General features: G+C 38.6%; 1 protein-coding gene across 1 annotated transcript; it reads left to right on the top strand.

The window, feature by feature from the left end:
- The first annotated feature begins 770 nt into the window (after positions 1-770).
- LOC139734826 (uncharacterized) lies at positions 771-40,309 on the top strand. Its single transcript, XM_071645611.1, has 6 exons — positions 771-919; positions 32,350-32,454; positions 33,080-33,198; positions 37,589-37,922; positions 38,693-38,856; positions 39,465-40,309. The coding sequence occupies exons 1-6, from the start codon at positions 771-773 to the stop codon at positions 40,307-40,309; spliced, it is 1,716 nt and encodes a 571-aa protein (XP_071501712.1).
- Positions 40,310-72,089: the final 31,780 nt, after the last annotated feature.

The following is a 72,089-nucleotide window of genomic DNA, read 5'->3' on the forward strand; positions in this document are numbered from 1 at the left end:
AGCGAAAGCGATTCATCTTTTTGACCTAATATGAGGTTAATCTGCCGCTCTCCTAAGCTCTAGGACGGGGCCCCATCCAGCAGACAGCCAGGGAGCGAGCTGCGCACTGACAGATGCCTCGATGGTTTGTTCTCGTCTGTTTCGCAGCCGTGTAAAGAAGCTAGAGGCGGCCCCCGCAAGCAATCCAGCTATTTAAAAACGCGTACAAGTTTACCGCTTCTTTCGCAGTGCTCAAACTGCGTAGCATACAGTTATGGTACGTAGATTGTAATACAGAATGAGTGATCATATACTGTCAAGAGAGGGCGTCCTACAATACACTCTGGGCTAGACTTGTGTCTCTCCGCTCAAGTTCGGCATATCAAGGAGGACTTCGGTGGTACGGTTGTTGTCTGCAAGAACCTGCCGCGACTCCTTCATTGACTTTCCTAACTCGGTGCGCTCTGCATTCAGAACATGATCATCACCCTCTCCGCAAAAACTCCTCATTCCAAAATGGACTGCTTCGAGGCGGTGTTATAGCTAGCTGAGATATCACGAGTTTGACAACGGACATGGATTGAGCTGCTTTCGGAATTGCTTACGGAGAAATGCCCGTTCTACAATCGTCCAGGCGTCCTAAGATCATTGAGGATAAAGCTGACCTTTTATCATTATTCGGATGATAATGCAGGAGCAACTTTTGAATAAAGTGGATTGAGTGACGATTAATCCTTCAGTACTCTGTGAACGTGATGATGATTGGACCAAGAGAAAACAACCCGGCAAACATGGAACGAGTAATATTGTGCTACGGCCATATTAGGACCTTTCGACTCCTGGCGTGTTATATATTTATACTTGCGTTCGGTATGGGCAGCGCGATGTCCCAAAATAACGTGGAACCTCATGGAGATAATGTTTGCTCAAGGGTAACAAGGTAACGTTCATCAGCATGCCTCCGTACCATGTCATATCTGTAGACAGCACGTCATTATACAATAACGTACAGTCCCATGTATTCCTACACACCGTGTGAAATTACATGGAATCTACTCTTACCCCATTTGTTTTTCTTTCGTATGTCTTCTTGACAGAATGAGAATGTGCAGATACTGCTTAATAAAGCATGATAAACTTATGTAAACAACCTTCACTAATATTGCAGCTTTTTGGTAATTGGATACAGTATCATTCTGTCATTCGAAAGCGGCAATAACCAGGACTCAGGGTGCTTGAATAGACACAAAATAGCAACAAAAACAAAAGCCAAACAAACAAACAAACAAACAAACAAACAAACAAACAAACAAACAAACAAACTCGAAACACAGAAGTCCTGCCTGAAGAGATAATGATCGATGACTACCTAGCTTGTAAGGCAGCATGATCAAAGCTCTACTGCAACTTAAATGCAAACATGAAACAGTAAACACGATCCTTGCGCGAAGGGTAAACATCACAACATTAATGATCGCGTCCGTCCACATTGTCTTGGTGACAGAACCCACCCCCCTTCCCCTAAAAAAAGGTTGTAGTTTAGAATGATCGAGGACACCACATTATTCTCATCCCAATAAAATTATGGCGATCGATATTTATACTCTTATGGAAGGGATCAGAGGTTAATGACAATGGCCTTTACGTTGAGAAATTATGCCTTTGGCAAGAGGGACATGAATTTTCTGTTCATGTATCTCATTAATGGTATGTAATAGCAAATGAGGAAATGATGCGCTAATTCCCCGTGTCCCTGAATGTAATTCTCTTGTCCCGTGATGTCGCCGAGGCTCATGGCCCGGACTATACCTGGAGGAATTCATGCTCTTCGTTGAAGGTTGCGGAACATGCTTTCAACTGTCACTGCGCTGTTCCAAATTTAGGTCTGCTCAAATGGTTTAAAGTCATCGCCCTTTCTTTCAGTTAAAATGTAACATCATTGGCCTTATGAGAGTTTTTCTATGCTTGTATGTCCTTTTCTTTTCAAGGACTGACTTGGTCACCGATGTCCTCTATCGTTGTTAAAAAGCATTGATTTTTACATGGATTAGAAAATAAACAGGGAGGCTACTATGTTGATTATTTTTTTTTTTGTATCTTTGATTGCTCTGTTCTCTTTTGTGACCTTGAGAAGTATATGTTTATACGATATTATATAACTAGGCGGACATTTAAAAAAGAAATACATTGGTAAGCTCTTCACTTTCCCGACGCCTTAAGCAAGATATGAAGAAGACTCCTCAAGAGGTCGAAAGCTTGGCATTGAAATCTTTTAGAGTGAACTAACGCTACGTTCGCTGGCTCCGTCTGTTGTATTATAGACCGTGGAATAGAAACTTCAACATTGTTCAAGCAACCGTTTTATTCGTATGAGCTGTAACAGATTTAGATTGACACTAGTGGTATTGATTCGTCGTCCTTTCTTTCAGTTGAAACAATAGCATTATTAATCCTAATGAGAGTTCATCTATGTTTATTTGTCTCCCCCCCCCCCCCCAAGCACTGACTTAATAGGCACTTGATTATGTATTTTCTGTTTAGTAAGAAAAAAATATTCATTTTTGTTTTCATGGATTACTAAATAAGACTGGGAAACAATGCCTAATGATTTTCAGTTTTTTTATTGCTTTGTTCTTTTTGTGACATCGATAACTATAAATCTGTATAAAACTGTGCGATAGAAACAATTGCATCATTCGTGTAGGCCTACCTGCTCATTTATAATGATATTGGAAAAAAAAGCTTTCTAAACTTCAAAGTTTTCAGCTGCTGTTATCAGCCCAGAGTCGCAAAAGTAGCTATAGTCTGTGTTTCTATACAGATTATTTTATCAGTATTCAAAGCATGAAGTCCAAAGTCTAATACTCTTTGGTTTGTCGGATAATTGTAACATCACGTCCCCATAAATAAGCAAGAGAGAGAAAAAAGAACAACAGCAACCGAAAAGGAAAATGTCTCATTTTAGTCTGAGCACATACAGACTTTCACACACAGGCACGGATCACAACCCGACTGTACATGAAACACCGTGAAAGTCATGCTCTTAGTTCAAGGTTGCGGAACATGTTTTCAACTGACACTGATGCGCTGTTACACATTTAGATCTGCTCAAATCCATTATCAAGTCATCGTCCTTTCTTCCAGTCAAAATATAACATCATTACCCTAATGAGAGTCTTTCTATGCTTGTATGTCTTTTTTTTTTTCCAAGGACTAACTTGGCAACTTGACAACAACATTGGTTTCTACATCGATTGTAGAATAGGACAGGGGGACTTCGTGTTGATTTCTCATTTATGGTTGCTCTGTTCTCTTTTGTGACCTGGATAAGTATGTATAGGCCTATGTGTATAATATTATATACATATCACTCCACAGATTAAAAAAAAAAACACGAACCCGCACTAGTCAGCTCTACACTTTCCCGACGCCTTATGAAGAAGACTCGTAAAAAAGGTCGAAAACTTGGCAATGAAATCCTTTAGAGTGAACTAACGCTACGTCCACTGCAGCTCCTATTGAATATACAGTATACCGTGAAATAGAGAAGTCAAGCAACCCCATTATTCGTATACGCTGTAACAAATTAAGGTCTGCTCAAAATGGTATTAAGTCATCGCCCTTTCTTCCAGTTAAGCCATAACATCATTAGACCAATGAGAGTGTATCTGTGCTGGTTTGTCCTTTTTCTCCGAGGACTCACTTGGCACTTGATGTCCTTTATATGTGTATGAAAAAAGCACATGCTTTTTACTTGGATTACACAATAAGATTGGGAGACTACCAATTGATTTTTTTGAAAAAAAATTTTGATTGCTTTGTTCTCTATATTTTTCATTTGCGACCTTGATTTCTTTAACTATTAAATGACTGCCCTGCTACAAATTTAGGTCGGCTCAAACTGTACCAAGTCATCGCCCTTTCGTCCGGTTAAAATAATTATAGCATCATTAACGTAAAGAGAGTGTTCTATGTTTGCTTATTCTTTTTCTCCAAGGACTGACTTGGCACTTGGTGCACTTTATCTTTATCTATATAACTATATATTTAAAAGAAAACCACATGATTTTTTTTTTTTACTTTGATTACAAAACAAGACTGGAAGACTACCAACTGCTTTTTCATTTTTTGATCGCTTTGTTCTCTTTAGTTTTCATAATGACCCTGATAATTCTAAATATTATGTGCTGCCCTGTTACAAACTTAGGCCTGCTCAAAATGGTATCAAGTCATCGCCCTCTCTTTCAGTTAAAGCATCATTAACTTAAAAAGAGTTGTTTATGCTTGTATGTCCTTCTCCACAAGGACTGACTTGGCACTTAATGTCCTTTATCTTTGTTAACAAATAGAACAAAATACTGATCTTAACATGGATAACAAAGTAGGAATTGGAAGCTACCTATTCATTTTTCATATTTTTGAGTGCTTTTTTTCCTTTTGTGGCCTTAAAGGCATTATTTACCATTTGCAGATGAAACAAAAACACAGCTTTAGTGCTTCAAATTAGTTCTAAAATGTGAGTTAGGAGTAGAAACAACCTATGTAAAAAATTGAATCAGTATGATTAATGTTAAGTATTGTTAAATATACAAAATTTGAACAATGGATATAATAAAAATGTTTCTAAACTAAACCGTCTAAATTTATGGTTTATTGAGAAAAATAGCAATATCTCCTTATATTCTAAGCTTTATTGCTAAATCTTTGCGTGGTAGGATGTTTTGTGATACAACTGGCCTACACATATGCATCAAATGTGATATCTTGAACATTTTCTACATCACTACTCCCAATGGCAAACAGTACCTTTAATAACTATACAGTCAAACCTGCCTTAGCGGCCACATGTCTATAGCGGCCACCTGCCGTATGCGGCCACTGAAGGATTGACTGGGCACTTGAGGCCCGTTATCTTTATCTTAAAACACACGCACACACACACACACACACACACTCACACACACACACATATTGATTTTTACATGGATTTTACATGGATTGGGGAACTTAATGTTGATTTTTACAAAATGTATTGATTGCTTTGTTCTCTTTTGAGACCTTATCAACTATAACTATAAAGAGACACCGTAGGATGGGAACGTCTTTGGAATGCGTTATTCGTATACATCATGAATGATAATGATAATATATATATATAAAACTTTCTAAACTTCATAAGTCATAAGCTGTTATCACCAGTCAAGAGTAGTAGAAATGTCTGTTTTATATAAAGATTATTATAAGTACCAGTGGTAATCATAAAGTGTGAAATCTAGTGTAGCTCCTAAATTTGTAGGATAATATTGTAACATCACTTCCTCCTACCACACCAGCAATAGAGAGATAGAAATAAGAAACTCGTAAAGAGAGAAAAAAAAAATCGTCATTTTGGCCCGAGTACATAGCACATATTTTCACACACTGGCACATACTTTATCATGATTATAATTCTTCAAGGTACTCGTTAACAATGAATTACGTGTTTGTGCATGATTAGTTGTCAAAACTATATCATTGCATATACAGTACATAGCTCAGTACATAACACCAAGGAGCATCGCGAAGGCTAGGGCTCAAGTCCGGCCCTGACAGCATGCACCACTAGTAAGGGCAAGGCTTATTGGTTATATACTTGTATATACTATTACATTTATGATATTATATCATATTATATTATATTATATTATATGACATTATATCATATTACTTGTAGTATAACGGCATAAACATTTCTTATTGCATGATCAGGTGAAATGAAAAGGTTTGAACGTATACGAAAAAAAATGTTTGTGATATATATATATATATATATATATATATATATATATATATATATAAGGATTGACGTTTTTGGAAGCATATGCTCCTTGTAAAACGTCGCGGCACGATGTGTGTTTGCGACTAACTAATTATGACATTTATTAACATACCTCAAGTGATAGTATAGAGCAACGCCCCTTGGCCTTAAAACTTCCCTCCTTCCCCCCCCCCCCCCCATCTCTCCATCTCTCTCCTCAAAAGAGGAAGAAATCCATTGCTCTCTCCAAGATACCACAAACACCAATGCACAAGAGTGGATGCCGGCTAATTGACACAATTTACCAAATTACCTTCTGTTACCAAGAGGGGTTTTCGTCTACACACGTTGTAATACTGAGCGAGCAGCCATGTCCGGCAATATTTTGCGACGCGTTAATAAGTTTAGGGGGTTCGTCCGCCTTGGAGTGATAACATGGTTATCGGTGTGGTGCGCGACGCTTTTATTGTGATCCTTTTCTTCAACGTCCACCAACTATGACTGACATAACCTGTATGGCCGCAGCAAACCGATGTACTTGTTGCTAACGGAACATAATTTGCCAGTGGTAGGTGAGGAAACATCTTATGAGAAGATGTTGTCTCGCACATAAGTTGAAACGTGTGTGTAGTCCATGTCGTTGAAACACTAGGGTCATAACGGATGAGAAAATTCCAAAATTTCCTGAGAGATTATTTCTGTTGTATGTGACGAACATTTTAGCCCATCATTCACATTATATAGAAAACCAAGGCCCAACGTATGGCAGGTGGAGGGGGGGGGGTGCGTGAGATGAGAATCGCTTTATGAAGCAGGCATTCAAAACGTGCACTGCTCTGTATCTTTGCTCATTGTAATTTGTTAAGAATCAGAATTCTTCACTTATATCAGATAATTTATCAGATAATAATTATACCAGAAGTGCTGTAATGCGGCAAATTCTTCAATTCCACTTAGGGTTGAAATGATTAATCAGCAGGAAACAGGGGTAGTCACGTAGGTAACTTTTGATACGAATTCGAGTTATCACGCACGCAAGCCACGACACAAGGTGAAAACAGGGCGAAAACATTTTCAGGAAGATTAGAAACTACAGAATATTAAAGCGTTTTCACGAAAATATAAAATTAAAGGGAAAAAAAGAGCAGTCGAGGAAAGGAAAGATGTAGTGAAGCAAGACAACACACACAAACACACTCACATACAGAGATAATTGAATGCATATGCAGCGAAACTTTAGGGAGCCCGTTATATTCATTTCATTTTCTTTTTGATATCCCCCCCCCCCAATTTTTTGCCAACAATAACGAGCGATTTATGATGCACAGCGAATATAAGCGGAGGATACGCGGCGGACTTGCATCATCGTTGAGGCTTATTAGTGTGTTCTATTTTTGATAGGGGAGGAAGCGATTGATGACAGAAGTTACGTTTCTAGCAGACGCCGCGTGAAAACCGTCTCTTTGTTAATATTTCCTCCCGCGATGATAACAGTTTTTGTTACTTTAAAAGAAAACACACTCATACTCGGGCACGCATTAAGAAATCCGTCACCTTCTCTGTTAAATTGTCGCCTGGAGCTCATTAATCGGTTCTCTGAAGTCATAATATTGTACTGATCACTCAAATTATGGAGTATTAATGCGGAATAAAGTGCGTAATTCCTCGAGGAATGCTGTAACGATATTTTGAGTTACCATTCCTTGACAAAGATGGAGAACATCATTTCTTCACAATTAAAGTTTGCATAATGGTTTTTGATCATTTGATCCATAGGTACTTCTCGCTATTTCTAAACATACAGAATAGTAATCAATATGAACAAAGTTATGCAAAAAACATTTTCAATATTCAGACTTTTATTTTCATTAAACATTCAAAGCTGTTGAATTGATGGATTGAAATATGTAACAAGAGAGAAGGGAAGATAGATAGATAGATAGATAGATAGATAGATAGAAAGATAGGTAGATGGATAGATGGATGGATGTATAGATAGATAGATAGATAGATAGATAGATAGATAGGGAATACTCTTTGTGACATAGGATTAAAACAGTTATTGTAACATTTTTTTGTACGCTATGCACACACCGCATACAGCTTATCGTCTAATCCTCCGCGCTCGTGTTGGAGTGCACCATTTTGGGCGTTTTCCACCGAATAGTCGCATGTGGTTCATCAATGCTGCAGCAACCTTGGAACCTAAACTGACGGGTTCATCATGCATGATCCTACGCAAATCCGTGTAACATTAATTCCAAGGAATCAAATGGGTTAGTGGGTATTAATTAAGGTAAAAGAGAAAATACAAGCACGTAGTCGCCGGCAATACTTTCTGTAGGAAGTTAATTGAGTTCCACGTCCACACCTTGCGGTAATTCAACTCTCCCACTCCCCCCCCCCCCACCTACTCACTATAATCATTATGACGTCGGTCGAGAATGATAAGGGCGTTAAGTTACTGTATTTCAACGACGAATAGAACAATTAACGACCTTGTACAGTATGTCACTTGGGCGATGGATAAATCCTCTTTTGGGAGGGAGCCAGAAATATCCTGGCACTTAAACTATGTTAAAAAGGGCGATGGCACTTCTTTGACATACGAACGAGGGAAAAGGAGTTGATAAAGTGGAATAAAACACAGGGTATATACAGTATCCCCCCCCCCCCCCCCAAAAAAAAAAAAGAAGTACAATAGGATTCCCGCATTGATTACTTTCAAAATCATTTAACAATCTGAATGCAATTTCAGGGAATGAAACTATAACTTCTTACGTCCATTTTGCAGGCAACCCCATTCAATTTGGTTAAGTGGTCACAGAGAAAAATGTGGAAAGCATGTCATGGGCTCTCTTCTTCCAAGTTCAGCACTTTGGTGCTCTTGGAACTGTGAACACAATTTACAAAACTTGGAGGGGGACGGATTCTTGACATGCTCTATAAAGTTCCTCATTTTCTCTTTGACCTCTGAAATTAATCGGATGATGTTTTCTGTAAGATGTAGGTAATAACCTATAGTTTCATACCTTGCAATAGCATTTATATTGATTTTTTTTTTTAGTCATTGTTGTGGAAAATCCGATTGTATTTTTTTGGGGGGGGGGGCATACTGGAGTGTTGCAAATGTAATTTGTAATGACAGAGAGAGACAACAATGGGTTTTCCCGTGAAATTGGGACATACAAGCCTTGTCATGTTCAACTTCCTGTTGGAAAGATAAGTCGCCAAAAAAAAAAAGGTCCCATGGTTACTTATGCCCTGGGGGGGGGGGGGGAGCAGGAGGATTCAAGAATAACTTTGAAATCGCGATGAAGGACATTGGTCATGGAACCTTTACCTCTGAACATGAAAGATATGGTGGTTGCATGTATCTTAACTAACTTCGTTCGCTGGACGTGAAGAAGACGGTATACCAAAGTTAAAATCCATCTACATTGACCAATCCAATTTCGTTGGGTTTATTGTATAGTCTCTCTTCCCATCTACGGAAGATGTGGGAGTGGAAAGCACATCCAACCTCACGAGAGTTGCACTGCACTGCCTATATTACAAAGAGCGCCACAGATCTATCTCATAGCGAAGTTCAAACAAGCGTGCGCACACGTGTTCTGGGTCTATTTCTCTCTCCACAACGGAAGAGATGATATATTTTAGATGATATACCCATCACAAGTAGGTGTGTTGACACCGCACCTCTCGATGTAATCACTCCGTCACGGCGAATTCATACGGGACGATGTACCCTTTGGCTGTCCATGTAGTGAAATAAAAACAAGACGACGCAAAAAAAGACCATTTTGATTGTTCTTTGTTAAAAAATTCAACGAGCGACACTATGACTAAGTGTTCAAAACTTTTCCTCACACTTCATCTGACGCTAATGTTTCCTATCGTGTCAATGACATTAAGGTCGAGGGATTGATGTGGTTACCACAGGAACCAAAAACGGCAGTAAACCACAAAGATAGAAGGAAAAAACAATATTTGTTTCTGGACAGGGGTGTTATTCTTGACTTTGATTTGCGATCTATTGCGAGCCACTCTTTAGGGAACAGTAAGGGGGAAAGCACGCACTCAGGACATTCGACCAAATACTTTCCCTTTCCTTTCGCTTGCGTTTATCTAAGTCCAAAATCAAGTTTGATGGCACGTCTTGTCAACAAAGTCAGAAATAAACTGATCTCAATACGATCTAGTCTCGTTCACTCTGAGTTTTAGTTTCTCTCTCCTTTCTCTCTGTCCCTCTCTTCTTCTTCTTTTTTTTTCTTTGTTTCTCTCTGTATCTCACGAGAACATTTCCTTCCCTCTTACAACAACAACAACAACAACAACAACAACAGCAACAACAACAACAACAACATCGAGAGAGAGCAGTTAGAACAAGAAAAACGTAGGAACTGTTTTTTTATGTCGTGGTGAAAAAAAAAAATCTGCATATCGGTTCATCGAGAATCTCTTTCACGCCATTACTTTTTTTATTAGATTTATGTACTTTTTATTGTTTTTCTTCAACAGAGCATGACACCATCAATATAAGAGTATTATAAATAATCTTGAGTACGCAATCTTTAGCTGTATGATAACAATTAGAGGTAGTGAATGCATGCATACATAGTTTCAAACCCTGTCAAGTTATCCATGATTTCAGAAACCAAGAATTAGGGGTACGCTGAAAAGCAATGCTTGTACACTGATGACGGATCTGAAACAGTCCACCCAAAAACTTGATACTCTCTTAATAACAAAATGAAAAATTCAAGTAATTCAAAACAGCCCAAACAGGACAGGAGAGAATATAAAAACGAAAATACAAATACAAAAGCACTGCAATATGGCATGACTGCATCAACTATCAAAAGTGACAGTGACAGACAATGACTAAATGTTACAGCCTCAAACTAAAAAAGGTGGAGTTATCGTGATTGTGGCCATCTATGATCCTACTAGCTTAGTCATCCAGGTATGCTCCACTTTTCTGTTCTTTTTCTTCTCCTCTTTCTGTTCATTGATGACATCGTTTTGTTGTTGTTGTTGTTGTTGTTGCTGTTGTTATTGTTGTTGTTGGACCGATAGGTCTGATGGACTGAGCTATGTACTTGTTAGTATAGTTTGTAATAAATCTCATCTTTTTTAAGTGCAAAAATGTCGCATCTCCTGCAAATTCTGTTGGGGGTATGGGAGGCCACTGGTCTGTCAAACGGACACAACTTGGGGGGATATCCGGGAAATTTGTGGATTCTCATGCCCGAGCCTGTTAAGCAATGGGGATATCCTATCTAGACTTCAAAATGGCATGGATTATTCTAGGAACAATTTGTGTGGGCGTGTCTGGTGAGTTGAACAAAGAGGGAGGAAGGGAGCAACAACAAGCAAACAGACAACAAGAACAAAAGCGTCTTTAGCAATGAAAGTATTTGTCACATGGTACAGTAAAATGAGATCTGCCTTTTATTGTCACAGACACGTACAATCATGTTATGTTACAATATGCCTAGCTGTGTAAGATATACTTTTAGCGTTCAAGACAAATAGGCACGGTAAAATTTTAATTGGGGGCATTGGAAATTCCAAATAACATATCGCCAGTTTCTTTATAATCATCATTATTCTCTTTATTGTGCCCTCTCACCTTTTTTCATGTTAGGTAATGTTCTATCATGTTGGGTAATGCCCTACCCAATCATACTTCACTCAAATCCAAACTAAACTAAACTCAGCTCAATTTACATTTATAGAGAATTACCACATACATGTATTCTCTTATAACATCTAAAGTAATAGCACAACTTCTTGAACAAAAAACCCACAATATTCATACATGATATACACAGTAATTATAATGATAACTGGTGGACAGAACAAATATTAAGGATACATTTAGAATACTGCTTATACATCATATCTGAATATTGAATTACTATAGCTAGTATACGACCAACGAATATAAGTGGAATTAGCAAGTCCCTTTTATATATATCAAAATATAATAATCAATGTAAATATGGAAATGTATGTATGTATTATATATATATATATATATATATATACATATATACATTGTAGTTGTTCCGCGTATTGACAGTACTAGAAATAGCAATAATAAAGTCACAACAGAGGAATGCAGGGAATGCATTAGTAGCCAATCTTGATTTAATGAATAATCCATTAAATCAAGATTATTCATTAAATCGAGATTGGCTATTAATGCATTCCCTGCATTCCTCTGTTGTGACTTTATTATTGCTATATATATATATATATATATATACATTATATAATACCTTGAACTGTGCCTCATTGAAGTCTCTCGCTCGCTAATTCCAGGGGACGTCTGTCAGTGGGGCTTTGGGGTTATTCAAACATATTTCAGTCTGGCGGGAATAGATGTCCTAGATGATGTCAACGCTAGATAATATGACTCATTACGACAGGACAGAAAGAGCGAGAGACCTATATGATGCCAGGAGATAGCCCGAGTGAATCATACACGCGCGCGCGCATTCCGGTATACGTACACACAAATATGTTTAAAAATGTTACATAATGGGAGCCAGGGGGTGTGAGACGTAATACATTCAGACATGTATCCCCGACACATTGATTTAAAAACACCCTTTAAATGAGTAAAACCTGCTAACGTTAGATAAAATGAACATTGCGTTCTGCGTCGAGAACTCTCATAGTTTTCGTTGTCAGATTTTTTGTTTGCTTTTCATGTTTATTACAATAACAACAGCAAAACCTTTACGATGTCTTCCTTTCTCTATGTCTTTTCTGCATGTAAATGTACTTGTCTCACATTTATTGTCTTTCCAGCTCTCCATTTTTATATTTATTTTGTGTCAATTAAGTGACTGCAATGTCGAACAGAAATCAGCGAACGTCTCTACTTTTTGGCGCGTATTTCTCTTTTACCCCTCATTGATCAAACTCTAACTAAAATCTATACCCTCTGTCTCTTTTATATCGTATACTTGGTCATGCTGCCCTGTGAGCAGGACTTTCAGTCGAAAATGTAGAACATGTGTCAATATCAATCTGCATTGACTGTTCAAAAATTCAGTTACGAGAAATTCCACCAGACCTTCTCCGTCTGTGTTTTGTTACCTCTTGCCTGCCAGAATTTATGCTGAAGATATCTGCGTTTATAGATTAAAAAGAACGCAGCAGAGGGGAAAGGATACAAAATCATGGTGATGTAACTCCCTCCTCCTTATCGGAGGCCCCTCACACCCCTTTCCAACCCGACAGAGGGCTGATCCGACTCGACGCCACGTTCTCACTTCATGATGCACTACCACGATTGATACGCCACTCCGAATCAGTGGCACACCACTACACTAGCCTGACCATTAATATACAAATGATGCACAGGATAGAGTGCGTTAGTGGAGATGTAGCGCACTTACAATTGTGAAACATGCACTACATTGTAAATACCCGAGAGTGAGCTGCATCTCCACTAACGCCACGAAATAATCCTGTGCATTATTTGTTTTATAAAATGGGTCGAATTTTTCACTTACCTTTGTCGATCAATACCAGTCAGCTACATGTAGCACTCGCTCAAGTCAAAAAGTCAAGATGTCCGAAGATGTTCGTCCCAAACATTTACGCACGTCGCACTCGGAAATTCCGCACATAGAAGTACTGTACGTATAAGAGTATACGTACGCCACATGTATGCACAAGAAAGGCCGGCTGGCAGCCCGAACTAGAAGTTGTTTACAGGATTGACAGCGCGTATAGTAGCGCGTGACGCACTTGTAACAACTGATTGAGTGCGCACTGCTAGTGTAAACATTGTGACGTCAGGCCATGCATGTTTTAATAGTAAGAAAATAATGCACGCACACGTGACTCATTTCAGCGCTTCCAATTGGCTACATTCTTGAATCCATTTTATAACATGTATTACCATTTATACACCAGGTAGTTACATTCACAAGTGTTTTTTGGAAGCTATCAGAGTCATACTCGAAAACTTGTAGAAAAGGGAATGGCATTGTAATGTTTGCAACGATGATCATACGTAAGCTCGACCCTAGTACACGGTTACAGAAACTCTGTAAACTTGTCCGAGAGATATAAACATAAACAAATACAATGGAAACGAAGATTTTTTTTAATAATAATGCATTGTATTGATTGGCCATTCACTTCAAGACTTGATTAAATGCAGCAGCAGAGAAAAAAAAACTACAGCAACCACAACGCCAGAGTCACGCTTACTATGACTCTCCGTATACATTGAAACATGTTAAAAACTTAGTCCGTCGGCTGTGTCATTACGTCACTGAATGGGGAAAACTGATGAGACTCATTATACCGAAAACGTGAGGAATCACACAGAAATATGACACGTCATTGACAATGCACAGCACTGTTAGGATTATGATCACGATTATCACGAGGTGAACTTTGCTGTCTATGTGTGTGTATCATTTTTTTCTTTTAATGCTGTGGTTCGAGAAGGGGGTTGTTCGTGTTGTTTTGTTTTTTTCACGCCAGAACTCTGATTCGCGTGAAGCATTAAGGCAACCTGACCTCTGAATCATAGAAAGAAACACCAACTTTAGTCACTATCTTGAACATGCAAAACCATTCTTCACTTGATTGGTCTTTAATCGCCTAAGGAGGTAACACAATCATCACTCGTCTTGTCTACTGTCAAAAGTTGTTCTGTCATGTAGCGTTTCGTTTTGATTAGCGTGTGTATTTGTTTGTTTGTTTGTTTGTTTGTTTGTAATGATTTATCCGTGACAAAGACAATTGACAATAACCAAATCCACGTGACTCTTCTGAGTTCATCCTTTCCCCCGGAAACAGGCAGTTCCGCTCATAATCATCACAAGGCCTATTCATCAAAGCCAAAAGCAGCCAAGAAGGAACCGCTTTCGTTTTCTATTTTCAGTGTCTGACTGGTCTTCAGATATTGTTGTCTTTATTACCCAAAGAAGCAGTTTTGCGGTTTCTGGTATTGTCATACGCAGACGCTTTTAACACCTGTTGCTGCGTGATTACCAGAGAGAATGGTGAGCAATCAAAAACACGTATAAGGACAATAATATGTCCCTCTGCAGAAATATCTGAATGACTGAACGGTCAGCTAGTTGGCTATGTTCCTTTCCCAATGACATGAATGACATATAAATTGCATCCGCAAGCTGCTCGATCAGATACAAATCATCGAAATGGTGATCAGTCGAGACACTTCGGACAGTTCCTGTCAACACGCAGAGGCAATCGTTACGGAAGCTTTAGATGTCAGCGATTATTTCATTCGGAGATGTTGCCGAATTGAGAATGCTGCTGTCTGTGTCCACGTGCTTGCCGATTAACGTTTATCATCGGTTCACACTCTGACTCACAATCATTGCGAGAATTGCCGTTCGAGATAAGAGGGATGAATTAAAGCCTCGATGCATGCTTCTGTGTTTAGATTTGCGGGAAATCACCATCAAGACTAAAGTATAGCACGATAACACGGACACACACCGACATACAAGTCTCGATATTTGATGATTAAAATCCTATAATCATCAGTGTAATCTGGTATTTCATGATATTCAGATCATCACGGAATTTAGAGGGGCTATACCCGCGTATGCACCTGAAAGGAATCATTTGTAATGTATATTAGTATGACGGACGCGTGCGAACTCGTAACGTTACCAAATTTGGTTACTCAAGACAATACAATACAAAAAATAAACAAACAAACGAAAAGGAGAACAAAAAAGATATCAGGAAAGTATGCTTAAAAACCAAGGGAAAAAACGTGCAGTCGTAATCCAGGTCACAAACTGAAGCTGGAGAAAGTCGGCTTGAAGGACAAGGCCGGGAGTTTTTTCATTTTTCCTTTTTGGTTGTTGTTATTATTTCTGTTTTATTCTATAAGATGACAATCATTTTGTGCCAAGACTCGCAGAGATGCGTGAGTTGGCAATATGAGAGGGAAAGGATCATTCTCAGTATTAAATTGTTAGTCCTTAAATCTAATCAATTACAAGGTGCCCGCTTCCTTTTGGGTGAAACAGTTTCATACGTCGATGGAGCAAGCAAATCATTTATATCTCGTAATGCTTCAGATCACGCGACCTAGGTAGTCGTTTTGTTTTGTTTTGGATTGTTTTGTTTTGTTGTTGTTGTTTTTTTTTTTTCGGGGCGCCTCAGGCGTCTGTTAATTTTAACCAGAGGGGCTGACCTGGTAGATGTGTCATTCTATCATAGTCTAATATATTTTCAGTGTTTTTTTGTTTGTTTATTCATGCATGCTTATCCCTCCTGTTGACGAAGATGAGTGACGAAAGGAAACAAAAGGGCAATCAATCGCTTGCCTTGTTATAACTGTCGGTCTCAAATTTAAGTCGAATAAAATCCAAATCCATTAAAAAGGATTACATCACAAAGTAATTCCGGAGAACTGAGTGGTTTACAGCATATATACGTTCAGACGTTGAGATGGTGTTATTTGTCGACTGCATAATCGGTTGTTAATGCATGCACTCATGTCATCGAATTAAAAAAAAAAGAAAAAGCTAACTACAATTTGAATAGAGCTTCTATGGTAAAATTACAAAGGTCATTATACGACTCTGATACTTTAATTTTGTTACATGTGACTTTTGCTACAATTCATTACGTGAAATTTAAAGTATAACGCGATAATTAATGTCCATTACATCAGCTGATAGGTGAAGTATTTCTTGCATACACACTTGACAATATATTCAATAGTGATCGATTGTGCACGCATGACTGCATGCGTGCTGATGATTGTATCGACGTTGCTATGACGGAGGAGAAAAATGAGCATGTCTTTAATCATATTTCTGTTTGGGGAATTATATAATTATGTAGCCTGGGCAAGGTAACGTCTGAACCCAGACACCTGTGCAAAGAACAATCTTCATGTCACCTCGCTTTGGTCAGTATAGAGCTTTAGAAATGTAAGATTGAATAGGACTGGTAAACAGTGAGTAGGATGGAAAGGGATGGAGATAGCGTCATTGCTACTACAAGGTCTATGATATGGATTTGTTCCTGGCCTTGTTGGTTGAAACTTCGACTCTTTAACCCTATATAACTGCAAATATATCGCCTTGAAAATCATCACGGATGGGTTATCTCAACGTCGGACTTTACAATAGAAAGACAAAGAATTCCATACCCCTACTTGTGCAGGTTAACTGGGGAAATTTTGAGTGGCACACATCATCACCTCCTCTAGCGCGCATACAGTTATTCTGACGAATATCCTTGTGCTGTCAACTTAAAGGAAACTCCAGCACCCCAAAGCCTTCTTATTTTACACGCGATTCTTAACAACGTTTTATACTCTTCCACCTATTACTCTTACTGCATGTTTCCTCACTTTTCATACTTCTTCTAGCTAGTCTTCCACCCTATTTACAGTCAAATTAAAAACGATACACCACGGCACATGAACCTGTGTTGGTGCAGGAGAGCCTTTACATTTAATTCAATTTCTGTACAGAACATAAGATAATACAAGCCATTTGCAAAATTGATCTTGAATACACAATAATTGCAAGTACGATGAAATTTAGCAGCGATATGCCGTAATTGTGGGAAGATACCTGCCTCTTACATACTGCCAGATCCCAATCGTTCATTTTTTTATTTTGTATGCATAACCTGAAGAAATGTATAGACCTGCATGTGTCTTTAATACTTCATGACCGAATCCACAAAGCAAAGAAACAAACAAACAAACAAAACGCTATACATCAGCGACTCATAGCAAAGAGATGTGTGACCGATACGATATAATGTCTTAAGAAAGCTATAAAATAATGATTTGAATGCAAAATTAGATATTGCCTTATGATGTATGGTCTGGCATTGAGGCTGCAAGCACCAATATCGAATTTGTGGCCATGAAGACTACCTGTAGATATATCTTTATCTAAATGAGAAAAAAAAAAATGATGGCGGGAAATAGGAATTTGAGAGGCCTGCGATGAGTCACCCGCTTGTCTCCTGCCTAAATCCTGTATTTATCCGTTTCGTGTATCCTTGAGGGTATCTCATACATGTTTTACTTGACTAAAGTGCAACTTAGCTAAGGACGCGCCGAATACAACATCGCAGGAATCGGGTGCATCTCTTTTAGAAGGGGTTCACCTGGGGTTCCACATTCTCATTTTTTTTTCTGTTTAATAATACACCAAAGAGCAACATGAATTTGATTCAGGCAGAAATGGAAGTGAAAAAAAAAATCAAAGGAAGCTTTGATTTTTTCCCCTTTTTTTCAGAACATGGTTATTAACAAGGCACATTCACTGCAAGTGGCGGTCCACTGGTATCGTAATTTCCACGTAGATTGTTATAAATTTGAAAGGTCATTATTTGCATCACAAGAGCTGTGAAATCCCATATCAGACGCCACATTATTTCGTGTTCAGATATCGGTCCAAAGATTTGACGATTAAAGGTCATACGATTGAGAAAAAGAAATCATAATAAGTTGAATTTAAAGAAATACGCGGTATTCTTGCGACCTAGCATGCATCCTATAGGCAGGCATGTCTCCTCATCGGTCTTATTGGAAGATGCTTTGCGCTAGTGTGACGCATTCTTCTGGAGTTACTTCATATCCTACTAAAATAAGGGGGGTGGGGAGAGGAAGGGGGTTGAGAAGGGAGATACACACCACGAAACAAGAGAACGTATTATGCAGCAATAAGCAATTTAAACCGAACCTAGTTTCCTCCTTCCCTCCCCATAGCAAACAAACAAACAAACAAACAAACAAACAAACAAACAAACATCTAAAAACCGTTACAGAACATTGTATGTACCAAAAACTAGCGATTTTCATAGTGTGTTCCGTCACAGTATCTTGTGCTGAGTGAAGATTCTGGCAGGTCATACAAATGCGATTAGTGTGCACAGCTGTTTTTAACTTGCTTTTTGAGCCAGCCGCATTTTGACCTGTTTCAATCATGAGCACGGTATTAGCGTCGCGCTCCCAAATTAATCCCACAAAAGAACAATTGCTCAATATCGTCCATGTATCACAGTCCAGTGTGGCTCCTGTGGCTTTAGGCCCGGCTCATTCTGTGGGCTATACCCTTCTCTACTTCCACCCCACCCGTCCCTTGCTTTTCCTTCCCCCTCCCCCTCCCCGGTATAGGATGGAGCTAGGGTGTAGGACAGAGAGTGAGGGGCCGTTACAGTCGAGGATGTGTGTAATTACGCACTGACAGAGATACGTAGCAAGCGTAGCTCCAGTTCTCTTATCGTTCTGTCTGCGCCACACGGGTAATGCTTATGGTTGGTAGTCAGGGGGTGCGCTTGCTGAGAGAACAGCAGAGCACACGGGATTACGGCGTCTGCAAGAGACGACAAGAAAAAAAAAAGGATGTTCTTTCCTATCAAAATAGTTCTTTTTCCATATATCCTTATTGCCATAATCGGGATCATGACTCTCTTTTAAGGCATCTACATCATTAAACTGCGCACTATCTACCCAATCGCATCTTACGGGTGATTAATTCGTTCATTTGTGCGATGATGACAAACTGAAACAGCACGGGGGCACCTGTTTTTCAGGGGTTGGTTTCTGGGCACATTACATGTCTTGTTCGTGGCATGTTATATCACTCGTTTGGAGGGATTACCCCCGCTCTTGTCACCGCGTTTATTTTAGATAAACCGCGATGTCTATTCCGAGGGTGTAATTGGCTACAGTCAAGTTTAACAGGCGTGATCAAAGTTAGCGATAGAAAAAAAAAAGTATCCGAACTGAACTTCTAATCAGCGAGCAGCATTTATCTTTCTATTAAAGTATAACTGCCCCGGAGTTAACCCTCAGGGCAAGCCGCCATGTCTTCCGATCCATACACATGTGTGGGCACGCTCGATTTTAGCGCCAAAGTCTACACCCAGCATTGGCACTTTTCTGTGTTTTAATTCACACGGGATCTTGACATTTACTATTAGTATCTTAAAGCCTAGGTACTGAATGTAATATAAAAAACAATGAAAATATGTTTACTGCCTCTCTTAAAATTTCATTTCATTCGTAACTAAAAGTTGAGATCTGCACATTCAAATAGGTGGATTTAATTTCTTCAGATGAGCCATCGATATTAAATCTATTACATCATTTATATCAATCAAGATAACTTTTCATCTAGATTAACGAAAGAGTAAGCCAGCATGGTATTTTACTTCACTTCCATATGAGCGACATCTATATTTCTGTATTTTACTGACCTAAAATTTTTGTTCACTTCGCACAAGCGGCCGTGTGAATCGCATGCTTTTGGCATGTATGAATGTTTTATGTATGGGTAACAGTACAAGAAAGTAGAATTTTTGGCGCGGGTATTATCAATTTCAAAGTAATGCACAACAAGTAAAAAAGTCAAATTGATACCGTTGCGGCCTTCAATATATGTCACAACCGAGTATGTGTGGTATCGTTTAATACAATTCTTTTAAACAATAAGGCTAAGGTTGCAATTATGCAGACTGGAGACATTCATTAATCCATTTTTATTTTCATCTCCAAACAGAAAAGATGTGTACAATATATAGTACAAGTATTAAAATAATAGTATACAACCACGTCACATATATATATATATATATATATATATATATAACATACTTTATTTCCATTGCAAATTAAAGCATGTGATGAATATTCCTAGGATACTACCTGCCCACAGGCAGGTAAGTACAAGGAAAGAAATACAGTGGACCCAGTCCATCACACCACAATTGACAGTTACACAAATATATACATGCATGCAAGTACATTTACACACAAACATGACACATGAACAGCTGTTTCAGGACGAAAAGAAAAAACAAAACCTGCTAAAATGAACTTATATCAGCATACATTTAACCTAAGAAACACACACACACACACACACACACACACACATATCATTCAAGCAAATACGATTGATTACGACTGCACTGATTTATGGAACTTAATTACGTTTTGTGAGGGCCCCTTACTTGATGACTATCTTTTATATGTTTCACCTCGAGTTATCATTTCCCACACCGATTTCTGATTTCAATGTATACCTCATCAAAGAAGAAGAAGAAGAGTTGGCCCGATTTCCATTTCGGATGAGATACTCACATCACGGATATGAAATCATCGTAGAGGGTATCCCATTTGGTAGGTGAAGCTATACACGACCTTCGACACATGTAGGCAAACAAAAGCTGAAAGAGAGGGATTGAATATGTTGAAAAAGAAAAAAAAAGAAAAAAAAAAGCTTGTTCAGAATTACTGGTATTCCTAAAGATTTACGGTGAACCTAAAATTGCCAGACCTTGAAGAGTAATTATGTGTAGCTTCTCGCAGAATCCTGACACTTGAGCATTTGCATCATTCCAGGGATTCTGCTGGGTAATACGCGATGCCATTTTGGCCGACTGCAGGTTAAATCCACAATGAAGTGTACACTTCCTTCCCCCTTCTGATCGGGCTCGTCCGCCCCCCGATCCCCGACCCCGATCCCCCGAACTGCACAATAACCAACGCTCCAGGTACGAGCATCGTAATACATCTCCAACTGAAGATGGTGATGTTATGGCGTCAATCATATACGCCAAACCTATTCCTTCCTCACCCCTGCGGTCGGAACAAGAATCTGAAAATGGTAATACATTGTATGTATTAAAGGAGAACATGCAAATGAAAACAAGAAGTAGATAAGAAGAAGAAGAAGAAGAAGAAGACGAAGAAGAAGAAGAAGAAGAAGAAGAAGTAGTAGTAGAAGAAGAAGAAGAAGAAGAAGAAGAAGAAGTTGGAGAAGAAATAAGCAACAAGTACACTTCGATAATCAGCCCGATTTGTGGCTAATTAGCTAATTGCTTTGAAACTATCTTTCGAATACCCGTCTCCAGGGGTGTGCAGTACTCTGATCCATAGTCTAAGGGTTCCTCTACGCCTTAGCCACCCGGGCCCGGGGGATTAGGGCTCGGGGGTGTTTGAGGACTGGATGGAGTGATTTCTCGCGATAAGAAAGGGTTAGTTTAAAAATAACGTGAAGAAAGAAGATGAAGATGGTGACGACGAAGTAAGGAAAACAGACAATTTGCAAAATTTTCGGAATTTTGTTATCTGGACATTATCTTCAAAAGTGACGTGAATTGAAACAGAAAAGAAGAAGAAGAGAGGAACATTAAAGAGGAGAGCGTGGGGAGTGAGAACACCTTTACGAGAACAGAGAGGGGAAAGTCTTGTTTCTAAACCAGAAATTAAAGAGGATGTCGAACCTCCAGAATGGATGTCATGTGCGAGGTAGCTTGAAGGATGGGGAATGTTTCAAGAGATTAAAACATAGATATTTAGGGCCTTTTTTTTTACATGGCTGTTTCATCTTAAAATGACGATGCTTATCATCATCACCAATGCAAGCGCGATGACAGTTTTGAGAGGAAAAATGCATCAGAACATGAAGCCCCCTTTCCCATCGCTTCTGCGATGATGCTATAGGGGGAAGGTCGTGCAGGTGCGCCCGGCGTCCTTGCAGGGTCGTTGCAAGGAGCTGCTGCTGCTGCTACTGCTCCTGTCCTGTCATCGGCTTCAATTATTCAAGTCTCGCGGATGTTCATGTAAAATGGGACTCGAGGTACATCCTCACGACCTATAGCATTACGGGCTCCGTTCCGCTCCTCTCCGGCGAACCCCTTCCACCGTTTCCACATCATTTTAGCCGCATATTGCGAATGACATTCACACGCATTTCCCCCACACACCCTGAACCAAGTTGCTTCATGTTATCCACATGGTCATTTCATTTTATCTGCTGGTCTTTCAAATGAACTTTTGAATGAAATACGCCCTGTAAACCCCTCCATTTTTGTTCTCATTTAGTTTGTTTTCACATTATTACCATTGTCTCTTGTAATATTATACAAATGATGCACAGGATAGAGTGCGTTAGTGTAGGCGTAGTGCACTCGAGGGTATTTACAATTGTGAAACATGCACGAGGCGAAGCCGAGTGCATGTTGCACTACATTGTAAATACCCGAGAGTGAGCTACGCCTACACTAACGCCACGAAATAATCCTGTGCATCATTTGTTTTATAAAATGGGTCGAAAATTCGAAAACTAACATCATTTTTCAGCGTTTTTCACGTACCTTTGTGAGTCAAGACGTCCGAAGATGTTCGTCCCAAACTTTTACGCACGTCGCACTCGCGGAAGTCCCGCACATTACAGTATAAGTATAATGGGGGTTGGGTTTCAGGACACCCGCATGAAAACTTACTTATTTTACATAGAATATGCACCCTTTACCTTAAAGACTTGATATAGACTCCTCATATAGGCCTACTAGACAACATACTCTGAAAACGGCGTGAGAATTAACCTGCTAAATCGTTGGATTTGCTCTTCAAAGTGACTCCATGTACGCGTCCGGTCCCATAACGCTTGGTCTACTGTACTGTACAAAGTGTACGTATATTAGTACAGTATACGTACATGTACGTACGCCACATAAATATGCACAAGGGAAGACAGGCCGGCCGGCCGGCAGCCCGAACTAGAAGTTGTTTACAGGATTGACAGCGCGTACGCGTATGCATGCAATTCATCAAAGGAGCCGCCGCGCGCACAGACGATCGGCAATCTACCATAGGATTACAGGCAGTGCAGTTGTACTGAAGTAAAGGAAGGAGGTGTGTCTCATTTCAGCGCTTCCTATTGGCTACATTCTTGAACCCATTTTATAACATATCATATTGTGTACATACATTTATAATATTCATGATTCTCTAAAGGTATTTCTGCGCGTGATCGCGAGTCTAACGCTCTTTGTAAGTGGGACTATCACGTTAAGAGCAATCCATGCATACTTAGAAAAATGCTTCATGGTTCAATGAATATGAAAATAAAGAGAAGTGCATTCTGGGGTGATGAAATTTCTTCGCCTAGTCAGAGATCTGGTGTGTGAAGACAAAAGAAATGGTGCTTCTCCTTTCACGACAAAGCACATCTCCCCTCTTATATTCTTGATATACGAAAATAAAGAACAGATCGGTGAGATCCTCTAAAAAAATACGACTAAGGGAAATGAAACCTGTTTAATGGAAATAATTTTTCTGACGTTCCTATAATATGGGAACACGATGTTTGTGTCGACATATTGTGATTAATATGGGGAGGAAAAAGTGCGTTGATAACTCATGTCCATAAACCACATTATTTCTTTCACAATTATGTAATGGGCATAATCACGAAGAATATACCTGTCTTTAGAAAATATTACAGGCTTTGACACATTCTGTGTGAATACAAATACATGTATGAGACTTATAGGCATGAATTGATCTTTATGTTGCTTAGCTCCTTCAACTGAAACATTCTAGAGACGATTTCAACCTAGGTTAAATGAGCTGTTTTCATGACGTGATCCTTCAAGGTTTGGTGACATCACGTTGACATCAGCTGTTGATAAGATTCTGTATGGCACCTTCCCAATCTTTCACCGCACCCCTATTCCCATCCCCTCATCATGGTCAGAATGCCCGGTGTTTATAACACACCTGTTACTGCAAGTCAAGGGTAAGTGGGTCTAAGTGTTTGCGAGGTTACCGTGGTAACTCAACGAGAGAGTGAAAATTCGTCCCAATTTGTCGTGGTCAGAAAAAAAGGAGGGCACACGAAACGTTGTTCCTGGTAATATCATTATTGTTATAATTGTATCCTATCTGAAACGACGATAACAAGTTATTAAATCAAAACGTACTTTTGTGGAAGAAGATAAGGTAAAAGCTGGAAGAAAAATAACACGCTCGTGTTCTATTGGAACCTACCGCACAGATAAGGGTCATCCATATGGGGTGCCTTAATTGACTTAGTATCAACTTAGGCCACTATAAAGCCAGTAGTTTGCCTTCTCATTCATTCCGACTATCACATTCTCTACCCTTTCATCTTTTTCTTTAACATAAAAGTTGTTTTTGTTTGTTCGTTTGTTTTTTAGCGAATTCATGTACTCATGGCATGGACGGGTACACTTCTAATAATGTCAATGTTGCCTGCGTCCGCAGTGGTTATTCATTACGGCCAGACTGAACCTTCAAGTGACATGCGAAAGCGATATAATGTACTAGTATTACTTTTTTGTATGCATTTTCCCCGAGATAATGGTGATGATGATGATGATGATGGCGATTAGTATTATAATAGTTATTATTATCATCATCATTATTTGTAGTTTATTTTTGTTGCTGCTGTTGTTATGGTTATCAGCACCATCATCGTCATTTGTATTGCTATTATTTCATTACTATTATAATTTTCTTTATAATCATTATTATCATTATTACGCAATGACTACATTCATCATTACATTTGGGCATGCATGCTTAAATTTGCAATGGCGGACGTAGACGCCTTTTCTTCTTCATCTCCTGCTTTGATCCTTTTCTTTAATCAACGCTTGCCCATCTTGACTAGATGGTGATCTGTGCTTAACCTCGCTGTCGCTGCTATCAATTTCATCTTACTCGACCTCAGTTTCGGAAGTAGGTAGGGTGGTCGGTGTATCGTGTTTCTTATCATAAAATTGCGAGTCATCTTGGGACCCATGTACAACTTCCGAATGACTTCCGTTTGGCCGATGAGACGTTATCATAAAGCGCAGAGTTGATATGTCTCGTAATATTTTTTCCATGACACGATTATCTTTGACAGAAGAAAGGAATTCAAAGTTGTGCATATAAGACGCGCGCAAATGCCGCCTGACCATCGGATTAACATCCCTTCCTTTCCAATGGGGTTGCATGAAAGGACAGTATTATCCCATCACAGCAATATTGTCAATCAAACTTATTCCTGAGACATTTATGACACGAAAATTTGGGGGCCGGATGGATTCTATATGAAAACAATGAGTAATTACTTTCCGGATGGAGTTGAATTCAATGACAATTAAACACCATGTCAAAGTTGTCTCATTCCTATATCTGACAATCAGAATGGTAGAAGTCGTACCAAAGTTGGACCTGGACTTTAAAGGAAGGGTGGCATTGTCAAGTTTCACACATTTTCGCCGGATATTGGCGGCGACCAAATGTGCGAGTTAGCTCAGGTGATGATACCACTGACCCACGTACACTTCCATCACCCTGCAGGAAAAACCTCACCTTATTACGTAACGCTTATAACGATGTTATTCACAGCCATTCTGTTAGACCTTGTTTCATTAACCCTTAGCTCCGAATTCACGAAGGTGGTACAATCTTTGTCCATGGTTTAAACCATGGACAAAGGCCGTAGTTTTGTATGGGGCGCCAAGTGTCGCATGACCTATTTCGTTACGAAATCAGTCATTTCGTCGACAAAATGTTAACATTTCGTAACGAAATAGGTCATGCGACGCTTGGCGCCCCATACGTTTGTCCACGGTTTAAACCATGGGCAAAGATTGTACCACTTTTGTGAATTCGGGCCTTAGAGTCATCAGTGGTCGTTGTTGTTAGATTTGCTTTTTCCAACACACCAGCAAATTGGTGCCAAGGACACAATCTGTTTTCTTTGCAATCAAATGTCAAAAAAGAAGAAAATATTAAAAGAGTGAGGGTATTTGTGTGGGTCAATGGGAGAAGTCTGTGATAACATCGGCTTATGTAATTGCAATGGCAATTACCAATAATATCAACTTTAGTACAACTTTGAAATACCACAACTTTGTCCTTGCGACATATTTAGAAAAAAAAAGTGGGAAATATCATACTTAACTGCGATAACTTACACGATGAACATAGATAGACCGAGTGCCATTGGATGCATAATCAAAGAAGTAAGATTATTTCTTCGTCAGCATAATTTGTCCGATATATCCACCAATGGTATATAGTCCCTGCAAAATCTGCCGACCGGATCCATAAAGTAAGTCGTTATGGTATATGCTCACAGGAACACACCACTCTATTCCTGCTTCAATACTCGGGAGGCATTTGGCTTAGAGTGATAGTGGTTGCTTTGCAACCAAGTTAACATGTTAAGTGGGACAGTGCTATCGATGCAGGACGTTTTGCTCAGGTGCCCTTTCCATTTCCAGTTTATAATCAGCAGACATCGGAGCGTTTCCTATAACTTACAGATTTTTATCTCGCGTATTTCGAGACCCCGCGTTACCGGCTACATTTGTAGTTAACCCCCCTATATGACAATTTCAGTTCATTTTATTCTTTGCATTTTACTTACCCGGGACACACACAAATTTTCGAAACAGTCAGTCGGACAATATCTGCCGTTTTACCTAGCATTTCGATCCCTTATCAAGATGGAACTCTGTTTCCAGGCTTCCTTGGGCTATGGAAGAAGAAAAAAGAAATATTGATTTTTGTCCTGTTATTTGTTTGTATGTTTGTTTAAAAGCTCCGTAACTCCGTGTGAATATACTTGCTGTATACCTATATCTGCTTACTCGCCCTCCATAGTACTTATAACGCCTTGAAATAGACTAGATCACTGGAACTGATAACTAAAGAGTCCCTCTAACGTAAATAATTATTGTTTCAAAACATCTGTTTTACATAAGTGGCTTTTATGTATTATTTTGTAGTATCAGGGACCAACATTGCCAGGTATTTCACATAACCTCCGAGTCCGTTTGTTTGTTTATTTGTTTGTTTCATTTCCATCTGAGAAGATGGCTGGATAGCCCATATGATCAGCTGCAATAGCTCGGGTCCAGTTAGATGTAAGGCGGGACCACTTCACCGGGTTCTTTGCGATGAATAAATGAAGCGGGATCTTTAAGATTTAAAAAAAAAAAAAAAAATCTGTATGAGTTGTGACTCTCTCCTACACGGGACCTCCATTTTATGTCCTATCCGAGGGACAGAGTGTTGTGCCTCTTGCCAGTGGGGACGGTATGTTTACACACACCATTGCTCAGTGGGACTCAGGAATCGAACCGGGGTTCTTTGGGTCGTGAGGCAGACGCGCTACCGACTGAGCTAACTAACCGCCCTTTAATGTTCTATGATTATGTGTTGTTCTCGATGCTTGTTTCATGCGTTGTATAGAAGCACTCTTGCTGTGCAGAATCTGTTCTAAAAAAGAAACTTCCCCAGTCATTCTCTCTCAATTTACCGCGAAGATACACAATCATCAGTCTTGAGGGTATGATGAGGAAGAAAAGAAATAGCAATCAATTGTGTTCAAGTCTTTCGATGATTCCATTAATGCGCGGGAAATTCGATAAAGCGACATCAATCAGTAAACACCATAGAAAGCAGGTAATTCGATTTGAACAGGCACGTTCTCTCCACCGTACGTTTACGGATGCCGCGTCTTCCGCCTCATTTCAGCGTTTCTGCAAGAGACCAAAAATTAGTCCTCTGCCATAAACGTATTGTTCCGCAAGCGGAGCAACATTCACAAATTAGCGAGAGGAGATCGAGGGAGGGACCATGCTTCAAATCAATTAGCGTAATGCGTTTATTAGCGCGAACTTCGTAAACATTTGCTCATGAGTCTTGTTGTCTATATTTGGATGGTAGGGTGAAACCAGTGACCTACTTCTACTTTTCAACACTGAATATAACATTTTGCATAAATTGTTTTTGTTGCTGTTGTAACCTTGCAAAATCTGACATCATTGCACTACATATGTAAGAATATGACACTAAAGTTTCATTTTCTATACCCCTGCGGGGGTAACCCCTGACAGCAGGCTGTCAATGCTAATTTCTACGCTTTTTCTGGAGGATTAATCGCCTTTCACTCATGGATTTATAATTTCTCTGACCATGAGCCTAAAAGGAGCCTGAACCGCAGTTCTCTTTTTCCTCTGCTGAATTCAGTCTTTGTCGACATGAGAATTATCTGCGTAAATTACTTCGGTGCACTTACTTTCTTGGAAAACAGACAGAAAGTCCTCCAAATAGAATGTTCCATCCTGGTATTGAGTCTGAAAATCCCTGTTCCTCTCCGTACTTCAAACTTCTTAGTTCACGTCGCTTCACTTCTCCTTGAGGTTTTATGAAACATTTGGCGCCCACCTCCCGTAAAACATGACAAATCCAATCACAATCTAAAAATATAAACGACCCTATCTCTCTCTCTCTCTTCATCTTCGTCCGTACTTCCTGTTTGTTTTCTCCTCAATGCCCGTCAAATCCATAATGATATAATAATTATACAAAATATCATAATGTGATATATCTTTGTTTTATAAATTTAGTTTTTGCTATTCATTGTTGGTATTTCATTACATGCAGGATTGGGACATCTCTTTTATTCGTGTTCGTTGGTTCCAGAATTATCAACAGACCTTTAAGTTGCTAAATATGTAAATGGTCCTTTTAATATTAGCAAGTGGAAAAATGACATCTAAATTAAAGTTAATTTTTTTTCTTTGTTTGTTTTGTTTGTGCTTTAAAATTTCTGTCGGCATAGTTTCTTCTTCTTTTTATTCTGGTTTTGTCCACATTCAGTGAATTTAAGCACTTCTATTCAATCTTAATTTCTCCTGTGTAGGGTAACTACTTGATTCAGACTTCTTATAATTCAATGATGATGAAAAAAGATTTCTGAATGATTTCAGGGATCTTATCTTGCCTTAATGCTTGATGGAGGATAAGATTGTAAATATTCTAAATGTTTTCACTATTATCATCATTATCATACCCATCACTTCCATCCTATTTTTGTAATCAATGCTCTCATAATTACCATGATAATGATAATGGTAATAATGGTGGCGATAATGATAATGATCATCATAATATGATGATAACGATTAAAATAATAACACTGATATAATAATGATAACAATGGGATTCTTAAAATGATGTTTCATTTGTTATCTTTCATTGTCGTTTGTCAATTTCCTTTCCTTGTATCAAATATCTTTTTTTTTCCTCTCCCTCTCTCGTGGAACAGCAGGTCAACCTTGACTTTATGTCAATGAACGATCTTACAATCACCAATAATTTCGCGTATAATCGTACCCCGAGTTACAAGTTTCCCCAAACTGTGACCTGCTCCACCACCTGGTGGCGCCCTCCGAAAAAACAAATGATAGTGCAACTACTGCAAAGTATATTCAGGCAGTATAATACATGTAAAATCAATATATGAATCGGTTTTGATCATATTTAAGTCTTACGGTACGGTCGTATGTCACTTCACATACCTTTAACTGCATCCAGGCATACATAGATGGTATTTTAAGCACTAGCTCGCCGGGTCTATGACGTCAGAATGGCTCAAGTCATTTTCTTTTAGAGTTCATTCAACTTTCGTGACTGTCTCACCACATCTCCGTTTACTTCCGCGATTGTTGGCGGTTGCTAAAGTCTGTCTTTAATGTTCTGGATCGCGATAGTAATTCACTTGAAGGCACTCGTGGTTCTTAGTCAGGAGTGCATTCTTATTCATGGTCGTGGTGGCCTAAAAGTAAAATCTGTGACTATACCGTCATAAATCATGGTGATGCGCAAAAGGGGACATCGTTTGACATTTTTTTTTGGGGGGGGGGGCAAAATAATTGCATACGGTCAGTGCAACTCAAAGAGGAAAACGAATGCTCAAAAAAGGAAGAAAATTACAAGCATGAGTAATGACAAAATGAGCACGAACAGTAACACAAACAACAACGAGAATGCTATTAATATTACTACTACTACTTATACTTATACTACTACTACTACTACTACTACTACTACTACTACTACTTGTACTACTAGTTGTAGTAGTAGTAGTAGTAGTGAGAATATTATAGGAAGAGCGATGATGACGATGATACTAACAATGATGTCAATGAACATGATTGTATTGATAATGTAAATATAAATTAATGAATGAATGAAGAAATTAACATTAATATCTTGACTCTATCATTATGTTCACCATAACATAGGAGTTGAAAAACAGCAGCCCATGCATGTTTGCAGTTTAAACACACCTCACTTTAATCGCATGCGTTTTAGTAGAAGGTAATAATAATAATGATAACTGCGAAACTATCTACAGTGAACTCTGAAAGAAAAGTGACCCACCCCAAAAAAATAAATAAATAAATAAATAAATAAATAAAAAAATAATAAAATAAAAAACACCAATAAAGACAACATCCAGATGGAAATTTGAAAAGTAACTGAAATGATGTATCAGAGAAAGAGATATCAGATAGTTCAGCTCATAAAGATTAATCAGCACAAAACTATTTCGGTGTGACCGCGGGATGACGATCAAGGTAGCTGACATCGTCCCCCCTACACCTGCTGGAGTTATCAAATTAAAGATATCTCGCACAGGTGCGACCTCTTCGAGATAACACCGATGGTGATGAGGACCATAATCATTGGGCCCTAGAGACGCAATTAACAACAAACTATTAGATGAGGATTTTGCGATGTTGGGGAGAGGGGGGGGGGGGGGGAGGGGGAGGAGAAGAAGTGCAATGGTGCTTCGCATTCCCCACAACAGTGCATGGATGTGAAAAGTACAGCGGGTCACTCCGTCATTTAACCACTTATTTTCAATGTACCAAGCCCACCTCTCCACACCTGTTAATTCTTTCCTGGAATTTGGATGAGGAAAATCGATATTCGATATCATGCTAGTTGTTTTGGGAATAGCGTGGCCAAGGCAGTGTTGATGTTTTGCAATTAACAGAAGAATTATGATAATTTGTTATACATGTAGCTTACCTTATATGATTACATAAAGGCACGCAGCCGCGGATTTTTAATTATTTCCGTGTCAAATTAATAACAGTGACTACGTCCATTCAAATGAATGTAAAAATGACTATGCTCTGTGCATATACCAATTGGCGTGTGGAGGTGGTGAAGTTTGTCCAGGTGTGCTCAAGAAATTGGTGTTAAATTCGTTATCGCACAAGAGATCATACCTATTTTTCTTTCCTTTATGATGAATCGAATTAAACAGCGTGTAACCTTGATGAGACGGAGTGTCAGACTTTGTAATGGAAGCGCCTGACTTGATTATTCCCCAAGAAATATTATTTTACCATTAACCTTCTTCTATCCGGGCTGTGTCAATAAAATCTTCCATCTTTTGCTTGTTTCATGTGTGCGTCTGTGCGTGTGTTTTTACTCTCTATACAAATTGCAACAAATGCTTAAAAAGTTTTTAACTTTTAATTACCAGGTTATTATTTTCATAGTGTCATAAATGCTCAACCAATGCTCAGTCTTTCGTCTGAACACAGTTTAAAAAAAGTTGAAGAGTTTGTTCGCAAAAACCGATAAGTCGATTTCTAAAGATTTTGAAGTACGGTCTTGGTCATAAAGTACAAAATAATACCTTTTAAATGAGATATTGGTCCCTACATATATAGGTACATTTTTGAAGTTATGGTCAAAAGAAGCAAATATTTTCTTATTTTTCTCTTTATTTTTCTTGACTTTTAATCGCAAATATCTCCATTTGGCAAATATGGACTTATCGGTTTTTGCCAACAAACTCTTCAGTTCTACGAGTTCTCTTTTATTGTTCTTTTTTTGTTTTACAGAGTGTCACAAAATTCAAAGAGTGTTCTTATCTCATTGTTCTTTGTTTACACAGTGTCACAAATGTTCAACGGATACCAATGAGTGGCGTACAGACGAAGAGGTTCAGATATATGACGAAATGCAGTGTTTTTGGCGTAGCCCAGTGTAGTAGATATAGGTAAGTGTACAGTTCACTTCATGATAATGTATTATTTTACTGCAAAAGTGCATTGAATTAACTTTTTTTTCTTTTGTTCATTTTTTCCTTTTCTCTTAGGTTTTCTCATTTTAGTAAATGTAATTTACTTTGGTATGTTTCCATGTATTTGTTAACTTTGCTTTTCATTTATTACCTTTTTAAATTTATTTGTCCTATTGAACGTGCATTCGTTTAACGAATCATTTGCAAATTTCATCTGCCTTGCATAATTTGGTTCCCCTCAGACTTTTACATCTTCAAAGTCGGTTCCACTTCAGTCTGCACGATTAACCATTCACTGCAGTACAAATGTACTCACTATTTCTACAACTAGTCCTCTGCTGCTACCACAACTACTGCTATTACCACTACTAGGGCAATGTGACCGTGTCTTGTAAATAGATATTAACATTCATATAATAATTACAGTATTAGCAATGTATAAAATGAAATGTAATGTAAAGGTTTTATCCAGCATTAGTCTCTTTGATTAGACATAACTGTATTTTTCCCCTTTCTTTCACTGTCCCTCTCTTCTCTTCCCCCTCTTTCTTCATCTTTTTTTCCTTCTTTTTCTTCTTTTTCTCCTTATCTATACCTGCAGGATCGTTTACGTGAATGCATACCGTGAGCTGGTGTCCACTCAGTACGCGGTGAGGCCCGGATGTTGCCCTGGCTACGTTCAAGAAGGATCCATGTGCTTGGAAGCACCACCCACAACTGGTATATATATCAAAATTCAATATTTTATCTCCCTCGTGGAGACATTATATTGGCAGAACACTGTGTTTTATTATTTGATAATGTTTGATTTGTTTATAATTTATTATGGTCTGATTTGAGGTCAGTATTGTCTGGATGGGTCAAATCATTTTAATGGGGTCCTAATTTTTGTAAGTACAACAGCAACAAAATTCACATTTTAAGTTTGTTTGTTTGTTTGTTTGTTTATTTATTTGTTAACCTGTTGTTTGGTTGGTTTCGGGTGTTTTGATTTGTTTTTTAAAGGCATACGATTTAAGGATTGCTGAGGGCGCCACTGGATGACGTAAAAAAGGCCGCCATTTTCATCACGAATATCTATGATACAAAGCCAGTTAACTGCTGATTAACAAAGTATGTCACTGATGCATATTGCGCGTGCTCTCCTTTTGAGCAGTTTCAATAGTCGCTCACTATTCGCTTAAAATCATTCACATTCCGAGATCCTTGAGATTATTGTGTCGACCATTTTCATCATACAACTTAGCCATACTCACCTTTGAACGTTTTGAAAATGATAGATGCGCAAGCATAAAAATGATCGAATACATGCAACTTGTGTCAATAGGACGAAAGCGATGCATCAGGTCCAGGTAACAGCGCCCTCTTACATCCTGGGTCCGTTTCCACTGGCTTAATTCTAGAAAGACCGATGAAGTCATATAGGAATTGAAGCGGTGACTTTAATCAAGTCAAAGCAATACTAACGATGATAGAATGACAAACTCCCTAGTGGACATACGCACACACAAAAAAACAACAACAACAATAACACACCACACAATCAAACCGAGTGATAGGTAATGATTTACACTACATTCATCACCAGAGAAAGTAAATCACAACATCATTCCTGTGATATAACCAGGATAATTGAAAAAAAAAATAGTACAGAAAAGAAAGAGAAACAGTGAAGTACCACAATATTTGTCATCTTATTGGTCAAATAATGAAATGGAACTCTACCAAAATTTACCCGTCATTCAGTGGGGCTGTTAAATGAACAATAATTGCCTCAGAGGCCGCAGCTATCTGCAAACTGCACGTCCTGATGTTATTGAGCCTTACTCCAGCTGTGCAGAACATAGGGACCCTAGCTGTCAATATCCTTCAGCCCCCCCCCCCCCCCACTTCACCGCAATCCCCTTCATTTTCCCCTTCATACGCCCCTGCTGTATCATAATAGGCCTAATTGTCAACTGATCAGCACATTATGGTCTCACCAAAAAATGTATTCCACGCTGCCCAAACCTTTCCAAATCTCCGAGTGGTTCGCAATACTGTCGGCGCTAATTAGCCACAAAGCCTGGCAGTATGATTGCCTTACTTTAAGAAATACAGATGAACAGAAATAAACAAAACAAAACAAATTAAAAGGCCCAGGCAACGGATAATGACGATAAGACCAGCGGAAAAGGGTCACTTCCTCCGCCATATCGGGACGACTGTCCTACATGAAAAAGTTCGCGTGAACTCTGGTGACGATCACAACGCCATCCTTTCTCAATGCAGTCAAGGTCTCGCCGTTCATGCATGTTTTTATCAACATGCTGTTTACATGAACTTACCGTGATTGTCAAGGACTGGCATATAATACTGGGCAGGTGAAAGTCATTTTGCTGGAGCATATTTATTAGGTTCATGTGGTACCTATAGCAACTGCCACAACCCCCTTGAACCATTATTCGGTTGGGTAAATATGATCAATATGTCAACGCTGTTCCCTGGATCTACCATGGTCATCAAGGCTTGAAGCATTCTTATAGGAGGGTACCAATTAGCGCTAGAACAAAGTCATGGTCAAGTTCATTAGGACATCTGTTAGCGTGGCAATGGGAAAGATAAAGCGGTCACTTCAATCGTGGAACAAGACATAGAGTTCACTAAGCCCTGTACACATGTAGTAACCACGTAAACTGAAGTTCAAACACAAGCTCGCAGACACGATTCCAAGCCAAAGCGGGAGCACAACTTGCACGGCTAGACTTGGGCTTGTTTTGAAATGTTTCTATTGCGCGTGGCGTAGGCACACACATATCACACGTAACACACGCCTACATTATTTTGTATCATAGATAGATTGTCACATGGATAGATAGATAGAAATAAAAGAAAGAGCAAAGAGAGAGGGTAGAGCAAGGTGACTTGGAAGAGATGGAGCTAACTTCTCAAGTGGTCGCTGTTTGTTGGATTTCTGGCTCGATGATTCAGTTTCCTGCAAACGGAGACGTCTTCAGGTCTTTCATTGTCATCAACTGTACTGTAGTTTAAGCTGTAAGGTGCCGATCCCAATCGCGAGGAAGGGGGGGGGGGGGGTGGACTCTCTCTGATTCCCTGACTCCTGTATGGATTCCACCTTAAAATGAATCAACGCCGAGTCATCAACGCAGCTCGCCCCAAATCGCTCCAAATGCTTTTGAATTCATGTCGTAGATTACCACCTTCAACGTGTATTCGCTAAATCTCGGCTTTCCGCGTTATTTGCGGGGTGAGAAACGTTGTTTTTTCCTCCTTCTTCTTTTCTTTTTTCTCTCACGATACGAGAGGCATCGTGCCGTTTGGATGCTATCTTAGCACTCCGTTTCTTAATGACGTCACAAATGGGATAAGTTGTGACATGACACACTGTCTCTTAAGTGGGTCTCCTATTTTATTTTGTTTTCATAATTTGAAATGAATCACATAGAATCAAAATTCATGACTTATCTTGTCATTGTTCTCCGTGTTATGGAATATTAGTATTTGTTATCTTTTCCAAAAACTCATTTGAACCATGTTTCATTTCATTGGAGCTTTATTTGAGTTACATGTTCTTGTTTTGTTCTGTTGATAAAGCCCAGATAGAGACATGAATATGTATTTGGCGTGACTTGGATGAAAGACGTCACATTCCAAAAAGTAGTACAGGCAAGCACTACAGAATATAAAGAAACTAAAAGAAAGGCATAAGTGGTATTCGGAGGCGAAGACAAAACACAATAGTGATTTACACAGACTTGAAGACTCGATAATTCAGTGCCTTGACCGACAGACTGACAACGCGTATATGGTTAATCTTTTACAACTATCTAATGAGTTGTCCGGATATCCGATATTGATGTCTGACTCCAAACAACCGCAATCATAGTTCAGGCTGATTCAAGTGACTACTTGTGCGGCGATAAAGTCATTGACCATAATTGCCTTTCATTCTTCCCTTGCCGGGAAGTTAAATCACAGCTGTTTGCTCTTAAGTTATGTGCTTTGTTTTGTTTCTCATGTGTTTTGTTTAGTGTTGTTGATATTGTTTTATTTGTTTGTTTCTACCTTGGGTTAAGGAAGAGGCTCATATCCATCAACCAAAGGAAAATATATAACATCATGGGAAGCGTGAGACAATTCGTATATCACAAAAAAAAAGCCTTGTCCCCAATTTCGTTTAGTCATACTCCCATCGAATCTGTAACATTTTTATCCCTCTGCTCGTACGCCTGTGCTATAAGCCTGTGAGCGATATGATGAAATTACAATAATGAAAAAATGAATATTCTGTGATGCCATTTCTGCTAGCACGTTAGCCCTCCTCTGCGGGGGTAGCCTATGTCTCCTGATAATGGAACGTGCCCTTTGCTATTCTCATCCCGTTTTTCAGCGCAAGGATTTTTTTTTCAACTTGACCTTCAAGTAATTTGTCAAGTCATGAAAAACGAAGGAAATTTAAAGCACAATGAAGGAAAAGGGACAAATTTGTCAAAATGAGGAGGTTTAATGATTACATAAACGAATAGATAGATAGATAGATAGACAGATAAATAGATAGATGGATAGATAATAGACAGGTTTTATATGATTATTGATAATAGACAAATGACTTTGGTATAGAAAAAATGTTTAATTTCAATGTCTTATCATGAGTGTGTTTTTGTGTCCTAACAAAAACAAACAAACAAACAAACAAACAAACAAACAAACAAACAAACGAGTTGCAATAAACGTAAATATATGACGACAGAACTTTCGTTCCAGAGGGAACAGGCTCAAATGGTCACAGGAATTCCTTCTGTGCTGTATCCACACGTGAAGGGGACGCAGCACAGAAGATGACAGTTTCAACGCGTGTCCTACATACAACTCTGGATGTGACAATCAGACAGAAGGTAGCTGTCAATCATCTTAAATGATCTGCAGTGACGTTTTCCTGACCTTAACTTAGACTAGAGGAACACAATAGCGGGCACATACAGGCCATATAATTATACTTGCTCACAACCTTGGAATCTACGTCTAAACCGCAGCTCCAAGCCTTCATTAACTTCCCTTTAGAAATGTGACCACATTTCTCTTCTGTTTTTTCGTATGCCCGTAACTGCAGTGGCTCTAAGAACGCTCTCAAAGCACCCGACCACTCTGAGCACGCACACGGGAAGAGCTCCCTTCAGTGGTCTCGGACCTCGCGGATCTGCCGGGGGTTACCCAATCAAAGATGGTGGTATCAAGGGGTCCGCCGACCACCACGATGGAGGTGAAATTCACCAGGAAGGGGGATACTTCGAGGTCAACCCCGACTACAAGGGTCCGGCCGTGGACAAGGTCCTGCCTCTGATCGCCTCGGGAGTGGCCGGGGTTATCACTCTCACCGCAGTGGTGGCAGTCGTCCTGATCGTGGTCAACAGAAGGAAGAAGAAGCGAAACAAAATACAACCAGGGTAGGGCACGTTGGTTTAGTTATAATTAGTCAACTTTTGGCTTGCACTATGCAATCACGATCGGATTTAACGTCTTACATAATGAATACGGGCTTCTAATTTCAATGCTTGAATTGCGTCATAGGCAAAATAAGTATGACTCTTATATACATCACACAATAATTCTTGTGACAAGAATTCTCACTCCTGAGAAGGACCATGCAGTGTAAGTGAACTGTGGTGATCAAAAGAGCGAGGCTGTACACAGCGATTATTCGATTAAACTTTAAGAAATCCACCAAGGAAGGAAACTTGTATTGCTTCCCTGGGCAGTATTACTTGGACACATTGCACTATTAAACTGCACCTGATGAAGCACAAGCCTTTAAAGATTCAAATCTTCGTGCTCTAGTAGTAAAGATATCACTGTTTCATTGTCAAGATGATGTAATAGCTTCATCCATGAGTTTGTCTCTCAATGGGGGAAAGCGTACTTCTACTCGGGCTGTTGTCTCTGAGAACTTATGGGTAATGTTCGTTATTCCGAAAGTTCGTTATTCCATAAATTCAAAGAAGGTGCGTACTAAACGAACCTTTCTAATTATGAACCTTACTTCATTTTCGGATGAATGAACTTCCAGAATAACAAACCTTATTTCATTTTCGTATTAATGATTCTTCGGAATAACGAAGTGTAACCTGACCTTGTATTCTCATCGTAACACCAAGGCGGCATCGCCTTGATCACCTTGATATTACCGACTTTGCACGACATATTCCTCTCGACCCAGGTTCCACGATTCTGTGAGGTTCCGCTCCGGCAACCACCCCAAGCCTCCGACCAAACTCGAAATGAAGCGGGTTTCCGCCGTTCGACCCACGGTGCAAACGCTGTCGAAGCCGACCACGAAGCCATGCAAGGCGTCCAGAAAATGCAAGAGACTTTCGAGAAAAGGTTAGCATGTCATAAATTATCTGTACAATTTCGGGCAGACGTCAATTTAATTCAATATGAAAGTCAGATTCTCACCTGTCATGCCCTGCATGTGTTTATATCCATGAGACATTCTTTTAACAAGAAGTCATAGTTCAGATGGATGATTCTAATTTTGGTGGTGACACGTGACACGATGAAATATCAAGCAGTGTTGTCTGTGCCGACTCATGCGGCATTTTTTCGCTCTAAACTGAGCGACACTACAATCCATTAAATTTTGCTGGGTAATGATCTCTTCACCTCCCCATTTCATTCGATGAAGTCCATATAAAACAGACGGTTAGTGCCTGAGTAATATTTATGGAAAAGGGAACTACCCCGGTATCTATTGCATAATTATTCAAGAGACCGAAAGTAAGATTGCAAATGATGTAAATGGTAGACGTGGATATGCATCCGCCTAGAATATCATTCCAAACAGATGCAGTCTAAACATGACGTTGACAGACAGACTTTGTCAGACCTGCATAATATTTACGCTTTAGCTGCTTTATTATGTCCAAGAATTATTCAAGTCAATAGGTTCTTCTTTGTTTGTTTTTTTTTTTCACAAAATCCTGTAACAGACGGCCCCTACGTCGAGATTGCGGAGATTCCTGGGTCAGAGTTCGGTCCAGTTACATCCAAGGCCGAGGTTAGCCATGCGGACGAAGTCAAGAGTAAGAACAAGCTTCAGCCTAAAATCTCAAACAGCGGACAAAGTTTGAACGGATCACAAAAGCACAAGAAAACGGGCGCTAAGCGCGGAGGGTCCGTACGAACAGTCCCGCAATACGCCGTCGTCAACAAGCTTCGCAAAGCCGACAACGACACGGAAGAACTGCTCGATAACAGCAAGAAGCCGAAGAAAAGCCCGGAAGAGGAAGACAACCTGCATGGGGCTTACCATGCCTTCAACTTAGACGAGCGCAAGGCGAATGACACATCGCCTCTCTACGCCGATCCAAATCAAAAGAACCAGGGGAAATCCAAGTCGAGCACGTGGAACTCTCGAGTGGGCGTCAGTCTCAAAGATGGGCCGCTGCGAGGCGTAGGAACTCTCAACACCGGGAACGTCCTTGCATTGGTGAAGCAGAACAACTTCCAGGAAAGCACTAAGCTCTTCACCAGTTGTGCCGGGGGAGGGCGACGCATGTCATCCGGGTACGCCAAGGACGACGAGTCTGAGAACTCGAGTGGCTACAGCTCGTTGCGGCACAGTATAGAAGGTGAACCTGATAACATGTACGGCAAACTGAACCACGCGAGTAGCGTTAAGCCAGCTTGTGAGACAAAAAGTCCAGGCGGATCTCTCGAGGGGTCAGAGGAGAACGACTATGATAAGCTGAGACGGGGGCCGAAATCAGGAGTGACCGGAACGAAATGGGCTACGTCTGGTCATTACGAGACTCTGGACGTCAACGAGAGCTGATGTTAACAGAACTAAGGCAGTGTCTTTTCCACGGTCATATCCCGGTGTTGGAGACAGCCATGAATAAAACGAACTGCTTCGCTGTGACTAAAGTGTGGAACGCCCAGCGACATTGATACGAGGTTTTCCAAGAATAACTGCTTAGGCCTACGTGCGTGCATTTTGCACTGACTGACAAGTTTTCTACAAGAATGCTCGGTGTAACATGAAGTCGAAGATACAATACGGATAATACCAACTGCTGCATTCTCTTATAATATAAGAGAATGCAGCAGTTGGTATTATCCGTATTATATTATAATAATTATGTTATACAAAAAGTAGTGCAATATGCGCAGTATCACTTTGTGCCAGTATTCGAGCTGGACGTGTCTATTATTAATCCACTAAATACTGATAACGGAGTAGTGTACATTCAAGATGGGCTGAAGTATGATGAATGAGAGGAAAGGGGTAAACTCCAAACACGCAACATCTTTGTGGTACTTGAGCTACTTGTTTTGGTGTTAAAAAAGAGAATAGAGTCTATTCATTGCGTAAGGAATACATTCTGTAAAAATGATAGTATCCGTATCACAATGAAAATATCTTATTTATCGATAGGTAATTAACTTTACAGCTGTCCTTTTTTTCTGTTTATAATATCGAGTTAGGGGAGATATTCAACTCCGCAATGCAAGAAGAGCGGGGAAAAATCAAATTATTCGGGAGAAAGTGGAAACCAATATTGAAACGGTCAAGAGCACTTTATATTTGGTAAATCGTGTTCTTATTTCCATTCAAACAATTACAGATTTTAGGATCTCTGCGAGGGCAACAAGTTGGAACGACTTGCAAAAGATGTCCCAATTACGTAACTATCATAACAAGGTTATAATTGAACTGCATTGACTTGCTAACTACATTTCATCTTCAAGTTTGTGCTAACTTGTTTGTATTATTATAAAGGGTTTTTCAATTGAGGCAGTTTCCTATCAGAACAAGTTATCAACATAGGAGAATTAAAAAAAAATAACGAAAGTGCCCTGCTATAATCTGACTTGCTCTAAAGTAATTCGAAATGCATGTCATGCGTGTAATGAGTGTGTATATAATGTATATCTTTTTTGTACTCTGTAATTGTATATTATGCAAAAAAAATAATACGAAGCATTATATTTCTATGCTGTTTTCTTTCAGCGATAACGTTTGAGCGTGTAGAATAGTTTAAGTGGATTGATGACGGAAAGGCGGCTGCACATCTGGTCTTTTTCTTTTCATAATCAACTTTTTTCCCCGCTTTTTCTTATTTTGATGTGTCACACATCGCATTGACCATGTTCACTTCGATATATATGTTGAACCTTCAGTCCCTGTCTCTTTGCCACTGTATCTTTGCTTTGATCCATAATAATCGTGACAGGAGTGCATACACCATATGGAATTTATTGGTAAAAATAATCATGATCATTATATGTACAGATTGTGCCATAATATCATATGATAGATTTCGTGTTGTTGTTTTTTTCTCTTTCTAAGATTCTTTTTCTTCTTTTTTTTCATAGTTGAATAAAAAAAAAATGGATGTGGATGCCCAGCTCTAGTACATAACATATCAGGATAACACGCAGAAATCATTATTCTGGCTTTAATTGTTACTAAATTTACTTTCAGGAAAAAAAGAAAATCATTCTTAATGAAGACTAGTTCCGAGTATACTGGGGCAGGTGTCTATGGAAAAATGCGTGTTATAGCTAAATCAGCCCGATCTTAACAGAAAATAAAGTACAAAGAGATAGACTATTATTGAAGAGCTTACTTTTAAAAGACGCCAAATGTATTGCATAAAATGATGGATTTACCGCCTTTGGGAAGCAAGATCTTCACTATATAGAGAGAAGGAAATAAAGGGACATCAAGCAAACTAACTACATAAAAAGATTTGATATGCATCCAATTCATTGCTGAATTGTCTGTTACACCAACTTCGTTCTCTGTCCTGGAATCATTCTTATCAAACTATATACAAAAGTACATGCAATGCACGGACTTTATACAGAATGATACCAGCATGTACGGAGGAATGATAGTGGAATGAAATTGCCTGAAGAAATGAGTTCTCATGCAGAAGACTCACTATCACAAGCAAGGTATGACTTTGTCTGTTGGGACCTGAATTGTCCCGTTACACCTGTTATGAGAGATATAATATTTATTCATATTAAATGTATGTAATGCTTTAATAGTCTCGTTAACGTCATTTCCACATTTTTTATTGTGAATCTTTTTGACTATTACACATGTATGTATTATGCGGTCCTCTATCATGAAGAGTCACTGCGATGCCATGTCAATCAAAAGATTTTTTTTTTGGGTGGTCTGATGGATGTGAAACCATCATGCAGCTTTGTAAAACAATGCCTTATGCCTTTGTCCAATGTACTGAGTGTCCAGCCCGAGTGTCCCCCAACCCCTCCCAGAGGCGTTTGTGTCAAGTCTCGCTGTTTTGTGTCATAATCCCGTGGACGGTCTTGTCATGATATTCTATACGCTTGAAAGATTAATAAAAAAGAAAGAAGACACAGATGATGAACGGAGAGCTTTACTTGTGTGTTGACTGATTAGTAAACTGTAGTTTCAGCATCGAATACATGTACTAAGGACGAATACTGAGGAGTCATAGCTAATTCATGCACCACACTTAAGAACATTACCATAGATAGCAGAATATCAGCCAACAGGTCGGTTTCTATGTTAAAGGTCCTGTGTACCTTCGGGAGCAGTGATATATAAAAAAGAAAATCACATTCCAAATGCATATGTGTAGGTCTGTCGTACCACAAAACATCCTACCATACAAAATATTGCGAGAAAACTTGAAATATAAGGAGATATCAGTATTTTTCTCAGTAAACCGTAACTGCAGACGGTTTAGTCTGGAAACATTTTTATTATAACTGCTGTTCACATTTTGTGTATTTAGCAATACTTAACATTGATTTTACTGATTAAATCTTTTTTAAGTGGTTGTTTCTATCCCCAACTCACATTTTAGTACTATTGTACAGCATTAAGACTGGGGTTTTTTTCATCTGCAAATGGTAAATTATGCCTTTAAAGGTGAGACTCTGCCAAGAAAGCTCAAAGTTTCTCCATTTCTTAAATAATGATCTGAAAATTAATGAGTGATAAGGCTATTAATCTACTGACTGCTCTTGATGAGTCTCTGTTAGATGTAAGTGGTCCATATTACTCACGAGAGTATAGCCAGAAACAGCAAAATTTGAGTTCAATGTGAATTATTTTGTGCTAAGGGTTAAAAAAAATGTAAGTCATTTCCTGCTTTTTCCAAACAACCCAACCCCATTTCCCGTCAAGTGATGCACTCAGTACTCAACGTGACTTAATCATATATCAGCACCATCGTCACTTCTCAACCACCCTCAAATTGTTAATAATTTTTTACAATTTTTGGCTCTTTGCAGCAGGACAAGATGCCAGATAATGCAGGACTTCAAGGTTTTGAAATATATGGGGCCTATGTATACATGTAATGATCATCGTCAGTAGAGATGTTCACATACAATATACGTTCACACATAATACCTATGTACACACCTATGTAATGTTCGCATATACGCATGCACACACTTATATCATCATGTTCAGAGAATATTATGTCAACTTGTATGAGTATGTATGTGTGTGTGTGTGTGTGTGTGTGTGCGTGTGTGTGTGTGTGACCGCGCATCGCAAATACAAGAAGTAACACAACCAAAGTTTAGATGAGAAATCAAAATAGGTGTAAAGAGTCAACTTAGTGATTTTGTGTGTTTTTTATTAAAAACAGAAACAATTAGGCCTACTCTGCTTTATAATTCTGGAGTTAGGATCATGAAAGTGAATGGTAAATTGTCCGCCATTTTTTGCACTTGTTTATATTCTTTTCGGTCTGACTAGGCTATTTTGGATTCACGAATTCGAAGGACGAGAATTTTTTTTTTCGTTCACTATATGCTTTCAACTTACTTTTGAAAGGAAGATGATGTTGCGTTGGAAGTTAATATTAGCCATGAATAGAACGTACAACTGGGGGCACTGTTGCATAGTCCATAAGACCTCTAACTCCCAATAAGAGGACTCGAGTTCGAATCTGCCCAGTGCTCACGTCCTTGGGCAAGATGTTTTTACCCACTATGTTCCTCTCGACCCACGTGTATAAATGAGTACCTGGCAACGCTAGGGTAATAATAATGGCAGGGCCCTCTGGTAGAACAGTGTTAACACTGAAGAGGCTACCCTGGGTAAAGAAGACCACATTATCATTATCATTATCATTATCATTATCATTATCATTATCATTATCATTATCATTATCATTATCATTATCATTATCATTATCATTATCATAATCATTATCATTATCATTATCATTATTATCATTATTACGCGGTGAGAATGCCAAATGGAGAATGGCGTGACTTTGGATAACAAGTTTAGGTTCTTAAAGAAGAAAGGTCCACAACACCTACATCATGTTCATCCTGGAAAAAAAAAGAACTTCATGTAAGGTAACACTTAAACAATAGTCACCCATCATCACTTCTTCTGTGTCGTTATACATGTAGATGTTGTACCAGGTTGTGAAACAATTGCTTTCACTTTCACAATAGAAATGACATCCTAAGATTCTTTTTTTAAACACATAATCTTTGTAAATACCAAAGATTAAAACGGAAACACAATGTTGACGGCTCATGACGAGATGTAGATCAGGTGACAATCGCTGTATATAGTGTGGCACACGTGATTGTGAGATGTACTACATACATTCAGTTATTCCGAAGAAACACGACCCCCCCCCCACACACACACACAATAATAATAATAAGTAGGAAAACAGAAGGAAATTTGTCAGCCGAATCATGTTGAGACTGACGGCGTGACAAGCACTGGATTGGCGAATGTGATCAGGAAATTATTGGTGAATGAGTCACTTGAACAATAACCTTCCCTCAGATGCTGAATGCTTGGAATTCAGGTGCGTGGGGGAAAAGCTGGTGGATAGTGGAGCGATCTATGTCAGCGCCATGACCGAAAACCCATTGTCAAACCTCGACTGGTATCATTGCTCCTCAACTTCCGGAGTCCCACGGAAACATCCGGCTGCTCCCTACCTATAATCAGTAGGGCTTCCTTGTCACTCTACGAGTCCGTGCGTGCTGGCACAGCAGAAAGCAAGAATAAGAATATCAATTGTGAGAAAGAACAATGCACGCGCGGCGGACGATGGAGTGGGGCGACACTACACATTGAAGTCGGTGCTTACACCAGTTGTTGTGTATGAAAGAACATTCACCAAACTGTCAGCAGAACTCTTGAAGCAGCTTTTCCCTTTTCTTGTCATTAAACTGGACAATTCTCTGACAACGCGATAGGTAAGTTTTGTGTGGTCATGTGTGAGTGTCTGTATGTGTGTATACCTCTGCGTACTTGTATTTTCTGCATATCAAGGTTTTGTTTCTTAGCACATTACAGATTGTCATCTATTTTGTCTTTGTGTTTGAGATCTATCTGAGAGGATCCTTTGACCCATTCGAGTTTCACATTTTCTAATAGAATCTACCAGCCTGATGTAAATAGCAGCAACAACAAAAAGCGTGAAAAAAAGAAAAGTAAAGAGGGTTTGGTTGAAAAGAAAAAGAAGAATCTAGCTCTATTTGAAAATGTAACTTATTTGGAGACCTGATTCAAGATACACTCGATATTCCCTTTCATAGAACTACTGAAACTACACGACTTACGGGGAATAATCTAATCACTTACAAATTGAAAGAGCTTAAGAAAATTAATCATAGATGACTATGACTATTAGTCCAAACTGGATCAAGCACGACTCAACTCAAGTGCGACTAAATTATTGTTTACGTCTTTATCGTTAAGTGCATGGACAAGGTGTGACTCACTGGTTTCATGCCCTTGGCACTATAAAACAAGGTTGATAATTCTAATGCTATACATATGACACAGTATATGGAAGACCCCAGTAGAGCTTATGTAAATATGAAGTTGACCATTTGTTATAAACAGTTTCTGCATCTTTCGTTTGACAAGGCAGTTAAGTGCTTTCATTCCTTGATACGCTGAGAAAGAAAATACTAGACTACTACCACTACTACCTACTACTACTACTACCACCAGTAATGATAATGTTAATAATGATGATGATGATGAGATTAATAATAATAATAATAATAATGATAATAATAATAATAATAATAATAATAATGATAATGACAATGATAATGATAATAATAATAATAATAATAATATCAATGATAATGATAATGATAATAATAATGATAATAATGTGTGGAAATCTCTGCATTCCATAAACCTTATAGTTGTTTGTGTCTATATTCACATACCTTCCTTCAATTGAAGCCAAGATCAGAGGATTGTGGATGATGCATTTCTACCATCAGGACTAGGTGAGTGGTGGTACATGTATGAACTGTCTTGATCTTATTGCTTATTATCACCAGGTCAAACCCCGTGTGAACATGAAACAGCTCGGACAAATCTTGATCGTTATGACGGTCTTCTTCTGCCTATTGAATGAAAGCGCCGCCAACGATGGGATCTGCACAGTCTCAGAAACGTGAGTTTGTTCCAAAGAGTTAAAGTAACATTCCATACGATTTTCATAATTTCACATCATTTAGCACATAAATCGTCAACTAGATAGATAGATTTCTGGAATTTATTGTGGTTCTCGAGCAGAGAAACAATGCTCAGAAAAACCTTAAACAAATTACACTGAACAAGGATGATGACACAGGAGGCTTACATATTTCAGAAATGTAGCAGTGTAATTCCATTACAATACCGCTTGTTTGCGAGTTCACCTGTCTATAATTTATGCATGCCATCTCCTTTTGTTCTGCTTCCTTGAGCCCCAACTCATGCATTCTTATGGTGACTCTGCCATGTCATCTTCCTTATTCATTGCAATTTGTTCTAAATTTTGGAAATATTCCTATTCTTCATCCCAATTATCATAAATTTTGAAACTCTGTCCCTAATATAACTAATTTTAGCGTTGTTCAAATGTAAAAATCTGAAAATCATCCGGAGGTCTCCTTTAAACTGTACATGTCACCATCAAGTTGACAGTATAAGAGCAGGATCGAAGTGTATAACGCAGCTGTGAATGTTTCTGTAAAATCAAACAAACATGGAATTACATTGCAAATGACATGCATGAGTTGTACAAAATTTGTCTCTACTAGTACTTTCCATCAAATAGGACGCACAATAATCTGTACTACACCTGCCTATTCACACACACAAACACACGTACATATCCACGCACACGCATACATGAGGCCTATAGATAATATTTGTTGTTTTGTTTTGTTTACTCTACCATACACTTTTTAAACAGTGTTAAAGATGAAGAAATATCACCCGTCATGTTAAGTGTTCTAGACTTACAACGGAGACACCATACTGACTCTGTGAAAGGGAAGGGGTAAAAGGAAAAAGTTGCTGAATTACAGTCAAAACAGATGCTTCATCACAGTTTTATGCAGCTTGATATTGATTGGGGTCACCTTTCAAACTGAAAGCTGGGAGGCTGTTTCCGATTGTACCGCATTGTGGAAACATTAGAATCTTTGAAATCTTACGGTTTTCTGTTTTTGTCCTCTATTTACTTTCACTTTTTTTGCCATTTTATGCTATAGTTTGGATTCATATCATTCTAACATGTGAAATTAATTTGAACACTTCCTTTGTCAGAATGATTTCCTGTAAAGAATAGTTGGATATTCATGCCTTTTTTTATTACCTTTTTTTTTTCGCCGATGTATTGAATAACTAACTAAGTGATCGAGTGATAATTTTTTCACCTTTATTTCTATCGAATGATACGTTCATTAATTATTCAACATAATTGTCTGTGAATAATGCAATTGTAAACATTAACCAAATCTTGTGTAGGATATTATCAACCCTACTCTACCCTTTATGAGATATTTCATGTAAGGGCAACAAAGTTTTTGTTAATTATGTTTTATTACGGATTCACAAGTTGAATAGTTTTTCGTAAAATTTCTTTTAAAGGGATGGTATCGATTTGGTTGTGATGGGAATTCAGATTCTGTCGTGTTTTTTCTTTGATAATTATGATTTGTAATTCAAAGTTTATTTGATGAAAATCAGTTTGGAAATGGCTGAGATATCCAGAAACAAAGAGTCGTAATAAAAGTTTTGTCCCACTTTTGTCCCACTTTTGGACCACTTTTCAAAACCAATTTTCCTCAAATAAACTTTGAAATACTCTTAAATTTTATGCTCTTTTACATTGTATACATTAAGTGGTTTCTAATTAGTTTCTAAAAAGTTAAAACCTGACTCCCCATTATAACCAAAACTAAACCATCCCTTTAACAATCAGGGGTTCTTCTTTCAATAGTTGGCAAAGTCGTAAACAAGAGTGTACATAAAACTAAAGACATTCAGAGTGGACTTTCTCCCCATATTTCTCTTGCTTCCTTCCTCAAAGTTTGTCTCGTTTGTGCGTGCATAGCTCTGTATTCAAGACAATTATTAGCAGCTTGTCCTTATTCCTGTAGGAGAACATTATCCCTTGAAAATCACCACTGTGTGGTGCATATTCTGCGTCATGTCTTTGAAATTACTCAAGAGACATAAAATTGTCGAAACTTTCTCTTTGCGCTACAGGCAGGTTGTCCCCACCACCTACAGACAGGCATACTCGAGAATTGTTGCCACCTACAGGAAATGCTATTTGTTTTGGACGTGCACGGAATACCGGTGATTATCTATCCAACAAGTATTACAGTATTGTACATAATAATATACACCACATTGACTTACCTCAGAAGCAAAACTTGTCCATTCTTATACGGTTTTTTTTCTGTTATATTTTTTTTTTCTCCACGGTTCGGCACCCACCTTATCGACGTAGGTCCTACACTAACAAAAAGTGAAAGCAATTCATCGTGTCGAACAGCAACAAAATCTATGATTCCGCTCTATACTCTTCTCAGGAGAGGTTAAAGGATCTGTGCTATGAAATTTAAACCTATTGGAATCACCTATGAGAAAGCCCAAATAGCTTCACTCATTCATTACTGTAATGCATTTTATTAGCTAATCTGAATACCTGTATCTATTAAACCTCACGCCCCTAAAAAAGCCAAATTGACGAGAACATGTGAAGGTATAGGTGTGGTGTTAGTCTGTCGGTTATTGCTGAATGTGAAGTAATTTCTACTGACTTTTTTTTTTTTGTCATTGCATTTACCTGCATACGTCAAGCACATACAAGATGCTTTCCTACCCTTGGACATGATGAAATTCAGTTATTTTTGGTCACTTTTTTTTTTTAAAGTTTCGTTGTTCGATGTTGATGACATTTTCTTTTTTTTAAGGATATTTTTTTTTTTGCATGCAATGTTAATTATTATGTAGGAAAAACTGGTGTATTTCTGAGCCCATCCCCTCCCCCCTCCCCGCAGGAGATCATGATTACGTATTAAAAATCCTGCATTTTTTTTTCCTGGAAGTGGTGTTTGTTCATTTATCTGTATCCGTATCATTTCCTATTTATTACATAAAAACTTTTATAGAGAGTAACTGCATCAAAGAGATCGCTGTCGATGACATACAGAGTTCAAGTCTCAGAAATGTGGTTTGGAAACAAATCTGCTTGCACCATTCGACCATGATACAGACAAATAAACCAGCATTTACTATAAATCCCAATACACAGAACCTGCAAAGGGATTTGAAGATCTTATTGTGCTGACTTGGGCTTTGAATGTCTTTTATTCATCTAATTCATTTACCTATTTTTTTTCGCAATTAAGCTTGAAGTCGATGCGAGCATATTGTATCATTGACAAATTATACATAAGAAATTATTTGCAACGTACTGAAGAAATATATTGCATGACCCTCTTGACAAAGAACACAATGTCCCTGATTGTTCTTCCATATGATTGATAATATAGCTGGTATATTGACTTTCCGGAAAAAGGCCATCATTATCCTAATTTGGCTGAAATGTTAAAGCAGCCTGTTTCATTACATTCTTAGCCGCATCTTAAATTTGTATGGTAAGTTGTTGTTGCTCGTTTGTTTGTTTTTGTTTGATTTTTATTGTTTGTTTTGTTTGATTTTTACTGAAAGATAAAGAAAGTAATGTGATTTTCATGCAGGACTATGATAGCTTACAAGACCGCTACGAGATTCCAGACGCGTATTGTGCTGAAGGACGTGTGTTGCAAGGGGTACACGTGGAACACTGCTCAGTACAGATGTGTGATGGACCAAGGTTAGTGGCATCGATTGGTATAGTCCAGGCTAGAAGGCACCCAACCTTGTTTTTTTATATATACAATGTTTTTTGATGGTTTCTTGTCAATTCGAGGGTGCTGATTCCAAATCCGATTGATGCCACTCGCGCAACCTTGAGCATTTTCGGCAAAATGCAAAAATCCAAAATGGCCGCCAGATATGCTAATTCGGCCGTGATAAACACAATAATGTGCCTTATATGACCAATTATTCCACCAAACTTTATACATTTCTGTTCCTAGAGTTACTCCATCTGCATTTGCAAGAGAATTTTCATTTCATATAGGTTCATATAGTATTTAAAGCTCATTTCTTATTCAAAATGGCCGCCATTCCTATGCTTATGTGCTATATGAATGGCAAAACATATGCATGGAAATATGGAACAAATTTACTGTATTTCCAGTCCCGTATACCTATGCTGACATGAAGTGTTGCTTGTGTAATGCAAATATGTTGGGTGTCACTTACAATATAGAGGGCCTTCATGTATATTTGAGCATTTGATATTCATAAACCTTACGATGTTTAACACAATTTTTTATATACTTCATTTTGTCTCAACAACGAATTCAAGTTCACTAAACTTCTCGCAAGAAATCAATATACCATCACATTCTACATGCAGGTTGAATATAGAAATGTAATACTAACACAATATAATAAGAAGTCTACATGAATGGTATTTATCAAATAATGTTGAAAATGGAGGGGAAGCTAGAAAGCAAAGCTTCTAATATGCATTCCCCTAAAACCATATCAACAAAGTATAGAAAAATCCTATACAGTAAGTGCAGAGATACATGGTTGCAGACAAAAACACATCGGACATTAATGACCCAACTAAAAACCCTTTACATTGTACAATTGTTTTTACCAGCAAGGAGTGGGGGGGGGGGGGGGCAGGGAGGGAGGAGTCCTGAGGCGAGTTTGAAATGGATCATAACCTCCATCACTTTGATATGATATAATTTAGAAATACCGCCTTGATATTATCGAGCAAACTTGATTTTCTTCTTGAATTAAAACAACAAAAACTGGTGAAGGCATAAACGAAACTGTCCAAACGCAATACCGCGTACAAATTATTTATTAAACATCATCCAAGGAGCAATGTAAATACTCTTTCAGTTCTCTCACAGTTCCCAGGAGTTGATAATACACTTTGACATCATGATCTCCTTCAGTCTTGTCTTAAAAATAAAACTGTCATTTTTATTGTCTTTAGAGAACCCTTTAATTGGACGTTTGGTAGCAGGCGACATCAGCCCCAAATTTGAAGAATTCTCAGGCTAAAGATGCATATTAGTCCTGCAATTGCTTTAATTGCAACCACATCTGGTGATGTTCAGCACTTCCTCAGGAGTCAGAGGGCAATTATTTGCCATAGAAACTGAATGAAGACATGAAGACTTGCGTGATCACCACCCTTTGAAGCCCTATGGCTTTGTTGCCAGGCCAGAGACAGTTGTAGGTAACTTGGGTGGTATCAGAGATGACATCAGACCAGCATCTGCACCAACCTGTTTTGGGGTCAAAGCTTTCAAGTTACGGGAGGGAAATCTAGGTTTGTGGGATTTCAGACGCATTGATGGCAGGTTGTTCAAGGGGGCATTTCACACTCTTAAAAAAAAAAAAAAAAAAAAAAAAAAAAAAATCCGGGTCAGAACTGACCCGGAACTGGGTCCGTTGGGGTCACACACCGTTCCGGGTCAGAAATGACAAGGAATGGGGTCAGATATGACCCCATCCAGAGTCATGATTGGATCAGGGTGACCCCATTCCGGGTCTTCATGACCAAATTCCAAGTCATCAGGTGTGTGACCCCAACGGACCCAGTTCCGGGTCAGTTTTGACCCAGATTTTTTTTAGAGTGCATGAAGCGCTTTGTCAGATCTTTTCTTTTTGACAGCTGTTATAAGCTACTAAAATCCTTGCATCTTATTGGCCGAGAGCAAATTTGTCAGACAAATTTGTCAGACAAAACGCTTCATGAAATGCCCCCATGTTATCGTGTTTAGAAGGTCAGGGTATGCGTTGACGGCACTGGTGAGGTGGTGACACTACTTGTCATCCTTTCCTTCCAGCGTGAGGGAGAGTGATCGAGAGCCAGTGAAGAGGGGTGGACTTCCTTAGCCTATGCTTGGAAGGCTTGCCACAGAGGGCTACCTTGAACATAGTGTTGGCAAGATGGTTATTAAGATGGAAGGCATGGGTCTGATGATAATCTTATAAAGGTTGGGGCAAAGTCGCCAGAAGGTGAAGTACTCCTCTATTGTCTTGAGATGGGTCAGTACTCGGCTGATGTCATCCAAGGACTTTCTATGAGGCGTAAAGGCGAGATCATCTGCAAACTTCCTACGTGAAGCGAATGTTATTTCACCATGTATATATTAAAAAGAGCTCTAGTGGTGTTAGTTTACAGCCATCATTAAGGAGGCCATCATTCAGAGTCCTAACACAGCTGGTCTGGTTACCTAGAGCAATCCTGAATCTGCAAGTGCTGAAGATTAAAGACAAGCAGTGTGAAGTTGTTATAACACTGCTTTCAGAATGTGGTAGCACTGCACAGATCTCAGAGTCTCCCTTGACATCATATACGCAAACACATTCACTTCGAAAAAATGGTGAAAAAATTCATCTACCATATATAATTCATCTGGGTTAACATGAAAAACTTTGGGGCATTGTTTTCATTTCAGAGATTTGACGACAGGAAGTGAGGTGGTCCGTTTTTTCCTTTTTCCCCTGCCTCATATTCTTTCTCGCATGAGGGGACTGAAAAGTTTGTATGATATCGCTTTTAGATAATGTAGAACAGGACAGGTAATTGGAATTTTCATTTGTGTCATCATCTAGGATTCAGCCTTTTAATTTAGTAAATCAGAGTGAATATTATGCTGTCAAACATCTCAAGGCAAGTAAGTATCAAATGTTCATATCTAATAATTCCTGATAAACAATCTTGATTTTGGCGTCAATTCAAGCTTTGGTGGATTTTTCCAAATTCCTAGGGAAAAATTCAGATTTAGGTACGCAGCAAATTGCAGATGTTTGCATAAAAAAAAAATAAAACAGCTTTTGTTACTAACAACCTTCTGATTTATAATCAGCACACAAATTGATAAACAGTGTACCTGAGTGACAGAAAAAAAGAAAATGTGTTTATTTCCATGTAAACTGTGCCTTTCATATTGTGCAGGGGTATATGAGTGGCATCCATTTTGAAGTTTTGTATTAAGAAGAATATAATAAGCCTAAAAACAATAGATTTTCTGTTTGTTTCCTTGTTTTGCTATTGGCACTCATCAGATTTGCGTTGCACAATCATGCAAAACTTGATAAAAGTGAAGGTATGTGACTGAAAATTCGTCTTCTATTTCTATGCATATTTTTTGCCATTCATATAGTACATGAGTATAGGAGTGGCGGCCATTTTGAATTGAAAATAAGCTTAAAATACTAAATGTCCTCTTCAAATGAAAAATTTCTTGCATGTGTAAGTAGAATTACTCAAGGAACAAAAATTTAAAAAACTTTGATGGAATAATTGGTCATAAAATTGACATAACTGGGATTATCATGGCCAAATTAGCATATATGGCGGCCATTTTGGATTTTTGCATTTTGCCGAAAATGCTCAAGGTTACGCGAGTGGCATCAATCGGATTTGGAATCAGCACCCTCGAATTGACAAGAAACCATCAAAAAACATTGTACATATCTAAAAACAAGGTTAGGTGCACTTTCTATGGAGCCTAGCCTGGACTAGTATACCATTCCCCCCAAGACATCAAGTCTTTCTCTGGAAAATTCTGATAGGGCGTTTCCGATGCCAATTCTCAAATTAGTACTTTTTTTTTTCTAACCGGGTCCAGCTCCATCCTGCGTGGTTCACAACAGCGATCATGAATGATTGTTGCCTTGAATAAATCGTTTAAAGCGTTGCAGCTAAGATTATATCGCCCAAGTTGAGACTACCCTTGTCATCCCTGTGCTTGTTTCAGCACCGCATAGCTCTCTCGGAGGGACCTGCTACTTCTATCTCAGTGGTGCCAGGTACCCATTCTTAAAGCTCAGACAAAAAGAGACATCTAACTCAAAGATAGTTATGAACACTGGCCAGAAACTGAAGTCGAGGCCTCTGTTTGAAAGTCGAGACTCTTATTCTTTATGCGAAAATGTTTACTGCAAGGTTACTGCATTCTAAAGGAATACCGTCTTTCAAGCTATCATTATCATGCCATTCTTTAGAATTGCACTGACTCGAGCACAGGTTGTAGAACAGATTAGTGAAAGTTTGAGGAAAATTGGTCAATCGATGCAAAAGTTATTAATTTTCAAAGTTTTGGTGTTTTACTGACTGGATAAGGAGACTACTGGAGATCATGACGTCATGTGCGGACAAAAATATAAAGAAAATGAAGAGAATTCCACAAAAATGCATTTTTCATGAAAATCACACATTTCATCAACTTATACTGACATAAACTAAGAGTAGCAATTATTCCTCCTGCTTTCTGAAAGCGGTTAGTCAAGTGCAGCCATCTTTCATTACGCAAGAAAAGCGAAAGCATGTTGAATTTGCTTTAAATTTTCTTTATATTGTTTTCCACACATGATGTCATAAACTCATGTAGTCTCCTCATCCACCAAAACTTGAAAATCTCATAAGTTTTCCATCGATTGTCCGACTTTCCTCAAACTTTCACTGATGCCTTCTGCTAGATGTTGCTGCTTTAATATTCACTCAATCCACATTTCTCTTTGGTTTTTGGTTTCCTTTAACTATCATCGGATGCAGCACGTTGATGGTGTGTGTATGTAAAAACCACCACTCCCCCCGCAAAAAGGAGCGCAAACCTAAATCCTACCTTGCCCCTACAACACAACGAGAATGTCATGGCAACAAAAAACAATATAATGCAATATAATGTAATGCCAAAACGATCAATTTACACAAACAAGATCTCTTTCGCACTTGGTGTGAACAAGAAATGATATCGATTGGATAAATTATTTTCCATGCTAGGTTTCGTAGCCATCGTTCCTCCGTCCACAAGTGTGCCGGGGTCCAACCATTCAGAAGCGACTACACCCGACGTCGACGACGATGACTTCGGCAATGCGACGGGGCGAAATATCACGGGAGATCGGCTCCCCGGTCGCGGAAAAGGGGCAACCGTTACACCAACGACGACTACAGAGTTGTTCACGAATCCCGGGCAGCAGACTACCACGGACTGGTCAACGGATAAGATGTTCGCCGGGTTTCAGTCTCGGATGCGAGCACCTTTAGGGGCGAAGATTCTGTTCGGCTCATTGCCAGTACTTGGCATCATACTCGTGTGCGCTATAATCGCTGGATTTGTGAGACACAGACGCAGAAAAATACATTTAAGGAGGAAAAGTACGAATAAGTGAGTATATGTAAGATCAGTTCAGTTCATTTCAATGATTTCATTTCAATCATTTTATTTCACAGGGTATATTAAGCATTGATTTTAAACAAACATTATATAACACTCAGTAGAGGTTAAGGAAATGCAGATGAAGATCGATGTAAGACTAAACCAGGATACTAGCAACTTTTACCGCAGGACTTCCAGCAATTCCACTTGCTCAGTTTGAATTTGGCATTTTAATGAGAAGGGAACCATATATGTGACCCTGCACCTCAAAACAAACAAAAAGTCGCCAGACATGAATTTTTAGTTAAGACCATATTCTGAAAGAGCAGACTTTAATCTTTTAAATGATGTATGACTCAAATCAAATGGACTCTCCTAACCTATCTAAATATTGGAAAGAAAGCACAAACTCAGGAAAAGTGCGAACTGAGAAAAGAGGCTCTGAAGTACAGTGTCTATTCAAGCGCTTAATCTTTACCAAACCTTGCTGGCTGTGCGATGAATGGGACAAAAAACAGAAAGTAAACCACCAGAGTAACAACAATGAAGGAATTATCAGATTAAACTGAAATTAAGCATGCCTCATTAACACATTCTGTCCATAATTAATGCCTACTTTCAAAGCAGTAGCACTATCCTTTCAAAAGCTATAATTGTTGAAAGTGAAGAGAGTGGACAAGGTTTTTCAGAAATGAAAAAAGGATTCTAAAGACACACCTGATCACACTATTCTACGTTAAATGTTCGAGATAAACTGCTAAAAAAAACGCACTTTCCTGCCCGTTTTATGATACCAAATTTTAGCATAAAATAAAAGAAGACCCGCTCTTTCAGAAAATATGAAAAAGTCAAGTTCGGCTAGGTTGACCCATGTCACTTATTTCCAGTCCTCACGCAAAATCAGTGTGTGCGACTTTATGTTCGTTTTGAGGTACACGGTCACATATAACAATGATGTAAAAATGATATTTATTTATTCATTTTTGGTATGAGAGCAAAAGAAGATTAAAATATTCTTTCAATTTGGGATTTTATAAAATAATTCTTTACGGAGCTATTTCATGACAGAAACGGAGTCGTGGCTTACTCATCATGTATTCCCCTTTCCTCCTTCCCCCTCTTTTTTTTTCTTGATTTTTAAGAATTCAAAACCAACCCCCCAAAAAGTGAAACATTTTCACTTAAGAGCGTGATAAGAATAGCGCCATCTGGAGATGGAGTGACCTTCATATCACTATTTTATTGTCTTTTCATGGAATCCCAAACTGGACTTTCGATATCATCAGTTCTCACGTGCAGCGGAGTTTTGCTGACTAATTATACAAGGAATCGATAAACCCTTCCAATGCCAAGGACTCTGTATTAGTGTATACAACGCTATGATGGTTTCTGTGCCAACTGCCACTCGGATCACACAGACAGACAGACAGATAGACAGAAACACACACACACACTCACATACACACACAAACACACACACACATGTGAAGGTTAACACGGTTGAAGGGGAATTCCAGAATTTATCAATGCAGTTGAGAGTTGTCTGAAAAGAAGGAGTAAAATAAATATCCTGAAAAAAAAATAAAAAAATGATCAAAACCGGATTAAAGTTTAAAGAATAACAACATTTTCAAGTTTCACTAACATTTTGTCAGGAAGTAATTGCCAAACTGTCAATATGAGTAGTTTGCAAGTAATGAGGTGATGATTATCATCCCCTAACAACTTGTCGTATAGTTTGTGCATAACTCTTTGAAATTTCCAGTTTTTCATTCAAGCGCATTACCCACTCCCTTCTGAAATTCTAATAATTCCGAGAGATCATTATTCTAAAGTTATTCAACCAGAAACAACGTCATGTTTTACAGAAACAATGCATCTTTGACATTTTATATACACGGTCAGTGCAAAATTGAAGATGAGGACATCATCACCTCACTCATTTGTAATTTAAATCCACTATTTGAAAATCGTTCTACAGAAATAAGCGAAGGTTCACAACTTCATAATTTTCCAAATTTGTATCCGATTTTATTAAATGTTTACTGTTTTACTATAAGATTTTACTCTTTCCTGTGAGAATAACTTATAGCTGGACCGGAATTCCTCTTTAAGTCATGTTTCGGCACTCAATGAAGATCAAAACTTGTCAGAGGTTATAACGCGGGAAGACACTGCTATAGATACTGTGCAGCTAGACCAACCTTATAATAAATGTTTGTATTACGCGTTGTACGTACAGTATAGAGGTAAGCTTATTTGAATGGTTATAATAGACTTTTTGTTTCATATTCCCGTTAATTATCATGCCAAACGGGTTTTAGAGCGACGTCATGAAGCGATACACTATCTCGGGGATGAAAACTGAAACAAAGAGCACGCACTTTAGTGAAAAAACTGAACAAAAAAAGTGACCTAGAGATTGTCTTTTCTTTTAAATATAGGTGACCAAACAGTATCGGGATATTCAATTGTGAAATTGAAACTTCGAAATTATCTCATTCATATTTCTAAATAGCATGCACTTGGAACCACTCCGAGACGTCACGTTACTCTCGCGAAAAGGTAAGACATTTCGTTTTGTATCTTTTGTTTTTTTCAACTCTAGAGGTAGTATAGGCTGTCATCATTTCTTTTTGTTTATCTTCACTCTCTTGTTTAAAGATAATTTGTCACAAATAGAACATAATCATTAATTGCAACAGCGATGTGTGTGTGTTTTTTTTACATTTATAGTCAAGTAAAACAGCCCTGTCTCTTAATCCACAACACCAAGAGCTGTCAGCATTCAAAAATTCAAATGGGGTTATTTTTTGACGTCGTGTACTACTGAATTATGCGATTTCATCGACTCACCAACATGCTCTCCTTTATTGTATGGAATCGTTCTAGTGCAAAAGGTTCGAGTAGTGACTGTCTCGATTAGGAAGGGGACCAAGAGTTGAAATCACATAGAATGTCTATAGTCAAAGTCAATATCGCCGGGCTAACTTTTGACAACTTAATACCGGTATGTGGAACGAGTTGTGATGCCTGGTTGGCTTTGGTTTTTTTTTTTCGGGTAAACGTAAGGAGTGAACTCCCATAACATAAACAGATGAAATTAATGATATCTTACTATAGACAATTCAGTGTAGCTAATCGCAAGATGAAAGAATGATTGAAAAACATGAACGAATTTTAATAAGAGTTGACAACTAGATACAAAACGCAATGAGTCTTTCCGCCCTGGTTGTGTTGCGTTGACAAAGTAACAGAAAGCTACCAATTTGAACCCTAATGCAGTAACAATTTCCTATATTGTCATTCGCCACTTTGCCAGCTAAGCGCATCCAGCACTTCAGGCCCTCCTTCGCCCCTGATGACGAATATGCTATCGTGGACAAGGGTGCAGCCGAGCAGCAAGTTGTCGTCCAAGAGAGCTCGTTGATCTATGAAAATGCTGACGTCGGCCCCGTCGTTGTCAAAGGCGGTCTTTCCGAGTGTCCTAAGCAAGCATCTCCTGAGAAACCACACCTATCTAACGACAAAGATGAAGATGACTGCATAGAATCTAAACTCGATGGCTGCTACACGGAGGTTGATGACAGCTGTCTCGTTGGAGGAGCCGGTTGCTACACGGAGGTTGATGAGAGCTGCCTCGTTGGAGGTGCCGGTCCTTTGAATGATCAGAACAGATATCCGACGGAAGGGAAGAGGGAATCGCTCATGAGCAACCTCATGAACAAACTAAGGCCGAAAAGACTTAATAGCCTCAGACACACCTACATGGAAGGTCCCTGTCCTCAGCAGTTCTGCGACAGTCAGCAGTCAGGAAAGACTACTGAAATAGACGATTGCTACACAGAGGTCGACGAAATTGCCAATGGGCAGACTGGCAACCAAGACGAGTACGCGGTAGTTGATGATACGCTACCTGACATAACATACGACCACATCGATCGCGAAGCACACACAGACAGGAGTAACCAAATGGACAATGTAGATGGCGTTAAAAGTGTCGTTGGGAGATATGGAGTGCTCGTTCAATCGAGCTCGGTCGAGACACCAGAGGAGTACGACGCCTTGCAGCGAAGCCTGTCACAAGATGGTAAGGCATCCAGTGGGTATGGTTCACTCTTGGCACAATCTTCGCAGGGCGAGACTGAGGGGTCTACTGAGGAACTGACCCAATCAGGACACTGCGATTCCTACGATACTGTCAATAGATATCCAGCAAATTCTGGCGAACCCAAATCAAAAGGTCGACGACTTAAGCTTGTCCATACGAAGGGTAGTGCCACCTACAACCGTATCGAGTCAAGCAAGGAGAGTGAGAACGCTGACAACGAAGCCCCCAAAGGTTTGGGCGATGGATGCAGGGAACCACTGTATACAAACCAAGACGTTCTCAACAACGGCACCAACGGGGATAGTGCATGCTCAACCTACACGGATATGAGTGGCTGCTTAGAATGTAACGCTGTCGCTTTTAGTGAGAGACAAGACAAGGCTAACGACAATTTATGTTACACAGAAATGGCTCCACAGCCCAGAGACCGTACACCTGATGACGCGTTAATGGCCGGCCATATCACGTATGAATGTCCCGTTGATTACGCTGCTATTCCTGAGAACTGCAATAAAGACTCAGCTGATGAAACGGAATGGTACATCAATCCTGTGCGTGGAGTCAATGGGGGAGCGCCGAGTAATACGATCGAAGGGAACAATGAAGCCCGCTCGGACAAAAACTTAAGAAATAATTCTGACCAGGTCTATGAAAACGTGTAAATGTCTACACTGTTCGTATCAAGACTTTCAAGGCAATCCTTCAGCAGTCGTAATGCCGAGCATCAATGCCAACTCCTTTGTGTAATCCATTGTCTCAACTTATTTTCTTTCCAAGCAAAGGGTAATCAATATTGACAGAAAATGGTCCAGAGTGTTGCGCCCAAATTACGAGTGTTACACATATTGATACGGGTCAATGACAAAAAACATTGAATTTAACTTATGAACTTAAGAGCAACAGGGCGGAAAAGAGGCGAGTCAGAGGTATTATGTTTTGGAGTTGTTTTGTCATTTCCTACTTAACTCCCCTTCGTCCTTACAAGATCGTTAACACCATCGAAGGAAATCGGTTCGATGGATTTCCAACGAAACTGTGCGATATGAGGACTGGTGTAGTTGCGCTGAATAGATTTCGGACAAAGCCTCTCGAGGTCAGAATTGAAAATGTTCTGTTGTAATATATAATTTGATGGAGAGTGCAAAATTACAAAGCGAAAAATTTCAATTGACTAAAGATCACTAAACTTTGGACATCTTTCTAGTCAATCAGCTAGATATGTCCACCAGTATATTAACTATATTGTAAGTGCATAGCTATTTATCTACATGAATGTGATAATGGTATCTTAATTATCAAACGATAGTGTCAAGGCTCCATGTGCTTTTGCTAGAAACATCACATTCCAATTAAATCGTTAATATTTTCAGTTATCCATTTTTTATATATCCAGTCCAATTACATTTTATAATAGATTTCAAAGAAGGATGGAATAAGTACGCAATTAGTGGTGAAAGATCATCTGATCGCAAAGAAATGAAATGACACTCTCCAATCGCAATGATATCAGTGATGATGATGATGGTCTTCTTTACCCTGGGTAGCCTATTCAGCATTGACACTGTTTTACTCGAGGGCCCTTTTATTATTATTACTTAAGTGCTGTCAAGTGCCCATTTAAACACTTGGGTCGAGATGGGCATGGTGGGTGAAAACACATCTTGTCAAAGGGCGTGTCCACTGCACTGGATTCAAACTCTAGTCCTTGAAGTTGTTGTTTGTTGTTTGTTTTTATTTCCGTCTTCATATAAAAATACACACATTACAAGTTGCATAATTATACTTTGCATATACGTACAGAAGAAACGGGGGATTGCCTGTTCAGTCATAGGATGTCTGTTCTTCCGCAGGGTCCCTAATTTACAGTACAATAAAGAATAATAAACACTGTATATACAAAACATAAGAAAAAAATAATGAAAAGCATTTACCGAACTGGTACAGTGAGAGTCAACAATAATCAGAGATAGGTAGAGAAGAGCAGAGCAAGGAAAAGAAAAAGAGGAGGAGAACATACTTACAAAAGAAAAGACAAGACTCATATACCACCCCCCTTCCCCCCTAAAAAACACAAAAAATGGCTGTTACATTTGGTACTCCATTGAGTCTTTTTTTTTACCATAATACTCTATATAAATAATCAGACAATAACATTTGAAAAGATCTTAAAGTTGATGCGTTACGAATTTCATTGGGCAATTGATTGTACATTGATACTCCCCTGTAAAAGAAAGTCCTTTTACAGTTATTCGAATTTGTCTTTGGAAGATTCAAATTCTGGTTTGAACGCAGTGAATGATTAAGAAATCTTCTAAAAATATTATCAGACGAGTCACGAGTCTTGTCCACTATATGCCACATTGCCTTCATAAAATCCACTTGTGTGTGGGTCAACACATGCAATAGATATGCATAACTTGGGAAATCTGTTGGGAAATATAATCAGTATACATATACACACATGTATGTATATATTCTTATGATTTATATATATTACATTCCCTCTGCGGGTGATATAACACTGTGTATAACAATGTTTGTAGTATGGAATAATAAAAGTAAAAGAGCAGTAAGTATGCGAATCATCCAAATAGTTCATGAAATAATTTCTAGAAAAATACCCAGCATCCTTAAGAAAATCTATTAGGTGTGGAAGGTTCTTGTGAGTGTATGATGATGTCGATGTGTGTGTGTGTGTGTGTGTGTGTGTGTGTGTGAGCTTTACCATTGGTACCGTATGTGGTGATGGCAGTGAAAAAAAAACACAGGTCTACCCCAAGTTAGCATTGAAAGGAAAAACACACGGTTAAACACACACACAGGCGCGCACACACACACACACACACAAGCACACAATTGCTGTGGAAATTATTTCTTAACTAAAAAGGGCGTTCCAACGGCTGATTCTAGTGACATTGACCATCTCTTAAGGAAACCAACCCCCCCCCAAAAAAAAAAATATGGAGTGAAAGCAGCAACATTAGTAAAACACATCAGTGAAAGTTTGAGGAAAATCGGACAATCGATGCAAAAGTTATGAATTTTCAAAGTAGTGTTGGAACAACTGGATAAGGACACTACTTGAGTTTATAACATCATGTGTGGTCAACAATGTACAGAAAATATGAAAAAAAATCAACATGCTTTCACTTTTCTAGTGTAATGAAAGAGCACTTGTCTAACCGCTTTCAGAAAGCAGGGGGAATAAGTGCTACCCTTATATGTCAGTATCAAGTTGATGGAATGTGTAATTTTCATGAAAAATATTTTTTTTTTTGTGGAATACTCTTTATATTTTCTGGCTTGTCCACACATGACATCATGTAGGACTTACTCTATTAGTCTCCTTGTCCAATGATTACAACATCAAAACTTTAAAAATTATTAATTTTCTCTAACTATCACTGATGGGTTCTACTAATGTTGCTGCTTACACTCAATCCACATTGCTCCTTGGTTTTGGGTTTCCGAATACAGTACTCGAGTGGGTCCAAAGCTCACGAGTTAGCAAAAGGTCTGCGCGCACACCACGTATTCTTTCATACGGACCAGAAAGCAAGGAGTTTGAGGAAATATAAGTTATACGAATGTTGGAAAATTGAGACCCACTTTATCGAACTAGTGCTTGTTTCCGTATGACTATGTTAATGAAAGTACACTCACCAAACTCCCACAATAATATCTGACGCGACTCATACTTCCTCCTATCAATACTCTGTACAACTCTAGAACGACGCTCACGGTAAGTTTGTGGGTGCATGTGTATATTATATGTTCGTCTCTTTTATTTTATCACATAGTGGCATGAAAAGCAAAGGTATTTGACATTTGTGCTGCTGATACTCAACTTGAAACATGTTAATAACCCCTGTATTTATTAGGAACATTCCTGTATAACTGACAGAGGACTCGTTCGACAAAAGAGCCTCCAATTCGTGGTACGATATCAATGTTAAGCGCGTGGAGTGAATGTTTCAAAATTGGTTTAGTGTTCTTTGCAAATAGTGATGACTTTCATAATTCTAATTAAATGACGAAGCACACGGACAAAATAGATTCTGATGAATTTTATAAGCCAAACTGCAGTGTGTGTTGGAGCTCCCACCTCTACTTACGTTCTAATTGCATTCCGTGTGACCTGCGTGTCAGGCGCATGGATGGCGAGTGAGGGCTGACAACTCGGTGGAGGAATCCCTCTGAAGGAATTTGATATGGCAGAAATCCCACAGAATGTCATTATCTTGGCCGCAGCCGACTCTCAACTAACTAGCAAAAAGGCAGTAACTGACCTTCAACATGCACTAATTTTGCTCGTATAGCTCGCTCCACGCCCGCAGAACTGACCAGCTACACGGATGTTGGCAGTTTCGACACCGTTCCTTGCCAGTAAAACACCCGTATTATGTTCGTAGAATGCCCGCAGATGACACGCGCTTCCGGCTCATAAGCATAGATCCACGGGCAACTTACGTACTTTAACCGGGTCAACTGCCTGTGACTTGCAGCAGCTACCGGCCTCCTCCTGGTCTTCTACGTGGACCTCTGTCAGGTGCGGGCCAACTGCAGGGAGGTCCGGGTAGCAAAAATTTTTCCCCGCAAGTCAACCCGCAAGGCTTCCCCAAACATATTATGTTCGTAGAATGCCCGCAGATGACACGCGCTTCCGGCGCATAAGCATAGATTCACGGGCAACTTACGTACTTTAACCGGGTCAACTGCCTGTGACTTGCAGCAGCTACGGGCCTCCTCCTGGTGTTCTACGTGGACCTCTGTCAGGTGCGGGCCAACTGCAGGGAGGTCCGGGTAGCAAAAATTTTTCCCCGCAAGTCAACCCGCAAGGCTTCCCCAAACATATTATGTTCGTAGAATGCCCGCAGATGACACGCGCTTCCGGCGCATAAGAATAGATTCACGGGCAACTTACGTACTTTAACCGGGTCAACTGCCTGTGACTTGCAGCAGCTACGGGCCTCCTCCTGGTGTTCTACGTGGACCTCTGTCAGGTGCGGGCCAACTGCAGGGAGGTCCGGGTAGCGAAAATTTTTCCCCGCAAGTCAACCCGCAAGGCTTCCCCAAACATGGTGTGACAAGGCCTTGAGCATGCTCAAAACTCGTTCCGGGTGAGTCGCAGTTGGTTGGCCGCAGAGGTACACGCAGAATACTAGCAGGAGGCCCTTAGCGGCAGCACCTCGCACTCAACTCCCACGCAGGTACATCACAGCAGCTGCTATAACGCAGGTACTTTGCAGTCCCCGTATGTCGCTCGTAACTGAGAACGGATCGGTTTCGAGACGCTCACGCAGGTCACACGGAACAGTCCTTGTCAGTCCTTGTCTGCCGCGCAAAATTCTCCTGCGTGCTGGAAAATCCCTACTCGCAACAAGCTCGCGTAGCTTAATACCCCTTAAGGGCCTTGAGGATGGCGATAATAATGACACAGTAAGTAGAGATGAGGTTGATATTGCTGAACTTTCAACAGTGACAGTGATTTCATATTTTATGTAAATTTATATTCACATCAACGGAATAGGTGCGAAGATGACAGCATCACATTTTTTAACTTATATAAGTGATTGTGAATTAATGTTCTCTTTCCACGACACTCTTTGCGTTTTAACAAAATCGATATCTGTCTATTTCCTTTCATCATCTGATTTTTGATTTCTTTTCCTCAGCTGTTTGACTTCCTTCTCTCAATTACTTAAACTGACAGAATTGTCCTTTAAAAGCTGGACGTTTTGTGATTGTAAATATAGTAGATTCTTCGGAAATAATTTATGTTCATATTTGTTTTCAATACTTTTCTTACTGGTTATTTTGACTGTGATCTGGTAATAAGAATCAAGTCGTACATAATGGTGCGTTATCCATCTGAAGTCTGACAACTCGGGATGTTGGTCATCGTCCCATTCCTTCCACAAATTCATCAAACCAAAAAGTTATTCAAAAGAAAAGTATGGCTGAATAGTGTAGTAAAGATATAAAGCGACAAACACAAGAATAAACATTTCCCTTATTTCCTGTTTCTTATGCTTGGATGATTTCCTGTTCAGAACTTATTGGGTTTTTTTTTAATCAATGTACTGATTTATTTCCATGTATATGCTGTGAAAAATATGTATTGCAAAGTTAGGCATCCAAGTCTATATGGATTGGACACTGTTTGAACTTTCAATAATTTCTCCAAAATGTTAAACAATCAATCTTCTTTCTTCTTCTTTTTTCCTAACTTTTAAACCCGTTTTAGGCTCTATTACACTGTATTCGAAACATACTTTTTTTTTGTATTTACCCCTTTAAGGACCTTTTATATTTCAAAACCAGGTTGTAATTCATCCGTGTCATGTTAATGCAGTTATTTGAAAAGACATTAGATATTGAAATTGTCATTTGTATCACAGGCAGGTTGTCACCACAGTTTACAGGCAGTTTCACACGAGAGTTGCTGCTATCTACAGGACATGCTATTCGATTTCGAAATACATACCGGTATGTACATTGATGAACAAATCTTCAGTGACTGCTCTCACAAAACAAAACAACACCCCCCCCCAAAAAAAAAAAAAATAAAAATAAATAAATAAATAAATAAATAAAAAAAAAATAAATAAAAAAATGAATAAATAAATAAATAAAAATAAAAAAATGAAATAAAAATAAAAAATAGATAAATAAATAAAAAATGAATAAATAAATAAGAAATAAAAAATAAATAATGATAATAATAATCATCATCATAAATAAATAAATAAAAAAATTAAAAAAATTAAATAATGATAATAATAACCATCATCATCATCATAAATAAAACAATAAAAGATATAAAACATAAAAATAGATAAATAGAAACAAAAAATAGAAAATTAAAAATAAATAAATAAATAGAATAAAATTAATTTCCCACTTTCATTTTGGTATCCACTTTCTTAACGCCTGCACACACAGAGAAATAAAAGTGAAAGCAATTATATGCCATGGAGTCACATTTACTTATGGCATATCCTTACATAATGAAATTTGAGCTCAAAACCTCTTGAGCGTGAAGATTTTACTGAACTGGAAGTTGCATTTCAAGCTGTCATCATTATAATTTTGCCCAATGGCTTCGCCAGTCTGTTTCATTAAGTCCTTCATAATAAATTCCATTTTTAGGTTTGTTTTGTTCCTTGTCTGTTTTACGTGGGTTTAATCTAGTGTTTATGTGTTTGGTGTTTCGCTGTATGTGTGTTTTTATATGTGACCGTGCATTACAAAACGAACAAAAAGTCGCACCCCTTGATTTCACGTGAGGACTAAAAAAATACTGAAATGGGTCAACCAAGTCAATATTCAGTTTTTCATATCTTCTTAAAGAGGTACCCTTCTTCTACATTATTCGTAAGTTTGGGATCATAAAATGAATGGGAAAGTACATTTTTCAGTAGTTTTCTACAACCCTTGTTTGTAGAGTAGTGAGATCAGGTATGTCCTGGAGGCCCCTTTTCATTTCTTGATGATCCTTTGCACACTCTTCACTTTCAAGTCTGATAACTTTTGAAGAGATAATGCTACTGCTTTGACAGTTGGCATTAAACATGGACAGAATGTGTTAATAGAGCATGCAAAATTTCAATTTAATTTGATAATCCCTTCATTGTTGTTGCTCCAGTGGTTTACATGCTGTTTTTTGTCCCATTCATCGTAGAGCTAGCACGGTTCGGTGAAGATTAAGCGCTTGAATAGACAGATAGACCATGCACTTCGGACCCTCGGTTCCCACTTTTCCATAGTGTGCGCTTTCTTTCCAATACATGTATTTAGATAGGTTATAGGAGAGTCCATTTTAGTTGAGTTATATGTCATTTTAAAGCTTAGAGTCTGCTCTTTTAGAATCTGTCCTTAACTAAAAATCAATGTCTGGCGACTTTCGTGTGTTTTGTGGTGTAGATTCACATATTGTCTTTTTTTTTTGCTTGTTTTTTTTTTTTTTTTTACTTTGTCACCGGATGCTCAGGAATTTAACGTGTTTTCAAAAAACAAAACCAGGACAACGATAGCTCACAAGACTGCAACGAAATGCGAGACCCGAATAGTGCAGGCGGTTGTATGCTGTGAGGGCTACACATGGTGCAACTAAAAATACTAGGTGCATGGTGGTACATGTATGAACTTGATCTTATTGCTTATTATGACCAGGTCAAACCTCGTGTGAACATGAAACGACTCGGACAACTCTTGACCGTTGTGACGGTCTTCATCTGCATATTAAATGAAAGCGCCGCCAACGATGGAATCTGCACAATCTCAGAAACGTGAGTTCGGTCTCAAGAGGTATAAACTATCCATTCCGCCCTCAAGCTGACAGAGCAGGATCGAAGTATAAAGCAGCTGTGGATGTTTCTTTAAAATCCATCAAACAAGGGGATTAAGTTACACATGAGTTGTACAAAAATTGTCTTTACAAGTACTTCCCATTAGGTTGCACAAAAAATCTGTGCTACACCTACACATACACACAAACACACACACACACACACACACACACACACACACACACACACACACGTAATCTATACACACTCATACATTTGGCTTATACATGATATTCGTTGTTGTTGATTTTTTACTCTACCATACACTTAAGAAGAGGAAATATCACCCTTCACGTTAACTGTTCTAAATTCACAACGGAGACACCACTCTGACTCTGTGAAATGGAAGGGGTAATAGGAAAAAGTTGCTGAATTATAGTCAAATCAGACACTTCATCACAATTTAACGCAGCTTGATATTGATTCGGGTCACCTTTTAAACTGAAAGTTGGGAATCTGTTTCCGATTGTACTACATTTTAAAAACATCAGAATCTTTGAAATCTTACGGTTTTCTGTTTTGTCCTCTATTTACTTTCACTTTGTTGCCACATTATGCTATAGTTTGGATTCATATCATTCTACCATGTGAAATTCATTTGAACACTTTTTTGGGGCAGAATGATTTCCTGTAAAGAATAAGTGGATATTCATGCCTTTCTTTGATTGTCCTTTTTTCACTGATGTATTGAATAACTAACTAAGTGATCGAGTGATAATTTTGTAATCTTTATTTCTATGGAATGATAAATTAATTTATTATTGAACATAATTATTGTCTGTGAATAATGCAATTGTGAACATTAACCAAATCAGGTATAGGATATATAACCCTACTCTACTCTTTATGAGATAGTTCATGTAAGGGCAACAAAGTCTTTGTTAATGATGTCTTATCACGGATTCACGAGTGGAATAGTTTTTCGTAAAATTTACTTTAAAGGGATACTTTAAAGGGATGGTGTAGTTTTGGTTGAGATGAGAATTCAGATTTTATCTTTTTACGAGATATTTAGAAACTTCGTATATGGAATATAAAAGGGCACACAATCCAAGAGGAATTCAAAGTTTATCAATATTGATGAAAATCGGTTTGGAAATTGCTGAGATATCCAGAAACAAAGAGATCCTAATAACAGTAGGGCCCACCATTTATTAGGACCACTTTGTTTTACTATGTTTTGGATATCTCAGTAATTTCAAAACCGATTTTTGTCAAATAAACTTTGAATTACTCTTTAATAGATTGTATGCTCTTTTATATTTCATATAAGTGCCTTTTAATAACTTGTAAAAAAAATAAAACCTGGCTCCCCATCTCAACCAAAACTATACCATCCCTTTATCAATCAGGGGAAGTTCTTTCATTAATTGGTACAGTCGTAATAGATAGTGTACATAAGACTAAGGGCATTCAGAGTAGAAGGACGCTGAACGAGCAAAGGGTTAAAGCTTTCCTCGAACTTTCTATTTCTTTTTTTTTTTCTTAAGTTCATCTCGTTTGTGCGTCCATAGCTCTGTATTCACGACAATTATCAGCAGCTTGTCCTTCCTATTGCGGGCAATAAGATATAGGGAGCCTTAGATTTGCAGCGCGGACGTTTGAGACGACGCTTGAACGGGCCCGTTCTCCTCTCTCCCTGCGTCGTGTTGATAAGTAGCTTTAGACTACGCCGAAAAGGAACCTATAAAACATAAAATGGCGCCCCCATATGATCGGTGCTTGAAGTAGCTCTCTACGTTGTGGATTGAGCGGACATAAAAATAACACACGAACGCGTAGTGAAAACTCAGACGACGCGAGCTATAAATAGATGGACTTTGATACGCGATTCTGCGCATGCTCAGAAGAGGTGGTTTTTTTTTTTTCATCCCCTCTGAACGTCCCCGTCGCAAAAATCTAAAGCTCCCTACTATCCTCTGAAATCACCACTGTGTGGTGCATCTGCGTCATGCCTTTGTTGAAAGTACTCTAGAGACATGAAATTGTCGAAACTTTCTCTTTGTGTTACAGGCAGGTTTTCTCCACCACCTACAGACAGTCTTACACGAGAATCGTTGCCATCTACAGGAAATGCTTGTTTTGGAAGTGCATGAGGAAATACCGGTGATTATAATACATATCCAACGAGTGTTGCATATTATAATCATATACACACATTGACTTACCTCAGAAGCGAAACTAGTGAATTTTATAAGACTTTTTTTCTTTCTTTTTTAAGGTATTACATACGGCAATCACCTTGTCGACGTAGGCCCTGCACAAACAAAATGTGAAAGCAAATTATTCTGTCGAACTGCAACGAAATGTATGATCCCGCTCTATGCTCTTCTCAGAAGAGGTTAAAGGGTCTGTGCTATGAAATTTCAACCTATTGTAATCATCTAAGAGAAAGCTTAAATAGGTTCACTCAATCATTATTGTAATTTATTGTATTAGCTAATCTAAATATCTGTATGTTTCAAACCTCACGCCCCTGAAAAGCAAAAATAATCTTATGTTGACGGAAACGTGTGAAGGTAGGTGTGGTGTTGGTCTGTCGGTTATTGTTGAAATACGAATGAATAAAAACAAATTTCCTGCCGACTTTATTTTTTCTTGCCATGCATTTACCTGCACATACACCAGCACATACAAGATGCATTCCTGCCCTTGGACATGTTGAAATTTGTACCGCTTTGAATCATATTTTCTTTTCCTTCTTTGATGGAAATAGATAAGTAATTGAATTGAATTGAATTGAATTGAAATTCATTTATTTTTTTCAGTATTGTAAGGTTTTGTTTGTTCTATGTCGATAAATCAATCCTTGAGTTACAAATAACTCTTGCCGGGAAAAATTGCATGTAATATTGATTATCATATAGGAATAGATCTGGAAAATAGGTGTATTTCTGAAGCCCACCCCTATGCATGAGAGATCATGATTACATACTAAAAATCCTACCATTTGTTTCCTGGAAATATTTTTCGTTAATTTGTTTGAAACCGTATTATGTCCCTATTGATGCATTACAGTTTTAGAGTAACAGCATCAGAGAAGTCGCTGTCGTTGATAATAGGGTTCTCTAAAATGTAATTTACGAAAAAACCTGCATCTGCCATTCCTCCGTGATACAAATCACTGAACCAGCATTTGCTATGATAAAAATCGAAATACAAATAACCTGCAAAGGGTTTTAAGGCTCAATACTGTGCTGACTGAGGTATTAAATGTATTTCATTATAATTGCTATTACTATTATTATTATTATTAGTAGTAGTAGTAGTAGTATCATTATTATTATCATATTTTGCAATTATACGCTTGTAGTTTATGCTATCTCTCTAAAAAAAATCGAGTGAAAATATTCACTCTTAAAAGAGTGAATACAAAAAAGAGTGAATTTAGAGTGAAATTGGAGTGAATTTCGAGTGAAAATGTTCATTTGCACCCGTTTTGGAGTGACCTCAGGGATCACTCCAAAATCTTCGAGTGATCCCTGAGGTCACTCCAAAATGAGTGAAAATGAACATTTTCACTCGAAATTCACTCCAAT

Source organism: Diadema antillarum, unplaced genomic scaffold (assembly GCF_040938485.1).
Source record: "Diadema antillarum isolate AM-2024a unplaced genomic scaffold, OU_Dant_1.0 seq00000549_RagTag, whole genome shotgun sequence".
NCBI classification, from domain to species: domain Eukaryota; kingdom Metazoa; phylum Echinodermata; class Echinoidea; order Diadematoida; family Diadematidae; genus Diadema; species Diadema antillarum.

What these genes read in the sequence shown, in the direction of transcription:
- LOC139734826 (XM_071645611.1), top strand. Translation starts at nt 771, where the DNA reads ATGGAACGAGTAATATTGTGCTACGGCCATATTAGGACCTTTCGACTC. An exon ending in CGAAACAAAATACAACCAGG is followed by an intron (nt 37,923 to 38,692) that starts GTAGGGCACGTT and finishes CTCTCGACCCAG; the next exon opens with GTTCCACGATTCTGTGAGGT. An exon ending in CAAGAGACTTTCGAGAAAAG is followed by an intron (nt 38,857 to 39,464) that starts GTTAGCATGTCA and finishes ATCCTGTAACAG; the next exon opens with ACGGCCCCTACGTCGAGATT.